At 34.0% G+C, this 72089-nt stretch overlaps 2 protein-coding genes and 1 pseudogene across 3 annotated transcripts; 2 read left to right on the forward strand and 1 right to left on the reverse strand.

Moving 5' to 3' along the window:
* Positions 1-5532: 5532 nt before the first annotated feature.
* Positions 5533-12375, reverse strand: LOC126725194 (putative disease resistance protein At3g14460). 2 transcript variants are annotated; one of them, XM_050429762.1, is made up of 5 exons: positions 8725-12375; positions 7726-7903; positions 7255-7609; positions 6739-7094; positions 5533-5992 (listed from the first exon to the last, which is right to left on the reverse strand). In XM_050429762.1, exons 1-2 carry the CDS (start codon positions 12268-12270, stop codon positions 7883-7885), a joined length of 3567 nt encoding a protein of 1188 aa, XP_050285719.1. In that variant the 5' UTR covers positions 12271-12375; the 3' UTR covers positions 5533-5992; positions 6739-7094; positions 7255-7609; positions 7726-7882. The 2 variants fall into 2 exon arrangements, with proteins under 2 accessions (XP_050285719.1, XP_050285718.1); XM_050429761.1 differs by having other exon boundaries at positions 5533-6007.
* Positions 12376-39965: 27590 nt separating this feature from the next.
* LOC126727823 (anoctamin-like protein At1g73020) lies at positions 39966-45830 on the forward strand (annotated as a pseudogene).
* A 16006-nt stretch (positions 45831-61836) lies between these two features.
* LOC126727824 (uncharacterized) lies at positions 61837-63774 on the forward strand. The gene is made up of 3 exons (XM_050433733.1): positions 61837-62582; positions 63353-63528; positions 63644-63774. The coding sequence occupies exons 1-3, from the start codon at positions 61837-61839 to the stop codon at positions 63772-63774; spliced, it is 1053 nt and encodes a 350-aa protein (XP_050289690.1).
* The last annotated feature ends 8315 nt before the right edge of the window (positions 63775-72089 follow it).

Genomic DNA, 72089 nt, shown 5'->3' on the forward strand with positions numbered 1-72089 from the left:
TTATGCAAGCATTGCCACATGAATGCCTTAATTCGGGGTAGAGAATCCACCTTCCAAACCCAATAACCCATAAAACCCTCTTCCTCCTTGCTGCACCTTGTGGCTATTGTATAGGCTGAATTAAGCTCAAAATCTCCTCAATTATCTCCATTCCAAATCAGCCTATCTTCCTCAAGTGATGATCTCGTAGAATAAGGCATGTCATTAACTTCCATGAGTATATTATTAGGAAGTTGGAAAGAGATTTTTGACCAATCCCATCCATGCGATCCAAACACATCTTTGACTTTTAGCCTCTCTTCTTCTTCAACAAGGGGACCTTGGATTAAAGCCCTTAAAGGGTCCTTTGTAGCCCAATTGTCATACCAAAGGCTTAGATTGCTATTTCGCCCCGGAATCCAACTTATGCCTTTGTTGAAAACCTTACTGCCCTTTTGTATAGCTTGCCAAACTTTAGAACAAGGGAGCTTGTCCTTGTCCCTAGCATTTAACCTCCGGCTAGTGCAATATTTGCTTCTAAGCACCTTTCCCCACAAGGCATCCTTTTCCATTTGAAATCTCCAATTAAGCTTTGCAAGAAGAGCTTGATTCCTTCCCCTTGCAGATTGAATTCCAAGGCCCCCTTTCTCTTTAGATTTTGTCACTTTGTGCCAACCCACCCAATGAGTTCTTCTTGAAGATTCTGAAGATCTCCAAAGGAAGTTGCGATTAACTCTATCAATATCATCCAGCAACTTCTTAGGCAAGGCCGTGCATTGCATGACATAGGCAGGAATGGCAGATGTAGAGGCTTAAATGAGTACTGTTCTGCCTGCAAGGGATAAAAGGTTGGCTTTCCACCCCGCCAACTTCTACTTGACACTTTCCAAAATGAAGTTTAGGTCCTGATTGTTGCCTCCATGATGCTTAATAGGAAAACCAAGGTACTTTCCAAGATTTGGAGTTGACTGGAACCCCAAAATATCGCACAAAGATTCTCTTGTGTTCACATCTATATTTGGGGAGAAATACACTCTAGACTTGCTCTCACTAATGGATTGTCCCGACTGAGCACAAAAGCTATCAAGCACATCTCTTATTGGGGAACAATTCACATGGTCTGCCTTCGCAAAAAGGACCAAATCATCCGCAAAAAACAAATGAGAGAAAGCCACCCCACTTTGAGAGCTTTTGACAGGAACCCAGCTCTTTTCACTGCAATTTTCTTCAATGAGATGCCCAAGGACTTCCATACAAAGTATAAAGAGATAGGGTGATAGTGGGTCACCTTACCTGATTCCTCATGAAGGAAAAATGGGCTCAACACTTCCACCAATAAAGAGAATAGATGTGGATACTGAAGACACACAACTCATAATAAGGTTCACCATATTGTGGGGTAGATTGACGTTAATCAGAACTTCTCTAATGAAAATCCACTCAATTTTATCATATGCCTTTTCTAAGTCCACTCTAATGGCCATGTAACCTCCCCGTCCCTTTTTATTACTAATAGTGTGAATCAACTCTTGGACCACAATAGCATTGTCAACACTTCTCCTTCCCGGGACAAAAGCAGATTGGAGGGGGCAAACCCGATGGACTCTCTTCCAAAGGTTCTTATCTACTGTAACTCTCTCTGCCCTTTGCTTCCTAATGGCCTCTCTTCCTCACCGCTATCTCTCTTCGTCCCCGCCAACAGTCCACTACAAATCATTCACTTCTTCATCATCAGGTCTCACTTCTTCAACCAGATTTGTTGTTGCCATCTTATCTGCCAACGGCCCACAACAATTCTGTTGTTGTAATTTGGATGAGTTCAAACTACAAACTGTGTTCTAGTGCAAATTCATCCATTTATGGTTCAATCTTATCCTATTGGCTGTATCTTTTATACATCACACAATTATAGGGAGAGAGAGCCAACATATATATAGAATTAGTCCCATACAAGTGAGACATATTTTTATAAATCTACCCAAAGAAAGAAAAGAGACATATTGATGAAGAGAAGTAATGAGGCAGATTCCAAATTCCTGTGAGTCATTGAGAGAGAGCGCTTTGAATTTTATTGATGAAGATGAGTTCAAGAAGTAAAAGATAGTTGTTCTATGAGAGATGGAAATCTGGAGATTTCCAACCCGTGAAGAAGAGAGAGAGAAAAACAATTGTGAATTTTGTCAAATCAACCAACCATGTGCGTCCCACAATTTTCACAATATTCCATTTGTGTCGCTCAAAACTATTACTTAAATTCTAAATACACCTCTCTAGTGGTTCTCTAAATATATGTTTTAAGCAGCACTAAGAGCATTCGCATTCGGTTTTGATAATGTCTTAAAATGTATAGTTGTTATATATTTATGTAGGCGTTATCTCCTTATTACTATGCTTAATTTGTATAATTAAGTCATGATTTGCATTAGTCCCTATTATTTATCTTTACATAATTTCTTGAATAAGATGTCATTCATTGTGTGTAATTTTCTACTTTCAGGAAATTATGTGAGAAAGATGAGTTTAAAGGAATTTGTGAGAGAATGGAGGCCAAACTAGAATTGAAGTGGAGCTAAAGGACCATGCTTAAATGTCTAAGGAGATGTAGCTGGAGCACTTAGATTGTCTACCATGATTGGAAGCTTCAAATAAGGAAAGAAATCAAAGAAGCAAAATCTGAAAATGAAAAATCTGATTTGAGCACTGATCAGTATTTTGGGCGTATCTCTCTCCTCAAAAATCCAATTGATACAAGGCTAGATGGGTTGGAACTGTGACTTAAATATCTACAAGTTTACAGTTTTGAGTTTTTCGAAATTCTCAATTTTTGAAGGCCAAAATTAACTCACAATTTACTGCTGTAAACCTGGATGGAAATTAAAATAGTAAAAGTTTTATTTTCTTTGGACACTTTTTAGGGTTTTGAAGGGAGGCTGTGTAGAACGAATTTTGGAAGAGAAAACCTTGTATTTTTTTTTTCTCTAATGGCAGCCTAAACTCTTTGCTAGGGCTAGAGGTTATGTTTCTCCTATACGGTATGAATATTCAATGTGATTCTTTCTAAGATTTTATCAACAACATATTTGATTGTTCAATTAGATTTCTTTTGATGTATTAGTTCTTCCATACTTTCAATAAGTTCAATCATATTTTTCTTATTATTTAGATACATTTCTAATAGTTTCAAATAGAAATCAAGTTTTAAAGTGAATGAGTTTTTTTGAAAACTTTTCTAACCACATTATTAATTTAGGTTATCATACGTTCTTGAATTGTCTCAGTTTAACCGAATCATAAGTATTTAATTGTATAAGAACAATCAATTATGAAATATATATTTTCTTAGATCACAAAGAATTTCATATCGATATAGGGAAACACCCCGATGCCCTAGTATTTATATTATTGATTTAAATCAGTTTTTATTATTTTTGTTAACAATCACCAAGCAAAATTATTTTTCTTCTTTACCCAAATTTTTGTTTAATTATATTGTCTTTGAATCTATCTTGCTCCTTGTGGTTTGACCTCGGTACTCCGAGAATTATATTGCTACGATCTCCTGCACTTGGGAGTAAGCAAGCAGGTTTCTACAAAAAAAATTATTTTATCATATCAAAAGTTATTTTATCATTTATACCATATCATTTTACAACACACCCAACATTTCAACTTTTATTTTCCTATACAATACATTAAAATAATATATCTATCCAATAAAATATATAACCTAGAAGTGATTGAAAGAGAGAGAGAAAAGTGATTCAGGGAAAGAGAGAGAGAGAGAGGAGAAATTAATAAAATATAGAGTTTAAGTTTTACAAGTTGCTACAGTATTGTCTTATATGTCTTATATGTTAGACGTACTGTAGCACTATTGCAATTTTTTTTTTTTTTTTTTTTTTTTACAATTAGCAATGCGGATAAAGCATATTTTTCATGCTTTGATGGTAAAATATCTCAACATATGCAATATACAAGTGCGAGTGTAAATGCTCTTCTATTGAGTACTGTTATCTAAATACAATACCCTTACCAAACAACTTTCTCCAGAGTGGGCCCCACGGTTTTGAGCATTAAATCATAGAAAACACTCTTCAAATGCCCTTGCCAAACGGAACTCCCCATGTGTTGGCTAGGTGATCTTTGAAGAATAGGTTTTTTTTTTTTTTTTTCCTTGATTTAAGTTCAGGCCCCAAGCTTTTGTTAACGTTTTCTTACAGGAGGTTTGTCTTGGTTCTAACATGGGCTCCTCCTAAGTTCTTTGGTTGGTTCATTAAAAGTTCTACATATATTTTTTTTTTTTTAAAGTACAGTAGTTTTTCTTTTTGGATATTTTTTGAACGCAGATGCGTTTGATTATCGAGAAAATGCAAGAAAAATTAAAAGAAAGTATAAAGAATATGAAAATTTTGGGTTATTTGGATTTTTTTTTTCCATTTAAATACTAATGTGACATATTTAAATATTAAATAAATTTTTAATTATCAATTTATTTTAAATGTGAGGTTAGTCACAATTTTTTTATATAAAAGTTATGCTGATATGATAGCATAGCAGTTGATATGATATGAAAAATAAATTTTTATTGTTATGTTTGACACATCAACTTTTTCCATCCAAAAAATAATGACGGGACTAAATTGACATGATATTAAAAAAGTTAAGAACTAAATTGACACAATTAAAATGTTAAAAACTAAATTGAAATATGTTCCAAAAGATAGAAACTAACTTTGTAATTTACCCATAATCTAATGTAAGTGTTTTTAAAAAATTGTCTTATAAAATAGAAAATGTATATTTTTATATTAAAATAAATATGAATATTTTTACAAACTGATGTATTGCTCTAACTAGTATGGTTAATTTGGCCCCACATTTGCACACATATCCATGTATGCTCCAAATAAAATAGAGTTACAGCGTGATATAATAGCATCATCTTAGCTATAAAAAAAAATAAATAAAATAAACATGATCTAACATTTAAGACCACAAATTATTTCATAATTTTTTTATCACAACATTGACATGACACACTTTAAATAGTTAACTATCACTTATACATGGATCTTTTTTTTTTTTTTTTTTTTTTTTTTTTTTTAAGCCTAGTTATTGACTTTCAGAGGCAAAATTCACTGTTTATAAACAGTGCATGCACTGTTCACACACTGTGCATGCATTGTTCACACATTTAAAAATATTAAAAATGGATCCCATGACACTATTCATACATTTAAAAATTATTTTGCTACAATGTTTTCAGTTTTCAGTTTCAACAACAATAAGTTCAACCCAAACATACCCTATTACATCACAATTGTGGCAAAAACTTTTGTAGTACTATACTTTTTTCACAAAGTGTCTTCCTTCGCAGCATGATCCAACATTAAATAGCCTGCCATACTTTACCCAAGTCCAATTCCGCACACGCATCTTGCACAAACAAACCCTTAGAAAAATCTGTTAGTCAACAAATACATTGGTCAGCAAAGGACTCTTTTGAATGGAGATTTTTTAGAATAATCTGTTAATCAACAAATACATTGAGCATTGACAACGAAATGGAGATCTTTTTTATAGAAGCACATATTTAGAAGAACAAGCCTGAGGAATTGCAGACCACCCCTCTGTGTACGGGAAGAAGCAAGCAGGAAAACATTCTGATTCATTAAAAGTAACATCAATTAAATTTAAGTATCCAATAAAAGAGAGAACAAATCAATTTGACAACTAGCTGGTTTCTTAAGAACATGTGATGAAGAAAACAGCGGATGAGAACTTGGTCTATACTTTTGGCTCATATGATCACTTCATCATTGATATGGAGTAATGAGCAGTCTTGTTCCATTCTTTCCCTTCTTCATATGGTAGTATGGTACCTTTCCTTCAAAAAAAGACAATACCCAACTATGCTTAGTAAAGAAAAGGAGGTAGGCAGCCCATCTTCTGGCTGGCACGTACTTGAGCTCAAGGCAGAAACTGATTATGGCACTGATCTTCAGCCAATCCTCTTTCGAGTATTAACCTGTGTCAGATCAGATGGGAACAGAGATGGAATTTGATAAAAGACTTCCTTTGGGTGGACGAAAAACCACAGTACAATAGCAAATTCATCACGGCCTAATGCCATCAACGTTTATTTAGAGAGTAACAATCTCCTAGATAAGATAACTAGATAACTATTCAAACATTCAAATAGAGATAAGATAACTAGATAACTAGACTACTCAAATAAAGATAAGATAATTGGTAGTAAAGATAAGAAGAAACAATAAGGACTATTAAAGGTTAGGCATAGTTTATATTTAGCAGGACTCTCATGAGACATTTACGTGTGTCACCATCGTCAATCATATTTATTCAAAAATAAACCTTACAATAAATATAAATAAAATCAAACATGAAGTAGTTGAGTTCAACAAAGGACTTGACCCTAAAACAGGGGCTTTCCACATTGGAATTTTAGCTTGTATATTGAGCTTATTGTCCATATGTAGGCAGGGGATGTGAGCCCTCTTGCACCACTTTTTTCCCCTTCTTTCTTAGGTATTGTTTCATAAATGGACATACAAGTTCAAAGAAAATAAATTAATTCAATAAATATATAATTGGTCTTGAAACACACATACACGCGCACAAAGTAAAAAATTACTGGAAATAAATCAAATAAGAAGAAAGCTCAATAGCATCAGAAAAGTACCCAAAAAACAAAGTATGAATTTAGGAATACTTCAGAAGTCAATTGAACAAACTCACATGGCAATTGATAAGATCTAGAGGCCATGATCATTATTAACATCCTATAAATTGCCAAAGGGAGCCTCCTGTCAAATCTAGGAGCTAAAATTGGAGCTATAAGGCACAATTCTCTCCATTGCTCTTATTCTCTGACCCTCTCTACTAGTCCACCCAATACATCAATGTACATATGGCAGTCCAAACTTGGAAGTAAACAGAACATGCTGGCAGGACAGACATCATTGCATTGCATTGGATGTAAATTTAGCTCTCCAGAAGTTTTGATTGCAAGAGGTTCATTTTGTTGGTAGCAACCACCTCAAATCTTACACCAGCTTTGGCCTCAACATTTTTCTCATTTTGTGTCTTAAAACCTGAATAAGAGCTGATAAAGATTTAGAAATCATTTATGATTACAGGACCAAAAATCAATTGAACAAACCTAACCACCACTTAGCATCTCTCGTTTTTAAAGTGTATTTGTAATTGCTGGTAATGACATGAGAGTGCCTTGATCTGTCATGGAACAAGTACCTGAGCAATCTTGGGCCAATTCACCCCCTTCCTCCCTGCTGCCTTTGGCACCATCGTCTCAACATAGGACAATTTAAAATTTATAGTTCTTGGTAGTAGTGGCAGCCCCAACTGGTTAAGGTCAGCAAGAGCAGTCATGTACTAAAGCTTTTGAGTTCTCTCTAGTTGGAAAGAGAAGAAAAACCCAAATACAGCAACCTGTCCTCTGGAGAGGACTTCCAATTCCCATCCACCACCAATTTCAAAATCTCAAAGAGAAATAGTCTTAGCAAGTCCTCTCCACACACAAGCAGTGTTTCAGCTACTATTAGAAGGTAAATAAGTAGCACTAGCTTTCAACTGCACCAGTGCCTACCTGAGATTAAATAGCATGCCATTGCCCATGTCAAATTGCAATATACTTAAAATACTCTTTAACTAAAATACAAATGTCTTAATCATCAAATACATATGCTGGAAAATTTGCATTACCTTAGCTTAATCCATTGCTGCAAAAATCCTTTTTTTTTTTTTCCTACTTCACAAGTCCATAGTAGAAATGTAGTGAATGTATAATAGGCAATAGAAGCTCCAGCAAGAATGGGAGGACGAGCTTTTACAGTGACTTGAAAACATATCAGACAGGAGTTCATAAACAATCCAGAAGGCCCTGCAGCAGTGGCATGAAATTGACAGTGAGTGTGTGAGGCACTTGTTATTCACAAGTAAAAGTAACATTGCAAGAGAAAAGGCAATGAAATGAGAATCTATCGTCATGTTGAAAACATTTGACAGCATCTCTGACACAGGTGTGCCAAAAAAAATTTACTATCAGAATAAAACTTTGGTTAAATAATTTGAAGAAACAAGTTTCTTCTCTTTTTTTTTATCAACTCATTAAACATATTGATTGGTCGTTTGCAATGGTAGGTAGGGTGGAGGAGACAAGAATTGAACTCAGGACCCCATGCTTTAATACCATGTTAAATTAACAATTCTCTCAAGAACTTAAAACTATTAGGAAATAATATATTTAATCATTTAATCACATGTTCTAACAGTAGGCTCATCTGTTTTTTTTTTTTTTTTTTTTTTAAGAACATGTTCTTTATGGGAAAATGGATTTTTCCTTTATGCAGTGCAGACATTTTTTTTTTTTATTGATTGTATAATCATACTTTCAAGCTTTTAATGTGATATTTACCTGTATAAAAAAAATAAATATCATACTCTAAAGCTTCTCATAAAAAAATTTATATTAAATAGAATTTTTTTAGGTAAAAAAATTTAAAAGATTGATGAAGTTATTTTTATAGGAGTTATCATGCTTGATGAATTTCAAATGCCCACTAAAGAAAAAAAAAACTCTTCTTTGAAAAGAAATTTTTGGTAATCATAGAAAAACTAAAAACTTTGTCTGTAACTTGATGGCAATTAACAAAATTGAGCAAATAAGCAGAAGAAAAGTTAATATTAGAGTAGAATAAGTACCTGGGCAGAAGTGTTCAATGACTCATAGCTCATTACTATGTTGGGGATGTGAGCAATCTTGAGCCAGTCTTCCCCTTTCTCTTTTTCACAGCGTTGTTTCAACAAAGGACAACCCAAGATATGTAATTGAGAAAGAGAGGTGGGCAAGCCTTCTTCTGGTAAGCACTCAAGCTTATGGCAGCGCTCAATGCTCAAGGTTTTAAGAGAGGCGAGGTGTTGAAACCCCTTACCGTTGAGTGATTTCATATTTGAAAAATCTAAGATAGAGAAATAGGTAAGAGAGGGAGGCAGCAACACCTCCTCTGGAAAGGAATCCACTTCTTCATATTTATGGGCAATGGAGAATTCTTTGAGAGAGTGGAGACTTTGCAATCCCCACTCCATGCGACAGGAAATGAGTTTGTTGCAACTGGAGATGTCAAGTTTTACCAAATTGGAGGGCAAACCACCTTCAGGAAATGATTCCAATTCTGGACAGTCTAACAGTTCCAAAGTTATAAGAGATGGGAGGAGGGTGTGCATCCCTTCAGGTAGTGATTGTAACTTATTGCAACTTTCAACCTTCATCTTTGTTAATTTTGGGGCACGGAGTCCTCCACTAGGAAAGGATATGAAATTAGGGCAATTCTTGATTTCTAAACTAGTGAGATATTCGAAATTTTCACAATCATATATTATGATATATTTGAGCTTAGGGAAAAACTCTAGTGACATTGAATCACAAACACCCCTTACGGTCATACATTCAAGTGATGGATAGTAATGACCACTTGCAAACTGTATTTTCCAATTCCAGAGCAATTCAATTTCATGGAGGACAGGAGCCCTAGGAAGTGAAACAAGCTGCTCACAACGTCTAATTTCAAGCTTGGTCAAAGAGGGAAGGCAATTGGGTAGAACGCTTAGCTTGGGAGAACCACTTATGTGAAGCTCTTGAAGACGAGAGAAAACTTCATCTTCGAATGTAACCCATTCTTTCCATTCTAGCATGTAGGCAAAGCTTAAATACTCAAGGGATCTGAACGGCTTAATCGTAGAATAACCATTCCCGTAGAACTCACGACCCACAGCTACAACTCGTACCAAACCATAAATTTCGAGTTTCTTCAATGTAGGTAGCTGTCCAAGTGGAGGCAATGCGAAGCAATACATACAACTGTCAAGCTTTAAGGATACCATATTCAGGAATGAAGAATCTCCTAACCAATTTGGAAAGCTTGTACCCCCATAATATTTGATGGTGAGAGAATTCAAGTTTGTATGAGGACACAACTGCTCAAGTAAACTTTTTTCCTTTATTGAATCTTCAATGTAGCGAAGAAAATCCCATTCCAACACCAACTCAGTTAGATCTTGCTTATCCTTTAGCATAACCTTTGGAATCTCTGGATCATCTATAGTGCAATGAACGTTTTCCAAGTTCAATATAGACAATTTTCCAGAAAGATGATGAAGCTCCCCTAACTCTCTAATGCTAGATCCACCATGTTCGCCCACAACAAAAACAGGCAACTTTCTGAGTTTTTTTAATTTACCCATTTGTGGTGGCATCTCTTTCATATGACTTCGAGAATTATCCAGGTGGCGCAAGTTGATTAGTTTACCCATGTTGATCGGCAAATTGGTGATTCGTGACGACAATATCAAGGTTTGCAAATTATACAATCTACATAATGAATCAGGCAAGTGTGTGATATCAGTGCCATAAATATTCAAATAACGTAGATGTTGCAAATTACCAATAGAAACAGGCAACTCCCTTATCTCCCTTATGTGCACACGTTCAGACCATGATAACACCCGCAAACACTTAAATGTACCCAACAAGTCATCCATCATCTTTTCTGTTTTGTAATATCCATTAAACCAAGCGCTTGAACATGCTTTTACCAAGAAGGTTCGCAGACCCTTAGCTTCATAACAAATCTCAAATTTCTTATAGTCATTATAGTAAGCTCCAGAATATAAAAAATAACGTATCTTTTTCGTTATTACATTGGACTCATCATCTAGTGAACTAAAACAAACTTTCCCAGATATGGATTTTGCCAAGTCATTGATAAGATCATGCATTAAGAAACATGATTCAGACTTATTTGATTGTTGGAAAAATGACCTTGATACTAGATCATTAAAGTATTCTTCACCTATTTCTTCAAATTCCATAGAATCCATATGCATATCTTCTTTGGGTTGCTCCAATAAACCTTCTGCCATCCATAACAAAATCAACTCCTCCTTATTAAATTCATAATCTTTTGGGAAAATTGAGCAATAAGCAAAGCATCGCTTTAAATGTGATGGGAGGTAGTGATAGCTCAATCTTAAAGCTGGAAGGATATCAGTTTTGGCTTCTGGTAAATCCCATATATGATTCTTCAAAATCTTTTTCCAATGAGTTGGGTTTTTATTTGAACGTAATGAACCTCCAACTGTTTTTATAGCTAAAGGTAGGCCTCCACACTTTTTGACAATTTGTTTACCAATCACCTCAAAGTCTGCATAGGACTTTCCATTTCCAAATGCATGTTTTACAAATAAATCCCAACACATGTCATCTGACAATTCCTTTACACAATGATGAGTTGGAATAGTCTGTACAATTGATGCAGCTCTTTCACTCCGTGTGGTAACAATGATCTTAACCTCTTGTGCCTCACATTTAAAAACTTGAAGAAGGTCATCCCACTTATTATAATTCTCATTCCACACATCATCTAAAACGAGAAAAAATTTCTTCCCCTTCAAAGCCTTTCTAATTTCTGTTTGCAACGTAGTCAAATTTTTGAATTTACAAGGAGACAAAGTGACCTCCTCATAAATAGTTTTGAATATCTCAAAACTATTAAAATTTACTGAAACGCAAACCCATGCTTTGAGGTCAAAACTCTGATCTACTCTACTGTCGTTGTATACAAACTGAGCGAGTGTTGTTTTACCTATCCCGCCCATACCCACTATGGGCACAACACATATCTCATCGCTACTTGCCTCATTTGATTGCAACAACCTAAATATCGCTTCTTTATCCATTTCTCTACCAAAAACACCACTTTTTTCTTGGCAAGAAGTTGATATTCGTGGTGATGGTACTGGTACTCCACCAGAAACCTCTTTCAGACCAAGGACACCCATTTGTTCTATTATAAATTCTAAATTTTCCAGTATCTTTTCAAATTCAGATGAACTAACAGAAGAAGGGATAGGGTTCTGTACCAGACTAGTGCCGGTTTGTGATTGTGAGTCAGCTTCTATCTTGCATCGCAAGCCTTCATAGGCAATCTCATCGAGGAGTTCATCTGCATCATAGACAGCATCTTGAAGCTCGTCCAGCCACTCTTTCACAGCTGGGTCTGTAATCTGCTTCTCCTCCGCGTCATTAAGAACCACGTTAGCAGATAGCAGCTTTATCTTCAACTTTCGCAGCAATCCACAAATGTCTTTTCTTCCCTTGAGAAAGTCTAGGACCTCGCGAGAAGCCACTCTATCAAACGCCACCTGGAGGAACGCAGATAGAAATGCCCCACCGACCAAAGCTCCGGCCATGATTTCTTCTTAATTTGCAAAAGACTTGAGTAGTCAAAGCGTATACAAGAGAACTCTGGAAGCTCTTGTGAATCAAATGTGAACCATTGAATCGATTCAACGGGTGATTTTACAGTATTTTTCGTACTGAATAAGAAATCTATACCAAAATCAAAGAATAATTACGCGTGGTGGATCCCACATGCGGAAAATGTTAGGGTTTTTATTATTATTTATTTTTAAATATTATTGAAAAGGTTAGGTTCATAGGATTAGAAACTAGTGCAATATCACCTTATCATCTCTCACAAAAAATAAATAAATAAAAACATTTTACTTTTTTTCACTTTTACTTTTACTTTTTTTTTTTCACTTTTTTTCTTAACTTTCTCAATCAATAGTTAAGACCATTTTTCAAAAAATTTTGTTAGTTAACACAGTTTCGAAATTATTAGGAAATTAACATCTCGAGTTTGTTAGACTTGATTTTCTTATATAACTCAAGTACTAAAGACTCAAGTTCTTTGATCTAGCCACATTGAAATCGAGCTCAGAAGACTCGAGTTTCACAAAGAATTCCTTTCATTGCCTTCAACCAAATCTAGCAAATTCTTCCTCTTCATAGGTCTGATCCGATCCAATCAACTCTAGCAAAACCTTCCTCACAGTTTTGATTTGATCCGAGCAAAACCCAAGTACGATCCGTTCCAATCAAAACCTTCCTCACAAACCTAAACCCAACACCTCATACCAATCAAAGCCAATCGAAACCCTGCAAACTCAAACCCAAACCCAACAAACACGTCACAACTCATCTCGATCAGAACCTACAAACCACAACCCAACAAACGCTATTCATACCCTCGGACTAGAAGAGGAGACCTATACCCACCTGTTCTCATCTTAATGGCGAATCAGCGATGGCTTTCCCAATTGGGAAGGTGGTTGTTCTTCTTGGTGTAGGCCTGTCTTTGCTTTCTCTCTTTTTCTCCAGTTCTCCATTTTTTTTTTTAATTCTAAGAGCCGCTCTGATATCAATGTTAAGATTGTGATTTTTGAGTTTGAGAAGAAGAAGGAAGAAGGAAGTAGAGAGTGGGGCCTTTGGTTTTTCAGACTAGGAACTCGAGATTTACAAACTCGATTTCCCCCCAAGAAATAGAGTTTTTAAGACACAATTTGCTAGCAAAATCAAGTCTAACAAACTTGAGATGTTAGTTTCCTAAATAGTTTGAAAACTGTGTTAACTAACAAAATTGTTTGAAAATTTGTGCTATTTTGAAAAAAAAAAAAAAAAAAAAAAAAAAAAAAAAAAAAAAGCCCAACTAAAGCTCAAATTCAAAAGCTGACTCTCGTTAACTCAAATGTTAGACCACTTTTCCTTATCTTTTTTTTTTTTATTAAAAAAATAAATAATTATTCTCTCCATCATCACCTAAACGCTCTCTCTCTCTCTCCCCAAATTCCTTCTCCATCTCTCTCCTTTGTTCCAGACCCTTTCTCTCTTTCTTCAATCGTTTTTAGCCCCAACCAATTCTCCCAATTTGTCTCTTGTCTCTCATGGTCCCACCCATCCACCACTTTCCACCGTTCCACACATCGAATCCCTTCCCTCTCTATTGGTGCTACACCCTTCAAACCTCTCTCATTCCACCACTCCCATCCCCCACCCACACTATAGTTGCCGAGAACCACCCCTCCAAACCCTTCATTTTGTGGCAATCCCTGTGTGATGAAGATGATTATTTTCACAATTATATCTGTGATGAAGACAAAGACGATTCTTTTTGCAATTATCTCTATGACAAAGGCAGATGATTTTGTTCATGGTAATCTCTACAACGAGGACAAAGACAACTGCTAAACCTTTTTTGAGGTTTGTTTTCCATTAACAAATTTGAGATTATGTGTGGTTTTGTTAGTTCTATTGTTGTTCATTGTTTGTGATTGATTTTCGAAGTTTGAATATTGGAGCTTGCCTGATGTTAGTTGAGTTTTGTAGCCTCAAGTACTGGTGGAATTGTGTCTAAAACTAATGTTGTACTGTCTATTTAATTTTCCTATTAGTTTTTGTTAGTAGTGATTACCAGTGATAGTTGGGTTTGTTGTAACTAAACTTTGATCATGGTGCAAGCTCTTTTTAAATTTTAGATCAATAGAGAGTTGAGGAGGGACACTAGAAGTTGTGAAGGAGGGTGGCAGGATTCTTAGAGGAGGCTTTGATAGTGGAGTTTGGGCCAACCGTTGTATAGGGGAGTTCCTTGCTTGTTGGGTGGGGTTTTGGGAAGGATTACAAAGAACATAATGAGAATGAAAATAAAAAATTGACAGGAAAATGAAAAAGCCATTACAGACTTGTGTTAAAGCAGAAACGATACACCAATACCCCTAGTTACTACATAATTTAGAGCAGACTTAGGGGAATGGTTTCAAAGTTCAAATTCATGCTTGAGTAGAATGTGGATTTTCATAGTTTGTGGGTAGGCATTAAAATTGTGATGTGTTAATTAGTAGTTTGATAAAAAAAAAAAAAAAAAAAAAAAATTGTTGTACGTATTATATGTAATTGCATTATGCGCTTTCTATGCAATTATTGAATGGGAAACCAAAATTCAATAGGCTGTTATGGTTGGATGGCTTAGTTGAAATCCGTAGTCCTTTATTCGACAATTTGTGAAGCCTTGTACTTTGTATTATGAAATGCGAAGTCACTACACTTGTTCTTAATAGTAGCTCTTAGTTGAGTTTTGTGAAATTTTGCACTAAACTTTGTAATGTTACAACTTTGAGTGTTGCTGGTTCATTTATATATAATCCCCATTATTTAAAAAAAAAAAAAAAAAAACCTTGGGCTATTTGACATGTACATGTGATTTGAGTATTGTATTTTTGTAGAAAGGGAATAGCTAATACAAGCAAAAATACTATGGTATAGAAGCTCTCATATTGCTTTCATCCCTCGATAAATTATCTTTGAAAACTGTATTTACCATTGGCCTTATTATATTTATTCTTTTTAGCATATATGTCATATCATTTGTTTGCATTTATAAGATGCTTATTTATTTTTTATTTTTTATTTTTTTATCATGATTATTTCAACATATAGGGAATGGGAGGGATGGATGTAAGCATGGGTAAGCAAAAAAAACAAAAAGAGAGCCAAGAATTGAAAATGAAGGAGAAAACAAAAGTTATTTCCATTGGACTTTGTATAGGAACGTGTGTTAGCTGATATTCTTAGAGACGAGCACAACTTAAGCCATAATGTAGATATCATTGTTGAAAAAAAGTGGGAGATATTTACCTCAATTATGCACCTCTGCCTACAGTGAATTATGCTAAAAGTGAGAGATATTGCCTCAAGTTTGCACTAAAGATTGGCTGAAATGTTGTTGAATAGCCTTTTTGTTTCCTTTTAGTAATTTGTTTTGGAAACTGTCTTGGCTTGTTGGCCTATAATTGCTTGTATTCTTGTTTAACCTTGGTTTGCTTGATTTGGTAATTGTACTTGGCTTTGGATAGCCTATAAGTACTTTGTCTCTATCTATTTTTGCTTAGTTCAATAAAATATTCACTTGTTTTGAAGAAGTTGCAAACATGACTTGCATTCTGAAAAGTCATAAAGCTTCTGTAATATACCACTTTGTTCTAGTTTATAAATTTTGCAACATGAAACAAAGCCATCATGAAACATAAAAACCAAAATTGAACACCACCTAGCAATGAAACAAAAAAGGCATATAGAAAACTTTTTCATTACATAATATGTAGTTATACACATATGGATCTTAACATATAAAAATGTACATTTCCAATGCATTCAAAAATATTTGTCATTTACATATATCATTAGTGCCTAACTAGAAGCTACTCAAGCATGCAAATATAGAACCTAACATGTTTGAGTAGCTTCATTAGTTACAAAAATTGTTAGATATTTTTCGAACAAATTATCCAATATGTTGTTGTTCACTAGATGTCATTTGTATGTGCAATATATTGTCCAATAGCTATGCAAAAAATTGTCCAAAAATATTGACTAGCTTGCCAAGTAAGACATGCTCTCCAAAAATATAATTCAAAAAGTCTCCAATATGGTGCTCTTCAAGGATTATCACTTATCATCAAGAGCTATTGAAACCAGCAAATATGCCACCAAATATAAATATATGTATAAAAAAAATAAAAAATAAAAACTTAGGAATATGCATACCCAATTTGTCTCAACAAATTGTCCAACATCATGGTCTTATCCAACCAAATGACTACAAAAGATAAATTCCTACATTTGACATTTTAACAAATTTCAATGACATATGTTTATCTTATTATTTCAAGTAAGGAGGTGTTCATTCAATATATATATTTTTTATTATTTCAAAAACCACAATCTGTTGAAAAGTACTTGAAAACTCAAACCCGAGAAATTTTAATGTTGCCTACACGGTTGAATATATTTAACAAACCAAAGATCACTTCTAAAGACTACCTAATTAGGATATAGACACATGCAAGAAAACTATTTAAATAAAATTATAATCAATTACAAACCGGTATTGCAGTCAATGTTTTGCATTACAACCATTTTTATACATTGATCATGCATTTTATTCTACAGTATCAAATGCTGATATGCCACTTAATAAATTACTCATTTAGAATAAAAAAAAATTAACTGAGAATTAAAAGAGAAAACAAACTTGATGATGCTAGATATAGAAAGAATGTATTAATTTTAGTATGGATAGCAGTAATTGGTTAGTAGGAAATTAGACGTAATAGATAATTACTAGCATCATACTTGTGTGAAATTATCCACCAACTGTGAAACTTGTTCAACATTACCATGTTCTTCAAGAGAATTAATGTTAACTGAGAAATTGGCCTATAACATGTTGCAAAGAATAATTGTCACATAAACTTAAAATAAATTTATGGACCTATTGATTCATATATTATAGTGCAATGTAGCATATCTTACTTTATTTAGGCATCCAAGTGATTGAACTTGTCTTGACTGACATGCCTTTTTTCTTTGAGATTTAGGATTTCTTGGTCATTTTAACACACCTTTCAACCTAGATTTAAATATCTAATAATAGGTTTTGTTTTAATCCCACGTATGTCTTGAAAATTTATGTCCTCATGGGATTAACATCCACTATCACCTTGTAAAACATCCCCAAAAACAACTCCATCATAGACCTCTATTTGATTCTTCATGCTAAGAGGATAACAATTTTTCCTCATTTCTTGCAAATCCTTCAATAATGTGTTAGAACATCTTTGGCATGATCATACATTATCTTAGACTCTGTTGCAAGTATGGGAATTTCACAAAATTCGTGACATAAATGAGAGTGACCCTTTCCCAATGACTCTTGAGCATTATCTTTAATATCAACACCATGTTAGTTCATGATAGAACTAACATTTGCATCTTGTGTCCATCTTTTTAATATATAATGAGTTAGAAGTATCTTAATTTTTTTTTTTTTTTTTGGTCAAGAACCTTCAAAGCATGGACACAAAAAATTCTTACAAAGCTAAACTTCATGCAACTGCATTGAATATTAGTTGTTGAGGCTTCATATTTAACTAGGTTCTCTTGAGTTTTTTTTTTTTTTTTTTTGCCTATATTTAAATTTGTATTTAGTGATAGTATCAGATTTACTAACCTTGAAAATTTTACAATCCCCCATCTTTATATATTCATCTTTAAACATTTTGAACATTTTTGGGGTGTACAACTTTATAGCATGTCTCAACATCTTTACATCAATTTGTAAAATTGGTGTTGTTTGCCTCATTTTAAACTTAACTTATAGTTCTTGACATTAACTATTAAACAAGACTCGAGACTAATATCCCCAAAAAAGGCAAAAGATTATATTTTGATTTCAAGTATTTCTTCAACACATTGTTCGTTGACTCACTACGTTGGACGCTTTTCATATCAACAATAAACATATGTCGATCATATACCAAGGTATTTAATTTCATACCGTATTGGCCGATACAGCCGAAATTTTCCGTTTCGGTGGCTAAACCGGTACCGAAACATAGTAATTTCGTGCTAGTTTAAATACTGGCTATACCGGCATTGTTTTGGCCTTACCGCGATACATACTGGATTTTGGCCAGATAATGATTACTGGGCCGAAATTGAAATTACACCGAACGACCCAAAAATGCCATCGCAATAACTATCTCTCTCCTCCTCGCATCGAATATGGCCTTCCTTGTCTATTTTTCCTCCTTAAGCCATCATTTTATGAGCTTCACGTTGGCAAAGATGATGCTTAATGGGGTTGCCAAGCAGAGAGAGAGAGAGAGAGAGAGCTAAAAACAAGTGAAATGAAGATAAATAATGTTGATTGATGAAGTAAGATTTGATAAGTCAGTTAATACCGTATATGTAGCAGAAAAATTTGTTGGAACTTGTGAACATTTGAAAAAAGAAAACGTTGGAACTTGTAAAAATTGAAAAAAGCAATCAATCTTTGGTTTTACCAACAACTTTCCCCTACCCCACTTCACTTTTTCTTTTTCTTTTTAAAACTTTTAACATTTTTTTTATGGTCGTAATTGAGCTGAGACTCTAAGTTTTTGAATAAAAAATGGGGTTTGGCATATTGAAATAGGTATGAAATTTGCATTTGTAAGAATTTGTATGGGTTTTTATCAAATAATTAAATTTACAAACATGTAATTAATATATACTATTAATATACAAATATATTTTTTTAAGTAGTGGTAATCCCGAAATTCACATTTATTGTTATATATATATATATATATATATATATATATATATATATATATTAAATATATAAAATAGCAGTAAACCCAAAACAGTACACCAATATTGACCGGTACCTAAAATATATCGTACCGGTGGCCAAACCGATACAGCCTCCGGTACGGTATTGACTTCCTTGTCATATACCATGGCCCATTTTTCTTTTAAATCAAATATCCCACACAACCATTTATTATTAGTAAGATTATCTTTCTTAAGCATATTATTCCATACAACTGGGCATTCATCTTCATCTTCATAATCATCCATACAATTACTCAAATCATTTACAAAGTGCTTTGATGAATGAAATACATGACTTAGTTTCTTAATAGCATTTTGATAAATATGCCATACACATAAACGATTATTCGATTCAACAAATACTTTTGCTATTGCTTCATCTTCATCTTCATAATCATCCATACAATTACTCAAATCATTTAGAAAGTGCTTTGATGAATGAAATACATTACTTAGTTTCTTAATAGCATTTGGATCAATATGCCATACACATAAACGATGATTCAATTCAACAAATACTTCTGCTATTGCTTTAGCCATTACAGTAGACTAATCTGTAAGTATTGTTTTTGGCTGCTTCCCTGACATTGCACTCAAAAAAGCTTTACACAACCACTTAAATGACTCTATGGTTTCATCGTAAAGTAAAGCTGCACCAAAGATGATTGTTTGTTTGTGATGACCCCAATGAATGGAGCAAAAGGTCGATTATATTGATTTGTCCTATAAGTTGCATCAAAACACATAATATCTCCAAAGTGGCCATAATCAACTATTGATCTAGCATAAGCCCAAAATATGTTCAATATTAGACCATCATCATCAACTTGTACTGAATAAAAGTAAGATGGATCTTCTAATTGCATATTATGAAAGTATTCCATCACAACACGATCATCTCCTTTCTTCAAAGCTTTTCTTGTCTCACAATGTACATGATTTTTATAGTCATAATCCAAAAAACCAAGATTTTCATGACCACCAACTTGCATGCTCAATAAATCTATAGTTTGTTTTATTGATATTCCAAACTTCTCTACATCATTTGCAATAGCTTTTTGAGTAGGTGCAATTTTTCTTTTTGATCTTAATATATGTTTCATTAGTGAAGGAGCAAACCCATGATTATATTGTTAATGAAAAGAAATAACTTCTAACATACCATCTTTTTGAAGTTGACATGTCATTTATGCTAAACAATCTACTTGTGAGATTAGGCAATGAACCCTGGCGTTTGTCAACACTCGTTCACCCTTTTTTGGGAAACAAAAAATTCTTCTTATGACTTGTCTTATATTTCCTCTCTTTATAAATTATTTCCATACACTGAAGCCGATTTGGTGAACATAATCTTTGTAAAATTCATATGCACTATCATCATAATCAAATTTCATGCCAATTTTTGGAGTGTCTATTGCAATGTTTGATTTTTTTGGGCTTCTATGAGTAGGTTCTACTTGAGCCTTCTTTTGAATCCCAAAAAAAAAGTAAGCATTTTAGGAAAATTAATTTGCATATAACCAAAAAAAAAAAAAAAAAAGACACATGTAAACCAACTTAGAAAAAAGCCAACAAGCTACCTAACATACCCATTTAGCCAATACAAACCAATTAAGCAGAGGAAAAGGCTATAGATACACAGTAAAGCCTAAAGAGGCACACCCAGTTGTAGACACCACATTTTGTACCCCTTACAACTCGAACCCCAATTCCTCAATGATGTTGAAACTCTAAAGCCCAAGGCTAGTTTAAGGTCTAATCAAATTGAAATTAACTTAAGGAAAATGTTTTAGGAAAAATATAACTCTTTTTAGGAATAAAATAAGCTATTTTTGGAAAATAAAAACTAAGGAAAACCTAGGGCATGCGTACACATACACACGTATGTGCACGCATGCTCAACCTCTACATACACATGCTTCACGCGTACGCATACATAGAAAATTAATTTTGGAACAAATCTCACATCGTCTGGGAGCTGTTCCAAACCTCTATTTTCTCACTATATAAAGCCATGCATGGTAGCTTTAAAAAACACACAGAAAATCCTAAAGGAAAACACAAGATTCACTAGAAATAATGAATCAAAGAGGAAGTTTTTCACAAACATTCTCAAGTCAATATTTTTCTGATTAAGGCCTTTTCTATCCTTAGTCTTCAAATTTCAAGCTTACTAATCACTTTTGCATTTGATTGTGAATAGATTGACTAAGAATAATGATCAAAATCAAGCTAAGAAGTTGTGTTTTAAGGTATATGTTCTAAGTCCTTTTCTTTTTCTTTTCTTTCTTTAATCTTTCTATTTTCCTTGTTTTCTTGTTTATTTGTGTTTAACATGCTTGTTTAGTTTAGGATTTCCTTGCTTTATCATTTTATGTATGATAGGTTGTTAGTTTAAGCATTCTATTATATTTTGTGTTCTTGTGCTTTTGGGGTTAGGGTTAGAGTGTGTATGTGTACACATGCTTTTTGCATGCGCATGCATTCCCGAAGTACGTGTACACATACAACTGGGCTGCGTACGTAAGCCCTATGTATGTGCACACAAACTCGTGCCCAAAAACCCTAATTTGAACCCTTATGCTTGTGTCTATTTATCTTATTTGTTTAAATATGCCCCTATTCTAGTTTGTTCTCACATGTATATGTCTTTGTTTCTTTGTTTACTTGTTGTTTGTTCTTCATATGTTAGATTAGGGTTTCTTTTCAATTCTTTCTTTGTTTTCCCATGAACATGCTTATGAATAATCATGCATTGATGCATAGGATGGATACGATGTATATTAGATTTGCAATCTAGATTAGCTATGAATATTTGAACATGTTGTTTTGATCTTACCATGCCTATGTTTCTGCCTTGATTTGATATATACATGTTTCTGCCTTGGGTGTAATCTAATGCTATGTGTGATAGATGTATATTAGGATATTGTATGAGATGAAAGATAGATGTATGCTAGGCTTGAGATGTGATATGTAATGCAATGCCATGATAGATGTATGTTAATATTTGGGATGAAATGCCATGTTTGTTTGCTAGATGCATGTTAGTGTGTGCGTGAGTCTAGAATGATGAATGTTGAACATGCCTTTAATGAAATTAAGATGTAAGACACAATGAGTGAAAGTTGACTCATGGGTCGGGCGGTCTTGGTTGTTTAACACCTTCCTAAGCCGTACCTAAACTCCGAACCCATACTCTAGTAGTAAGATCAATTCTTCCACGTAAAGGCGCTATACATATGGTTGCTAAACCTAATTTAGGTGGCAAGTCCATTTCTTTTCTCCATCCCGGTCCATTCGGCCAAGGCATATTCCCCTCCCATTACACCCATACTAGTAGATGACAGGAAAAGAAAAGGTATCAAATCATAACCAATTTAATAGCATAGGCTACCCAACTAAACCAAGAAACTAAAAGGGAAATCAAAACAAAGCTACAACTTCCATTTCCTCCACATCTAATTGCTTTACAACTTCAGTTTCCTCGGAAATGGCTTTCTTTACATTTATCCATTTTGCATGAATTAAAGGGTTATCAAGAGTGTTTAGGAGTCTGAAATCACAACAGAAGTTCAAAAGCTTTACTAACATGATTAAAATTGCAAAATAATGTGACTGATAAATATCAAAGTTCATTTGTTGATATGGTTTTCTTTTCTATCAACCCCACATAAATTTTACTCAAAATTTGACAATGATGGTTGGGAAGAAATTATCATGTCCCATCTAAAAAATTTTAATTACCTAGCACATTAAGTAAAGGAAACAAATACTTCAACAAAGATGCAAAACTAACATTTTCATATTGTTAACATAACTCCAAATATTAAAGAAAGCCCCAAATCTAAGTTGAAATCAGTACCTGTTTTAGTAAGTAAATACTTTTGTTTTCTAAATACCCAATTACAAAAAAGAACAAAATGTAGGTACACTTGGTTCAATGTTGTACCTTATAATGTTCTTCAATTAAATTTAACTATGTACTTGCCCCCAAATAGTTGAATTTAATTAGTGAACCTAAGTAAAACTACAACTAAGTTTTTTCAACCAAAAGAAAAAGCCTCAATTTTTCCTTCTACTGTTACAAATATTTCCAATCCAAACAAATAAAACCTTTTTTTTTTTTTTTTAAATCCACAAGAATCAAGAAAAAAACCCAAGAGCGAATGCAAACTAGCTTAATTTGATCTAGTTGATTTATTTGTCAAGTCAAAATCAGTTCACAAAAAATGTTTGTAAATTAAGGAATATATAAATGATCTTTTCTCTTGTACTCATCTAATTAAATATTGACCACCAATAAAATCATTTAAACTTCTTAGGTTACATTTTCAGTTACAATTTACTCAAAAATAGTTTTCACCATGATCAAAGTTTCAATAAAATAACCCAAATACTACCAGTAATCACTAACAACAAAAACTAATGGAAAATTAAATAGAGATAGTACAACATATAATTTTTAGACACAATTCCACCAGAACTTGAAGCTACAAAACTCAACTAAGATCGAGCAAGCTCCAATATTCAAACTTTGAAAATCAATCACAAACAATGAACAACAATAGAAATAACAAACCAATGCATAAAAATCTCAAATATGCTAATGGAAAAAAAACCTTGAAAAAGGTTGAGCAGTCATCTATGTTTTCGTCATAGAGATTACTACAAAAGGAATTAGCTTTGTCTTCATCACAGAGATAACCACCATAAGAATCATCTTTGTCTTCATCATAGAGATAACCATGAAAATAATCATCTTCATCACTGAGATTGCCACAAAAAGAAAAGTTTGGAGGGGTGGTTCTCGGTGGCAACAAGTTGGGTGGGGGATGGGAATGGCAGAGAGAGAAAAAAAGGAAGGGAGTGGGAATGGCAGAATGAGAAAGGTTTGGAGGGAGTGGCACCAAGTGAGAGGGAAGGGATTGGATGTGTGGAATGGTGAAGAGTGATGGACGGGAGGGACTATCAAAAACAATGGACAAATCGGGGGGGACAGATGGAGGGAGCATTGGTTGAGGGCGGCTAAGATCAACTAAAGAGAGAAAGGGAAAAGAACAAAAGAGAGAAATAGAGAAGGGATTTGAGCTGTATAAGGCTGAAGGAAGGAGACAAACTGTGAGAGAAGGAAAGAAGGGAAAGTGGAATGACCTTATGAGGTACTGTACCAACCAAATCTAAATGGGCTTATAAGACCCATGAAACTAAAGGGCCCATTTCTTCAAATGGGTCCATAAAACTAAGTTGGACTTTTGTTCTGCAATAAACACAACTAAATGACCCCTAAATTTTTAATTTTAATTTTTTTATACAAGATAGAATTTCTACTTTAGTTTAATTTGAGTGTATATGTGTGTGAATCTCCCTCTTGGAAACTTGAACCCTGGCCCTTGTCCCCCACACCTTACAAGCACTTATACTTGTGGAGTGACCACAGCACCAAGGGTGCACGGTGGTGACCTCCAAATCTAAATGGGCTATGAAACCCACAAACATGTAGGATTTTTCGTTCCACCAATTTTTTTTTTTTAATGTAGGATTTTTTGTAAGCTACAGCTTGGTTTTTTTTTTTTGGGGGGGGGGGGGGGGGGGGGAATAGAAATTGGTGAAGATGGAAAAGTGGGAGATAAAAATATATATATTTAAGTTTTCCCTCATACGTCTTTGGTTGGGGTGGAAAAGTGGGGGAGTGAAAAATTCTTTTGTTTGGTTGAAAATAAAAATATGAGAGAGAGAGAGAAATAGTGTTTGTATAAATTAACTTTCATGTCCCTATTACAAAAAGAGAATTAAAAGTCTAATACCACAAAAACAGAAACTTGATTTGCAAAATTCAACATCCAACCTCAAAAACAAAAACAAGAATAACACATTGATTATAAGAATTAACTTCTTTAATTCAAAAATATGATTACATCACTAATAAACCTCTGAAAATTAAACCAAATTTTTGTAGAGAAAATGTGAGAGAGAGAGAGCAATCAAATGAAAAAGAAATCAAAGAGAATAAGAGAGGAAGAGCCTAAATACTCTAAAATCTTAGAAGTTTGAATGAAATAGAGAGGGTTTTTGTTTTCCAGTCTTGTTTCAAAGGATGTATTTGCAAAATCAAAATTTTAGAGCAAAACCGTGTGGCCTTGAGCCCACCCTATTTTCCAGCACTTATTTCAATGGTGAGAAACTTATTTCAAGAATTGTGTTAACTAATTTCAAAGGTCTTTAATAAGTCTAGTAATAATCACCCAAGCGTGCCACATTAGTGTTTGTTTGGACAAACTTTAGTGAACCCTTGAAAAAAGGGTCGAAACAAGTTAAGTTTATTGTAGTGCCACTAAGCAAATCCTTATTGAAGTACATAGCTAACAGACTAATTAACTAACCATTCCTATCGAAGTAAAATATATAACTGGATAGCATGACAAGAATTATCTTCCTTCAATTAACGGTATCCTTACATATTATAGAATCTGTTAGGGTCATATTTTATATGCAATTTGCTAATCCTTTGCCAAAACGCACTTTATTTGTAATTTGGGTAGATCTAAGCTGAGTTTGATACACAACAAATGGTTGTATTAAAGACATGAAGATTGATCCAAGAAACAAATGAAGAAAAGCTATTTTACTGAGGCTTGACAGATGGCACCTATCGAGATTTACTGGGCAAGCTCGACACCAGCTCTATCTATCAAGCTTTACGAATTTAGAATTTTCAGATCTGAATTTTGGCTCATGTTGATGTATTTGTTTAGGGTTTCTTTTCTCATAACCCTAGACATATATAAGGCTTATTTTAAAAGCTGTCACACATAAAAAATAAAGACCAAGAGCTTTATTTTCTCTGTGAGAAGACACTGCGTTTATATGCCATAGGGTTTTGTAATTAAGTGCTTCCTAATCTTCATTGTTGATGAAGTGAAGAATTTTGCAGCCAACAACATCCATTCAAGTTGCTGGAGTTAGTCACATACTGGGATCCATGCGAAGAGTTAGTCACAAATTGGAGATTTATACATTAAGGGAAAGAAGATTACTATAAGATCAAGTCCAATTGAGTATTGGAGTAAGGATTTAACTGTAGGTTGGTATTTTAGGATAGGCAAGGGTAGTAATAAGATTTCTTATACTTGTAATAGCTTGATTATTTATTAGTGAATTCCTAGGAGTGGTGATCTTAAAATCTCTTGGTGGAGTTTTTGTCTTGCGAGAGGTTTTCCCCATTTGTCAACAAATCATTGTGTCAATTTAATTTCCGCTACATTTTGTTTAATTGGTGATTTGTTGGTGCCTCCACGATTTCTATGCAATTTAACTTAATTAATCAATTTGGATAATTAAATTAATTAACTGGGGTCAAGCTATTTTAACCCAACAAGTGCTATCAGAGCGGGCACACTCTGATTAGGTTTTAATCTTTGTTTTGTGATCCATTGACCCATGTTGTCATGGATTCAAATTGCATGAATAGGTCTTTATCTTCAAATATTTCATGTGATTCTAACATCTACATGCTTAAGATTCTCAGGACCTTAAGATTAATCTTGATGTTTGTCAAAAACGGTTTGTCTGTGGGCAAACTAATGAAATTAGTTCATAAGAAGGAACAATGGTTTTCTGAAAAGTGCAAAAGAAGACTAGATTGTCTCAAACTATGTACACACAAAGGTGTAGAAATTAGAAAGATCAAGGCAAGGATAAAGATGCTTGGTAAACAAATCAAAGAGAAGACCATGCCTTATGATTTGACAAATAAGCATGACATATGTTTTATGATGCACTCTGGCCTAAAAGTGGACACATGTTTGTGGTACCTTGACAATGGCTACTCAATACACATGATCGGAGACCGCACCCTCTTCAAAACGTTTGAGCCCAAGAAAGGTGGTAGTGTCAGTTTTAAAAAGGAAAGAACTTTAGATTGATTGTTATAAAGTTTACAATAAAAGTCTTGCTCTCTCTCTCTCTCTCTACATATATATATATATATATATATATATATTCTCTTTTTATAGCTAATTAAGAATCTTGTAACTATGTTATGATATTTTTAATAAAAACATCTAGGATTCAAATTCTCATTTCCTTAATGCAACTACCAAATTATCAAAAAATGAATTCCTTTTATGGATAATTATTGAGTTCAAGAAAGAACTTTGGATGGCCTTCTTAGTGTGTATAGAAGAACTTATTTTTACGGGTGTATTTAATTAAAATTTTTAAGCCTAATAACATTTTTAAAAGATAATATATTAAAAATGTACATCTGTTAAAAATAAAAATAAAAATAAATACATCCAAAAGAAACCTTAACCCTGGTTGGACAAAGTAGGATCCTGTGAAAGGAATGGAGATGAGGTTGAATTTACTTGCATAGTAAGGAGCTGGGGCCCGATATTAATTTGGAGTATATTGACAATGATGTTTTCCAATTCTAAAACTAGTTTATTTTATTATTATTTAAATGTACTGCCTTTCTACCAAATAGACCAGATTATTTGGAGTCTGTCTTCACCTCTTGAACATTTGGAATTTAAATTAAAATGTTACCTAAAAGGAATGGTACGGCAGCAGCTAATTAGACGGTGAAAAGGTTTCTGGCCAATATCATAGGAAACATATCCCAAAAGGTATTAATCGTCAAGCTAATTATTATTTTAAGGCTTTTGTTAATAGTGCATCAGAATATTTTAATGGGTCTCACTGCATTATAAAATTACAAAAACAAATAAATAAATATTTTTTTAATGGACAAAACTTAGGTGCAGTACTTATGTATTGATTCTTAAGTTTTCTTCTTAAGATTAGTCATGTGGCTATATTTAGCTAAAAATACACTTTCATCTCATAAAAGAAAAACAACTTTAATTAGCAGACTCTTAAGATAAAAATCTAAGGAACTTCACCTAAGTACTGTACCTAAATTTTTTCTTTCTTTAATAGACTTTTGCATGTGCTTATTTTCCAAGTTAAAAAATTATACCCTAAATTTTAGAGTTTAAAGGATACTTCCAATCTAGAAGAAGTTGAGATATATGTAATGAATCATATTATTGTTGATTGTTGAGGATCCGGATCCAACCCCAAACAAAAATCCTTCCCCAACTACTATTATTTTCCTCAAAAAAAAAAATAATAATAAAAAACTTACTACTACTTATATAAAAAATATGTATAATGTTGATTGTTATCTCCCATATCATTGCTTTAAGCCTACGTCAGAGAAGTCTTGCCCTATATTATTAAAAAGGCGAAAATGCACTTTTGGTCCCTACATTTTGGGCTGATTCTCGATTTGGTTCCTAAATTGATTTCACTCCTAGGTCAGTTCTTGATTTTAGAAAATCGTTTTTATTTTGGCCCCTACTGTCAACCCAATTACAGAAAATGCATACATGGCAAACGGAATACACTGTTTGCTGAGGTAACTAATAAAATAATAATAATAAATTATATTTAGCATTTTTTAAATGCCATATCAGTATTTAAATTAATAAAAAAAGCCAACTCATAAAATTTTAAAAAAAGTAAATTAAATTAAAAAAAAAACCTTAAATCAAATTTAAACTAAAATCATTCCTTAAAAAATCAAAAATCATTATCTTTTTAATTCTTTTTAATTTTTCTTTTAACCTCATTAGCTTAAAAAAAAATCCCACACTGAATGACTAATCTCAAATTCTCTCTCTCTTCACGCTCAATGGATAGAATCTCTCACTCTCCATTGTCCATGGCCGGAGCTCACTCACCACGCGTCGGAGCTCACAAGTAGACCAATGGCGAGCAGATAGCTTCTTCTCTTTCTCTCTTTCTACAAAAATCTGGTCTGAAGCTCTCTCTCTCTTCAGCTTTTCCTCAGATCAAGATCTCTCTCTTTCGGCTTTCTCTTTGGGATTAGGGTCTGATTTGGGTTTAGAAAGAGATGGGCCGAGATCAGTGGTAGTTGATGTTGATACAAAGGAACCCCCACAAGAGGAGACTGAGACAACGACGGAGGATGTTGAATCTGAATCGGAATCGGAGTCGAAGTCGGCTTCTTAACCGTCACATTAGATCCGATCAAAAAGTCAAGATGATCGAAGAAAATCCATGACGAAGTCAAGGTTCCATTAGAGGAACGGAGATTCCCGCGGTCAAGCTCCATGTAACGGCGGCCCTAGGCATCGATGAGAGTCGACGTGGCGTCCTTGCTCCAACAATCTTCGCGGACAGGTATCAGATGCGAGGATTGCAGAGTAGCAGCAATAGGCGCAGTTAAAGCTAGGGTTGGAAGCGGAGGAGTCGTTGATGGCATCAAAGTGTCTGTTAAGTCACCCATGGTGGAGTTGGCGGCGAGATATGGATGAATCTATGTTGGTGGTGGTGGTGGTGGTGTGTATGGGGTTTTTGTGGTATTAAGGAGAAAAAGGAGAAAAGAGAAGAAGGAGAGATAAGTGTTGATGCAGTGATGAGGTGCGATTAGTGTTTGGTTTGAAAGAAAATCTTGATTTTCTGGGGAAAATGTTGATAATTTTCTGGGTTTGTGTGTGTTTGTTTCATAAGAAAATTTCTGGTTTTGGGTGGAAAGAAAATGTTATGATGAAAATCTAAGGCATCGGCTTTTTAGATGTGAATTTTTTCAATGTTTGGTGAAATTTTCTAGGAAAGATGTTGAATGCCTAGGAATTTTGTGTTCTTGAGTTCTTGTGATCTGGGATCATGTTCTTGAGTTCTTGTGTATTCACGTTCAAATCTGAAACTATTTATTTTTATATTTTTAATTTTGTTTTTATGTTTTTATAATTTTTTTTCAAATTGATATATTAATTTTTTAAAATTAGACGATGACATGGCATGCTGATGTGGCTTTTTAATTTTATTTTATTAGCCACGTCGACATCTAATATGCCAACATTACATTTCGTTTGCCACGTATGCATTTTCTGTTATTGGGTTGACGGCAAGGACCAAAATAAAAATGATTTTCTGAAAGTAGGGATTGACCTAGGAGTGAAATCAATTTAGGGACCAAATCAAGAATCAGCCCAAAATGTAGGGACCAAATCAAGAATCAGCCCAAAATGTAGGGACCAAAAGTGCATTTTCACCTATTAAAAACCCTAAAACTAATATAACCTTGCCCTATATTATAAAAAGCCCTAAAACTAAAATAACCTTTAATTTGTGTGCATGCCTTGCATGTATAATTAGTATTACAACTTTGCAGCGACATCACTGAAGTCTTTGCCCCCACAGTTTAAAAATAAAAATAAAAATAAAACCCCCCAAAAAATTAATATAACCTAGTCTTCTTTGTAGCGTCACTCATGACTCATATATATGTCTTTGCACCCTATCAAAGAAAGCCCTAATATTATAACCCAGTCTTTCACCTTTCTATTCTATCATCGATTCATTAATGTATGTTTGTTTTATGCCAATTTTGTAGCGCCAGCTTAAGGCCACGTCACTTGTAAGGTTGAATTTAATCAACCATCTTGTTGGCTTTATTCTGTGCCAAATTTGCTTGTATTTCGGCAATTAGTAACCCTGTATTTAGGTGGGTTTGTTGTAAGGGTAGAGAGTGAGATAGAGTGTTGAATGCTCAAGAGTGTGCAAGAAAACAGAGTCTCGCGGTTGGGTCTCGCAGGTGACTCGCGGCTGCAAGCCGCCAAAAGCAACACACGTGCCAAGCATGCCAGAAGTTGAAGCGTCATGCTAGCTAGAGCACTACAGGACAAAATAGGACAACTGGCCGTTCTGTTGTCTCGCGGTTGGATCTCGCGACTCAGTCAAGTCACGAGACCAAGCTGCGAGCCAGCCTTGTTTTGGAAAACCTGACGTTTCACATTCCATTCTCACCCTAGTATAAATACCCCTTATACCCACGAAAGAATGAGAGCATCTAAAGAGAATTTTGAGAGAGAAACCCTAGAGTAAAACAAGATTGATTCATCCATAATCTTTACATAAGAGACTCTTCAAATTCCTCAACTCTCTTCCTCTCCATTGTTAAATCCTTGAGAGGCATTTTACCAAAACCTTTTCTCACCATATCCATTACTATGAGATAGCTGTTTGGTGTTCTGGGAAGCAGTTAGGAATGAACCAATTTACATTAGTTGATACTATGATCAAGTAGCAGAATCCAGGAAGTTAGAAAAGAAATAAGTTCGACGCAACCTCGTTGGAGCAAGAAGCTTGGAGGGCTTAGGTACACTGGGTAGATTAGGCTTGGAGGGTCTATTGCTATTCATGTATCCCAACTACATTTTCTAGTGGATTGTTTACCGCTTGGAAGACGGCGAAGAGGTTTTACGTTGAGGGCTTCGGTTTCCTTTTCGATAACACATCGTGTGTTGTCCTTGTGTTTGCATTTCTCTTCCCTTTATCTTTGCCTTTTATTTTTTGCTGTGGATGTGATTTTAATTGGCTTAGATTGTTTACTAATTCTGTATTAAGCTTTTGTTCATGTTCCGCACATTAATTGTTTGATATAAAGCTTGAATTGGTAATTTGTAAATTGGGGGTCTAAACGTTCAAGGGTGTTTTTACACTATTTGAACTTTCATCACTTAAGCCTTTGTCTACTATTAAAAAAATCCTTAAGCTCTTACAAGGAAAGTAACAAAATAATATATATGCTTGTGTGTTTGTTTCGGCAATTTCTCCTCCACCCCAAAATGTCACCTAATCAAAACTAGATATCAATAGAGGTATTTCCAAGATATCAAGAGGCTTGTAAGTTGTAACTCAAACTTTTTAGTATTTTCAAGAGATCTAGAGTTTAAATCCCCGTATCTTATTGTAACTATTGAATTACTAAAAAGAAAAAAGAAAAATTATTGATGTAAGGACTCATAATAACTAGGCACAAGCCCACCAAAGTCAATGGTGCTTTGTCATGAAAAGTAATTACAAAACAATAAAATTTGTAGAGAAAGCGAGAATCAAGCCCAAGTACAATTCTAGATTAGTCCAGGACTAAAGTCGAGGAGCCTAATGTAGCAGATTAACAAGATTAAACAAGAATAGGGAAGAACCTCAGGTACATCCGAGGATTAATTTTCTTAAACATAAGTATGGTTTAAGTGTTACACTAGACTACTCAATGCTTTCTTTCCTATTTTGTTTGCAACCCAAAATGTTCAACCCCCTTTTTTAGATGGACTCCTTTCCTTTTATAGTCTTTTTCCTTTCATCTTAGCCCTCCATTTAGGGATGGAGCCATGCTTTGGCTTGGGGGGCAACGCCACCCCCCCCCCCCCCCATAATTTGGGAAAAAATAGTATATATATAGGTACTAATTTAGCATTTTTTTCAACAAAATTACACTTAGGCTCCCTTAAAAATAGCAAGCTCCAAAAAAAATAAGCCCAATAATAAAATCACCAATAGCAAAGTTACAAAAATAATTAAGCCCAATCTACCAATTTTACCAAAATAAAAAAAGCCCAACCCTTTAAAATTTTCGAAACGAAACTAATCTACAAATTTAAAGTTTCGATCTTTCCATCAAATTCCCAAAGGAAAAAATAAAATAAAAATCCCTTACTCAAAGAGAGTGAGAGACATTGAATTGAAAAGAAAGGCAAAGAGGTAGAGTCATTACAACACAACACAATAGCAGATTGAGCACACATATACGTGCATAATTGATGTTTTGAAGGACACTTGAGAGAGAGAGAGAGAGAGAGAGAGAGAAGTTGAAGAAGGAGAAGGGAGAAATAAAAATGATTAATTGTGTGGATATGGAAAAGGTAGAGAAAAAAGAAAAGAAAAGAAAAAGAAATGTCTAGAAGATAAGGAATGGGTGGAGCAAAATAAATCAGATGAAAACAAAAACAAAAAGCCTGGCTTGTGGTGGGTCAGTGGGTGGGAAACTTTAAACTAAAGTAGAGATAATATAATTCTAGTTCAAATATAATATATTTTTATATTACTATATATTAGGTTAATATGTTGATATTATACAATGTGCAATAAATATATATATTAAAGTAATGGTAATTCCAAAATGGCATACGGGTATTAACTAGTACAGAAATATTTTGTTTCTTTAGTTAAATTGACTGCTTTGATTTATTAATACTAATTGGAGTTTCATAATATTCAATCAAAAAAATTTTTTTTTGAAGTTTCATAATAATTTTTTTTTTATACTTCAGCCCCCCTTAACTCAGAATCCTGGCTCCGTCCCTACCTCCATTTGGACGTCTCATAGCATTTTTTAGGATACTTGTACCATCATTGTTTTGGTGAAGATGGTAAAAGGAAGTGCTAGCTATGAAGTTACTGTTCAAAGATCATTTCACATTAATGCAGTTGATAAGGTTGGTGGAGAACATTAAATGTGGAGGTGGGAAGTACATCCTTTAGGAAGCTTCCTCCCACCATCTTGGTTCTCGTTATCAAACCTTCTTTCCCTCTTGGGATTTCAAGGGATATCAGTTATTTTGATCTCCTTACTCTCCTCAGGTAGGTGAAGTTCTTAGGATGCGCTCACCCCCCCCCCCCCCCCCGAACCTGAATTGTGAAAATTGTTTCTTTAGTCAGAACTTCTCAGTCCTCAGACTCCACACAATTGAATATCAAAAAAGAAAAAGAAATAGAGTTGAATTGAATATTTTAATATTTTAATATTTCTTTCACATTGCTTTACTTAAACTAAAGTGAACTTTTTCCTTTTATAAATATATATATATATATATATATATATATATGTGTGTGTGTGTGTGTGTGTGTGTTTTAATATATTTTTTTAATAATTTATACTTAAATCATAATAATATTCTTGATACAAAATTATCTTGATTTCTTTAGTATTAGTTCATCAAGTTATGTGTTTAATCACTTAGACTAAGATTAATTATTAGGTAATTCTATTGTTAAGTGATGTTATAAAGTTGCCTTAATTTGATAAATTTGGTTATATTGTTTTACTCTTCAACATTTATTTTATTCTTGTTATATTATTATACTATTTTAGAAGGAGCTTTCCTTAAAATATTGCTTGGACTATAGATTATAATATTGGATACATGAATATCTCTTCCTTAATTTCGTAAACTATATTTTTGGTTCACTCTAGGATAGCGTTTTGTTTTTTAGGCAGGAGAAAGACAATATTAGACCTTTTTTCAATTGCAATATTTGCAAATTACCATTGTGCACCTTTGACGGGTAGTTACTTTATAAGTATAAGTACTTGTGGAGTGTAGGGGCAAAGGGTCGGGATTCAAATCTCTAAGAGAAAACTTCACACCTATATATACACTTAGATTAGACAAATAGACAACTAGTGTTGGCTCAATTGTTAGGAAAATAGATAACCATCTAAGGCCCCCAATGAAAAAAAGACATTAAATTTTTACCAATAGAGATATTTCTGTACCAATGGAAGTACTAATTAAGCCCCAAATATTCACCAATAAATAAAAATAGTTTTTTATCAAATAAAAACAATTAAAGAAAAATATTTTCATTGGATGTGGCTGTTTGTTTTTCTCAATTTATAGTGTAGAACTTAATCATCCACACACAAATGTTGAAAGAATTCATTAATCTCTCACTCTAGGAAATAAATTTATACTCAAATTTTATTTAAAGATATCAAATATATAAATTTTGAAAACTTGGTATCGAATTTCTCCAAAGCTTGGGCCTCTTGAAAACTTGGTGTCGAAAATGAGAGGAGATGTCCTCTATTTATAGTGATTTTAGAGGATAAGTTCCACTTCGAATTGATATACTTGAAAGTATGTAGTAAACTTTTGATTGGTCCAAATTCTTCTTAAAGATAATTATCTCTATTTATCTATTTTGACAAATATCATATTTTGATAAAGATAATAATCAATAAAGATAAATAATTATCTCTATTTAATTTATTTTAATAAAGATAATTATCTAACAATTTTGAATAGAAAATTTATCTTTATTTTATTTATTTATTTATTTTAATAAAGATAATTACTCATAAATTTTGAACATGAAATTTATCTTTATTTTGTGGGCCAAATGACACATGGCAAATTTTAATATGCTAATGTGATGCCAATTTAGATGACACACGTCATTATCTAATTTAATGACATTAATTTCGAATTTGCCACTAAACTTTGATGTGGTATTTTGTAATTGGCCTGACAAATTTTTGCCTCCTACAATTATAATTATCAAATTATTAAAAAAGTTATTATTAATATCTGTTGCGTAAATTTAAATTTTACATTATGGTACTAATTTTTGTCACTTTCCTTTTAACTGTAAAACTTATACTGATTTTAGTATTTTCCTTAAAGAAACAGGTAAGAAGATTGAATTAAAACCAATCTCAACTTGCAAGTTTTAAATTGGATAGGCTCCAAAATAAAGAATTATACTAGTACAACATAATTGGGATACAATTTTGTACCACAACTCTCTATATAGTGAGTTGTGATGGGCAAAGTACAACTCGTCACATGACGAGTTGTGCGCAAAATTGTGCCTACTCATGTGTTACTTGGCATAATTCCCAAAATAAGTAAAAGTAAACTGTGATGCGGGGCCACGGATCATCAGTGTAGCTCCATTTCAACGCCAGCATCGTGCAAAACAATTCTCTATCTCTCTCTCACCTCACCAGTTCTCGAACACATGGACCTGATACTTGGTATAATCTATATATATATATAAAACCGAAGCCTTTGCTGGCACCACAATTTTCCACATCAGCACAATATTTAAAAATAAATAAAAATTATAACTCCTCAAAACCCTAGTAACCTTACCCCTTTTTCAAGTTAAGAAATATAAAGTCACGAGAAGGTGCATAAATATTTAGTCCTTACGTTTAGGTTTAGGTTTAGGTTTTAAGAGATTTATATATTACTACTATGTGGCTGAATTTCCCGTGACATCAGTTTTATGTTTTTTTTTTTTTTAATTTGTTTTATGTAAGGTTAGTTTGTTTACATTAGTTCTTTATCTCAAAGATAAGGCTTTTATTTCTACCGCAAGAACTATTTAGGTATGTATCCCTTGTAAGCACACATGAACTTAAATTGTCTTTTAATATATGCATGCTTTATTATTTTTTAATAGTTTTCCCGTGCATCGCACGGGTTAGCGACTAGTAGTATCAAACCCAATGATTTTGGACGGTGTTAGTGTGCCGCATTATTCCCTCCTCTTTTTAATTTTTTTGACTTTTAAAAAAAAAAAATTTGGGGAAAAAGTATTGGTTGGAGTCTTTGATTCCTAAAACATTCCTCCAAAACTGCAAATTGCTTAAAAGAGGAATAAACGTGAGTTAGAATAAAAACATACTTATATATTAAAATTTCAGTTTGAATTATTTTACTTATTTTAACTTTTTATCTTATTTATTTTGGCACCTTTTTCATTAAAAAAAAAAAATCTAATTTTATAGGAATAATTAGTTTTTGTTGATTTTCAGCCAACAAATTACTCCAATGCTTCTTAAAGTGAAAGTGTTAGCTTTAAATTAATTTATAATAATAAAGAAAACGGATTTGTAGTTAGTTGAAAATTGTTTGAACCTCAACTTTTTAAAGATATAATTGAATTTTTTCCAAATTATTTACATACAATATAAACCAAAAAAATTAAATTAAATTAACCCCTAACACATAAAATTTGTCAAAATGTCAAATGAATTTGTACAAACAATGAGATTATATATGGACAAGACTCTGATTTTGTGGCTCAACATGGTATAAACATGTGACAAATTTTATACAAGCATTCTTGTTTCATACTCAAAACACCAATATTTTTGCTTGAAACTCAAGCCATGTCCAATTAATAAAATAATGCATTTTTTATCCAAATTATTTAGGATTTGAAACCCAATTTTCTTAACTGGTCCTCAAAATAAAGACTTACTTAATTGGAGATGAACTAGTTTTTTTTTTATATAATTATTTTATTTGGTGTTATATCAATCTCATTCGGGAAAAATTAAAAGATGGCTAAGAACATTGAATTAAGAAATATTTTTAAAAACTTTTTCTAAAAGAAAAAATAATTAATTTTTTTTAATGATTTTTTATATTTTTCACTTATCAAAACTTTTTAAAAATAATTTATTAAAGATTGCTTTAAAAATGGTAAAACACCCATTAAAACGAACCTCTTACTATTTATGCTAAAGGAAGAGAGAGGATTGGATCCAGTGTCTAATAGTACTAATTCGATAAGATTTTGACACGTATCTGTAAGAGCACGACTTTTACGGTCCAAATCCTGCTGATCAGGCCTTGGCCCAAGGTGCCACACACAATAAATTTTCGTAGAAGATGGGTTAAAGAACTTAGTCTCAGTGAACTTAGATGGTTTGGTGCATGGACAATCTTCTTACAGAAGTAAGAACACAGAAATGGATATCAAGAGAGATTTTATTTCATGGGTGTAGATACGTACAGCCAGTCCCCTTTTTTGAGGGACTCCTCTACATTATATAGGTCCCTTCCTATTATCTGAACCTTACACTTGTTGATCATCTAAGCCCCCACTTGAGCACCTGTCCCATCAGACACCCTTATCACTTCTTTGTGAGTTGCAATGGCCAATGTAGCACTGTTCAGGGGTCTTTTCCCCATTAGTGCGGCCAAGAGAGTGGTTGTGGTACATTTAATGTGGTGGTGGTAGCTTTTCATGAGATATTTCGGGTTCACTTCTTTTTTATATGCTTGGAAGACGAACTGCAATGGTTGGGGCGAGCTTTTGATCCAGACTTCGTAATGTCCGAGGAGGAATTACTCCTCGGACATGTTTCCTCTACCGCAATTGGGCCTAAATACTGTTTGGGCCATGACTTCTTCTCGGACAGGATCCTCCTCGGACGGGCCCGTAGTTCAACTAGCCTATTATTCTGGGCTGGGCCCCACAGTATCATTTTTGAATATCAATGCATTGCAGGTTGTAAAGTTGTAATTTACAACTATATGTTTTGTTGGCTTTAATTTTGTGTCAAATTTGATTGTAATTATATTCAATCTTTTGTACCCTATATTTATTATGAGATTTAATTGTAAGGGTTGTGTGAGAGAGAGAGAATGTGAAGACTTAAGCAAATTGAAGACTGAAGAGTTTTTGTGGGTAGCTTGTGACTAGGCATCCCACGAAATGATGCGTGTGTCTTGCACATGACTGGAATGTGAAGAGTTAGGATAGATGAAGACAGTTGTGTTTCACTAGTAGCTCGCGGGTAAAGCCTTCCCGCGAAACATTCTATTTTGTCAAACTGTGCTATCTAATACACACTTTCTGTACCTACACTATATTTATTATGGGATTTAATTGTAAGGGTTGTGTGAGAGAGAGAGAATGTGAAAACTCAGGCAAATTGAAGACTAAAGAGTTTTCGTGGGTAGCTCGTGACTAAGCATCCCACGAAATGATGCATGTTTTCTGCACAAGACTGGAATGCGAAAAGTTAGGATAGATGGAGACATCTATGTTTCGCTAGTAGCTCACGGGTAAAGCCTTCCCGCGAAACACTCGTGAAACATTATGTTTTGTCAGACTGTGCTATCTGATAAACACTTTCTGTACCCACACTATATATACTCACATTACCCACAGATGTTGAGGATTGCTTCAGAGAGAAAACCCTAACCACAAACCTTGAGAGTTAGAGATTATTATACCCACATTTCTCTACACAATTGCTTGTGGATTTTCCTCAACTCCTAACTTTCCATTTTCATACCATTGAGAGGTTGGTAGCCCAAACACTTACCACATCCTTTCAAAGTGTTCAGTAATGTTTTGGTGCTGCTGGGAAGCATTGGAAGAAGTCAAGGATGGTAGATGCAACATGGAGCTTGTTGCAGGATCCGGAGAGCTAGACAAGACACAATTCCGAGAAGCCTTGTTGGAGTAGAAGCTTGGAGGACTTAGGTACATCGGGTAGATTAGGCTTGGAGGGTCTCTTGCTAACCCATATATTCCAACTGATTATCTAGTGGATTGATTACCGCTTGGAGGGTGGCAGAGAGGTTTTTTGCCAAATTCTTCGATTTCCTCTTTGATAACACATTGGAGTGTTATCTTATATTTGCATTCTTCTTCCCTACTTTTTTACCTTTCATTTTACTACTGTGTTATAATGATTATGGGTTAGAGTAGCTTGTTTGTTTATCCGCTCGCATTTACTCTATTCCGCACTTAGTATTAAGTTAGAGTAAAATCAATCGAGCCATAACTTTTATTTGGGGGTCTAAATAGCTCTTGTATTTTCACACATTTTCGAGCATTCATAGGTGATTTGCTCCAATAATTAGCTAGAAACAAAACCCAAACCCAAACCCATGTGTCAGCTCCCTTTTATTGTTTTCCTATGTCTCACTCCCGAATTCTTGATTCCTCAGACACCTATGTTAACAATGTACTTCTCAGTTCTCTCTCTTTGTCTGTCTGTTTTTGTAATGGTGTTGCTGGTTTTATCAAGAACCCAACTTGCTGTTTTGAAAAAAACTTCTCTGTTAGTTAAGGTTGCTACTTGGTACCAGCCTTATTGATCCCAAATAGAGAGAGCTATTTGCCTTTTTTTCCTTTCTCTTTTTCCTCTTTTTTTTTTTTTTTTTTTTTTTTTTGAATTGGATTTCTAGATCCATTTCGGTTTTTGAGTCATTTTAGTAGAATAGCCATGCCTTTGGTTGGTAAAGTATCCCTTTGATCCAAAAGAAGTAGGCCCATTTGGCTATTTCAGCCATTCCAACAAGAAAAATCAAATCTTTGGTTGATTTAAGAGCCATTTGTTACTAATTTTGGAGACCCTTTTGCCTGTTTGAGTTGTTGAAGAAGATTTGGTGTTTTGTTTTACATTTTTTTTTTTTTTTTGGTTGCTTTTGGGGGTGGGTGGGTGGGTGGGTGGATAGGTGGGTGGGAGGGACTGGAAATGAATAAAATCAAGGAGGAGCAAACTGCTTTTGAAATAGGGGTGGTGGTTCTAAAGAGGAATGTGGAGGAAGAAAATGAGGATTGTAACTGTGTGGAGGTTCTTGTTGATGAGTTCACGAAGGTTGGTTTGATTGTTGAGAGAGTCCAAGGTGTTGCTGATGAGTTCATCAAGGTTTTATCTTCTACTTTGTCACCTTAGCTCTCCTACAATCTTTGTTAATTAGTGATTTTTTTTTTATGCCTTGTGCTGGTACATACCATTTACATTGTGTAATATTGTTGAATCTTATGGTATAGCTCAAGAATCTTCTTTCCTTTGTGGTTCATGGATGTGGCTTACTAGGAAGCTTGAGCCCTCCAAACTCCTGCTACCAACGGACTTCTCAGAGTCTTGTCTCCACTAGCTTTCTAGGTCTCGCAATACCGCTCGATTGCATCCGCCAAGCCTCACCAGCTTCTTTTGGCAAATCCCCAAAGCTTCCCAAGCTCCAAAACACCCTCTACACTCTGAATAAGTGTAGATTGTGTTTAGGTATAAATCTTCTCTCAAGGTATGATAATGGAAGAGGGAAGGAGAAGAGACTACAATGATTTCTCACTAAGGATGAGTAGTTCTCTCTCTAAAATGTGGGTGTGTTGTGTTGTGGAAACCTATTAAGGGTGTGTTGTGTTGTGGAAACCTATCACTAAGCAATATCACCCTCCGGCTGCCTTGATCAGAGAGTTCTACTCGAACCTCTCTGTCCACTCCTATGATTCCAACACTCTGGTGAGAAGTTGGATATGGGATGAAGAGTACACCATTACTCCTTCGGTAGTGGCTGATGTTCTTAGGGTGCCACTGGTCCAGCATCCTATTTATCCTTACGATGAGTCTCCACCCCTTGATGACATTATGTCATATCTTAATGGGACTTCTATCCATTGGGGTTCTAATCCTCGGATCACTTCTCACGAGTTGACCGAGATTCATTATCTTTTCTTCCAGATTTCTTGCCATTCCATCTGGCCTATCTCTCACCTGCACACTATTCCTTTGGAGAGATGTGCATTTTTGTATGCGCTTATCACAGACGCTTTTATGAGTTTTCCTCATCTTTTCATACGTTCTTTGATTAAGGTTCATAGGAGTAGTTCTACCGCTCATGGTCTGATTTTCTTTGTTTTTATTCATAGGATTTTATTACATCTAGGATTATATGAGTTTCAAGCGTCTGAGCCCATTCATATCATTGCTATTATAGGTGCCACCTTTCTTAGGCAGAGGGCTACTCAGATGCGAGCTAGCTCTAAACGCCTTAGAGTAGATTCTTCCTCTTCTGGTACACCTCCTCCTTCTACTTCAGGTGATCCGATTGCAGATGCTTATGTTGATCCGACTGCTGCTGCTGCTCCTCCATCTTCTACTTCGGATGTTTCTAGTCATGATTTGGATACTATCATGATCGTTCAGGCGGCTCATGGTCAGCTATTGGTGGACATGCTTACTGAGCTTCAGGCTTTGAGAGTAGATTTGGCAAGTTTTAGACAGTCACCTCTGCCACCTCCTTTTGATGATGAGTGATTGCCTTTTGGCAATTCGTCACAAAAAGGGAGAGTACATATGGATAAGAGATTTTGTTGATAGGGGGAGATTTATTTTTTTGTTGTTTTGGAGCTGTGGAGTTTTAGATTGTATCTAGGTGCTTTATCATGTATTTATATTTTTTTTGGCTCATGATGTATTTCGTTTTATTTGAGTTGTCTATGATAGGGGGAGATACTGTGATGTGTTTATTTCTGTTTCTTGTTTCACATTGTGCTATATTGATTATTGATTTATATTTATGAGATTAATCATGATATATGTCTTGTAGTTTATGCTTATGAGAAATCAAGAATTTATTTTGTTTTACTTGTATTTTCCACACATGCGTTTATGTATTTGTTAAGTATTACAGGAATATACAAGTTGATTCAATCGTGTTGCTGTCAACAATTGCAACTGACAAATAGTAGTTAGGTTGGATTTGTTTGATGGGCAATGTTATTGTAATGGGCTGTTTCTGTAAACTTTAAGCATTTTGCTTAGTTTGTGTTTTGTCACGGATTGCCAGAGGGGAAGTTTGTTGGGTTCTAAGACTTTAGGTTTAAATGTATTAGATTTTCATTTTGTAATGTTGGCAAATCATGATCAAAATGTTTAGTCTTGTTTTAGACTTGCTCAAAGTATGCTTAAGTGTAAAGTTGGAATCGAGTGTACTGCAGGATTTGCTGTGTAAATCTGCTTGGCTCGATCGATCGAGAATTAGACTCGATCAATCAAAGCTCATGCAGATTTTTTTTCTGTAGAATTTCCAATTCAGCCCAAGCCCGTTTGACGTGTAGGGTTTTATGTTTTGCCTTAAGTATAAAAGGAAAAGCCCTAGCCACATTTTGAGGTTACTCTTTATGCTGTGTGTGTGAATCTCTTGTGAGATCTATATGTGTTTGCCTTCATAAACACTTAGGGTTTCCAATCTCAAGATTGATGTCGAGAGCTTGGTAATCAATTCAGTTGCTGTTTCAAGAGCTTAAAGATACACAAGCGGGAGTGCTTGTACTTGCTGTGAATCCAAGAAAGTAGTCCGTGGACTTGGAGCTGTCATGTCGTCATGGTAGTAAGTTTCCTACTCAAGGCAGAAATAGATTATTTTAATTTCCGTATGAATCCTCATGTTTGTGTATGTATGTATGTACATGCCAGAATTTGAGGTGTTATTTGCATATAATCTTATGTGTATGCACTTTCTATATGCATTTTAGGTGTTTCTTCACTGTGATGTATTAGTTAATAGGGTAGGTAATTGCTGTGGAATCAATTTCGTGGTATTAATTTGTTCTACTGATTATTCTGATGAGGATTTACTAGCACGCTCTTTAAACCCTCGGGAGCAGATTAATTTCTAATTTAGGACCTTCATGTCCCTCTAAGGGAGAGAGAAGGGTGAGAAAATGTTGTTTCTGATGTTTTAGTTTTTGTTGACATAGAGAAAATTTATGCAATTTGGCAATATTTCATTCTACATTTTTGCACCATACATCCCTTGTGGCTGACCTGAACCTTAAGTAATTTAAGTTTAACTCTTTGCTAAGTTGAGCTGCTGATTTTATCAATCTTTATTATTTCAGCTGGCTGCACCTTTGGAGAGTCTGGGGAGGGCTGCTGCTGAGTTAAAATTAAATAAAAGGACCCATATTGGTAATGATAATGCAGTTTCTAGATGGCATTTTTTCCCTGTCTAATTTGACATGTTTCATTTGTCCTCTCTTATGAGTACTAGAGCTCTTTGATTTTCATTAAAAAAAAAAAAAAGTATGCATTTTCTCTTACTAGAAAATATAATATGCTCTACTCTATCTCAGGTATGGATCTACAATTTGAATGGGAAGAGGTTGATGCTTTTGTGAAACAGCTTGATGGTTCATTGTTCAGTTGGTTTGAGCGTTTTCATTGCTACAATCACTTAATATATGGGATTGTGAGTCAACTTTTCCACACTCATACCATTCTTTATCATGATATCCTCCCCCTACCATTTTTCCTACATTTTTTGCTTCTATTATTAAGCAAATACAGTATACTACATGAAGGCAGTCAATATTGCAATGATTTTTTTTAAATAAATATTAATTCACTAAATATAAATTTACCTTACATCCACTGAATAGAAGTATTACCTACGCCACAATCAACCAGAATACATGCCTTTATACTTCTCCTTAGAATTTGTCATAAATTGGTTTCATATTGCCCCAGTACACTGATGGCTCAAACATTTGATATTATGACCTTATATATGATATATAAAAGTTATTTTCCCAACATGTAGTTTGAACATGATTTATTAGTTAAGCTGATATACAGACTGAAATTTAAAGGTGAACAAGAGCAAGTCAGCTGTAACTTTAAAGTATGATGGAAAAGAGTTCTGTTGGGAAGTTGATGAAAATTTAGTTCAAAATTGGAATCAGTGCATTTCATAAAACAAGTCTTTCCTTTGCATGGTATGATTAACTTATCACAAAAATATTGTGGTTCTTGTACCATCTGAATTTTAAAGTAAGATGACTTTTGGTTGATAGATGAAATGAAGAGGAAGAAACTCCTTAAGAATTGGGCACTGAACTGGTGGGACATTACAGACCAACCAATCGATGAGATTTATTCATATTTTGGGGCAAAGGTAACTATAGCTTTATTTATAGTTCTTTTGTCAGTTTTCTAATAATGTCTTTGCCAACTTATAACAAGGAATTAATACTTTGCAGATTGCAATCTATTTTGCTTTCCTTGGAATGTATACACGATGGATGTTCTTCCCGGCTGCATTTGCTATCACTGTGCAGTTGATTGATTTTGGGTTGCCTACACTACCTCTTAATGTGCCTGCAGGCTGTTAATGATTTTTTTGTATATTTGAGAATCTGGTACAATATTCCTTATAAATAAATAAGTTGCTTCCTTAAATGCCTTTTCCAGGTCATTGCAGTTATTGGTGCTCCCTATTTTCTTCATAGGCATAATTTTATGGGCTGTAATGTTTTCCCAGTTCTGGAAACGTAAAAACTCCGCCCTTTTGGCCAGGTTAGTCAATTATGTACTGAATATTAGATTCTTCTTCCTATTTTCCTCCTGTGTTTTGTCAATTATATGTTGGTATCCTTCATGTCATTCTGTCTTGGTTTTGCTTTTATAGATGGCAAATCAGTTATTCAGTTGGAGTGGAGCCCGGATATAAACTTCTGGGCATGGAGTGGGGTTCCTTACAGTCACCTGTAAAAGCATTAAGAAAATGGGGGACTGATAAAACAAACGAGAAAGAAGTGTACCAAAGAAGTGAGTGGTTCGGACATATCCTGAGATTCAGAAATAATGCTAGTTATCATGAGTATTATATTCCTTCAGCTGCCATTTGAGTTGGCATATGCTCATCTTTACGAGGTTATTGTCTCTGACGTTATGAAGTAAGAGTCTCAGTTATTTTCATTTAGGTTTTTTTCCCCCTTAATATAATGTTTCTTAATGAACGAAATTATGTTGATAATTTATTGGCAACAACAAGAATGTGTGTTCTCGAGTTCTCTTCTACTCAACCCTCCAAATGTCTAAGGCTCTCTTATACCTTCATTATGTGTTCCCTTAAGTCAATTTAATATATGTTATAGCCATCTTCTACTTCTGTTGTCCGAGTAAGATGATGATGCTACCACAAACCACCTCCATGAACCTTCGTTTTGAGTATTATCAGATTCTATCCATAATATTCCTTTCTTTAAATCCAGTCTTTCTCCATTGATTTTATTTAAACCTCCAGGATTCTTTTGGCATAAGAAAGATGAAGGTTTAGAAGGTTTATCAAGGTGAGGTCCACAACCCTAGCCACCAGCCAATTCCTTGTCATACAGACTCAGATGCTAGCTTATCTGTTGCTATCATGTCAAAATCTATTTCCGTTGTCCAGGTTTAGGCTTTCTACATGAAGGGATGGACATTTAAAAAAAATTCTATTAAGTGATCTTCCCCAAATTGTCATACTAAAACCCCCCTTTTTCCAATTTCTTTTAATATTGTATAAATTTCTTCTTGGATTTGTTAATGAAGATGACACTTTTTTTATTTTTCTTTTCAGGTTTGGGCCGACAGCTGTTTATCTGTTTGCTATTCAGGATTTTACACGGATTGGAGGTAAGATATCGGTTAGGCTCATTAAGTATGAAAACAATGAAACTGCCGAAAAATGGGCTGACAGCTTGTTCTACAAGGCAAAACGAACACCAAAGCAATATAAGTGAAATAAATATTTGCATAATAGCGGCCAAAGCAGCAGCTATTTTTAATTGATAATATTTATATTATATTAATGAAGTGAAACTAATCACATTTTTTATTTTTATTTTTTAAATTGAAATAGAAAACTGCTCATACTACATCTTATCCTAAATTCATGACTACTTTATATTGAGTTGAACAAATGGTCTCCATTGCTTTCGTTTTTGGCGAAAAGTACCCCTAAATTTTAGGTTACACTATTGATTTTTCCTTTGTTTATTTATTCTATCAATAAACCATTATCATGAGAGTTCGGCCAGCTAAATTAAAAATAGGAATTTGAAACTTTGATTCACGTTAACTTTATTGTGGAATTTTGAAGCTTGGTCCACATGTATCAAATCATACCTTAAATTCTAGGTTCAAACTTCAAACATTATTGGTTTTTTCCTTTTTTCTCCCACTAATAAATCATGATTTGATTTAATGGTCAAGATTCTAGCATGTCAGCATTTCACTAACAATAATTGTAATTATTTTGTTTGCAGCATTATTTTATTATTTTAAGAATATTGTTAGTGGAATGCTGACATGACAAACTCTAAACCATTAAAGCATTAAAGAGTGGTTAGGATTTAAAGAAATCTATAGGTAGAGTACCTTAGGAAATCTAGAGAATCTGAATCCCACTTTGATTCACACTAACTTTATTGTGAAATTTCAGAGCTAGGCCCACATCTATCAAATCACACTTTAAATGTAATGATCAAAGAAGAAGAAGCAGTGCTTTGGTCTGATTTCTTAGGATTTATTTTAACAAAAATAAAAAAGAAAGGTATGAAGAGAGAGAAAACAAATTGGTTAGGTATTGTCAAATCTATGGATCCCACACTTTTTAAAATATTTATAAAAGTGCTATTAAATAATGTTATTTGAAATTGAAAATTGGTAAGAGGAGTTTTTTAAATTTAGTAGTTAAACACCCTAAAATAAGAAACGTGACTCAAACACTCTTAAATAAAATTATATACATTATTAAAAACCCTAAAACTAATATAACCTTGCCTTTTCACATTTGTGTGCATACGCTGCATATATATATATATATATATATATATATATATATATCCACTCCTTGCAGCGCTGGCTTTATATAGGACTACGTCACTGAAGTATTGCCCTACATTATAAAAAACCCTAAAAGGCTAAAACTAATGTAACTTTTGTGTGCATGCCTCGCATGTACAATTAGTATTACATCTTTGTAGCGACGTCACTGAAGTCTTTGCCCCCGCAATTTAAAAATAAAAATAAAAATAAAACCCCCCAAAAATTAATATAACCTAGTCTTCTCTGTAGCGTCACTCATGACTCAAATATGTCTTTGCTCCCTGATAAGAAAGCCCTAATATTATAACCCAGTCTTTCACCTTTCCAGGGCCGGCTCAACAATTTTGGGGGCCATAAGTGAAAATTTTAAGTGGATTTTTTTTAAAACTCTAAAGTCTAAACCTACACATATAAAAATTAATTTATTACATGGTTCAATAAATTAGTATCATTATAATACAAATGAGTTGATATACATCAAATGATTAATTGATGTGATAATTTATAATAATTGATAAAGTAAAAGTTTGTATTAAAGAAAAAAAAAAAACAGATATGATAACTTATTCATTGTGGGCCGGTGGGGGCCAATTTAGCTTAGGCCAATAGCCCTTGTGATGTGTTGGGCCTTGTGGACAAGATTGCACAATGTACATAATATTGTGCAGTCTTGTCCTATCAAGTTCTATGCAGTATTCTGTATTGTGCACGGTTATTGTGCAAAATTCGGTCTTTTATGATACAATGTGATCTTTTTAATGCATTTTATTTATCAATAAAAGTACTTAAAATTTTTTTTAATTAAAATATATAGATAAATATTTTATATATATATATATATATATATTTTTTTTTTTTACAAATGGAGACCTTTTTTTTATTTGGGGGCCTTAAGCGATTGCATCAATTACATCTATAATTCAGCCGGCCCTACACCTTTCTATTCTATCATTGATTCATTAATGTATGTTTTAGGCCAATTTTGTAGCACCAGCATAAGGTCACGTCACTTAAGCCTTTGTCTCCTTAAAAAAAAAAAAAAAAATAAAAATAAAAAATAAAATAAAAAAAAAAAAAAAATAAATAAAAAATAAAAAATAAAAAATCTTAAGCTTTAAGAGCATCCACAGCAGTGGAGCTAAATTTTTAGCTTTTTAGCTACACAAAAAATCACTTTATCTATTTTACCTTTTCACATCCTACAGCAATGGAGTTATTTTAACTTTTAACACAATAAAATAATATAAACACTACAATAAAATAATATTTCATTCATCCACCAACACACAACCACAACCACCATCAAACTCATAAAAATCACTGCACAACCACAACCCCGCCATGCCCATCAAAGCCAGTGAAGAAGAACAAAAAAAGAAAGCAGATAAATCAATACAGCCAAACCGAAACACAAGCACAGCCCGATCCCAGCTGTCCGATCTAGACTCTGATCGGAGTTCTTTTTATATGTCCGAAGGTGATGATCAAATGGCCGCGGCCCAGCCTAGCCCAGACTCGTACCAGTACGCCAAGTTTAGTCCGTCAATGGCGATAATCGTGGTGGTGCTGATCGCCGCTCTTTTCTTCATGAGCTTTTTCTCGATCTATATCCACAACTACTCTTAGGGCCCGGCCAATTCGAACAGCGTCCGAATGAGAGGTCTCTCCCGACACGCGACCGCGGCTAGGCTCGTGCAGATCGGTGATGGATTTATGGAGGAAGAAAGAAGGGTCTAGTGGAAGAAAGAAGAGATGGAGAGACAGTGAGGAGAGAGACACGGAGAAAGGAGAAGAAAGAAAGAATAAAAAATAAAAAAAGTAGTGTAAACATAGAATAAAAAATTATTTTTCTTTTTAGCTTTCAACTACAGTGCACATCTATAGATAGATGTGCATTGTAGCAAGAAGGTAAAAAATTTTAAGTATAGCTCCACTACTGTAGCCTTCTTTTTTGTGTTTTGGTGTAGCTAAAATAGCTATATAGCTATTTAGCTACGCTACTGCAAATGCTCTTACAAGGAAAGTAACAAAATTATATTTATATATATATATATATATATATAAATGCGTGTGTGTTTTGGCAATTTCTCCTCCACCCCAAAATCTCCTCTCATCAAAACTAGATATCAATAGAAATTGAGCTTGCCAAGAGCCTTGTAAGTTGTTACTCAAAAGAAGATACTTAATGGGATTATCCCATTAAGTTGCTTGGTGAACGTGACTAAGAACCCACTTACTGTAGTTATGAGCTAGCATGGTTTTGTAACGTTGCACAACTCTTGCTCTACTTTTGATTTTTTTTCCTGCCACTTGCTTTACTTTTTTTTTTTTTGGATGAATTGACACTTGCTTTACTTGCCTACGATTAAGCCATGCACTTTGATCCGCCATCCGAACATGATTAAAGGAGCAATATTCAAGCTTGCAAAAATTGACATCTGCCGACATGAATCAGTAGTTATTAATCATTAATTAATTTAGATTCGTTAGATGAAACCTCGCGGTCTTATTAATTTTTTTTTTTTTTTTTTGAGAAATAGTCTTATTAATTACTTTAAATATATATGGCTCATTATGCTCATGTGAAACTAAGTCCATAAAAGGATATAATTCTCTATTTTTGGAAAGTTAGAAATTCATTCAATAATTTATAGGTTAAGTACATAATGACAATATTTGCATAATAGATGGCCAAAGCAGCAGCTATTTTTATTCCTTACCTTGTCAACATATAAAGCACCAAACCTACTAATATTGTTTAAATTCGGCTTGATTCACTAGTTAAGCTGAACTTGAGCTCAATATTAAACTCTTGAATTTGAGATCCAGCATCGATATATTATCAAGCTCACATCAAGCTTGTTATCAATCTCATTTGGTTTGGGTGAGTGGTCCCAACCATAGTTAGTAAAATATGGTATGCATATATTACATTAAACATACAGACAAGTACAATTATGTATCTTTCAATAAAAATACATTTCAAAAATTAGGCAAAAAAATATGTAAATAGGCAAATAACGGTATGTGTGTAGTACAGGTACTAAACATTTATTATTTTTAAAGTTCGTGTAAAAAATACGGAAACATATAGCATATAAATATAGTATATATATACTCACTTAGAGCATTCTTATCAACTTGTGCAAAATATTCTATATATTTTAATATAAGAACCTACTTTTTTCTATTTTATATACTTATTTTTCAAAATACCCATCATCAAATTATCAATTTTACACTACATTTTATTAAAATATCAAAAAATTTTGATTTTTTTTTAATTATTTCTCTTTCTTCACACACAACAATAACAATTTATTATGTTCCTTCATCATCGGAATATATAAAGAAATATTAAAAAACTAAATGCAAAATAAGAGCATTCACAGTAATAGAGCCAAATTTTTAACTTTTTAGCACAACAAAAAGTCACTTTATCTATTTTACTTTCTCACATCCAATAGCAATAGTTTTTAACACAATAAAATTATATAAACACTACAATAAAATAATATTACATTCAATTACCAAAACACAACCACAACGACCATCAAAGCCATTGAAGTCACTGCATAAAGACATGGAGAGAGGAAAAGTAGTGTGAACGCAAAACAAATTTTTATTTTTTTTTTAACCTTTCAGGTACAGTATATAGCCAAAAATAGCTGTGCACTGTAGCTGTGGAGCCAAAAAATATTGCTTTGACTCCACTATTGCAGGACATATTTTGAGTTTTAGTGTTGCTAAAAATAGTTATATAGCTATTTAGCACCACTATTGCTAGTGCTCTAAATAGTATCAATGTAAATTTACATGATTACTATAGCAATCATGTATTTTTCACAACTTTACATTGTTTGATATGGGTGAATTTTAAACTTGATTGGCTATGACACAATTCTTTTTTAAACTTCATGAATCAATAGCACTTAGTTTAAACTTTAAGAATCAAAAGTGCTCACTAGATAAATTTTAGAGATCAATAGCGTATTTCAATCTCATTTGTTTTACATTTATAGATATAATACAAAATCTTAGCAGACCCACACATCATAATCTTTTATTGAAAGCTGGTTCTACCATCCATTTTTTTCTTTCATTTATATTTTTAGTTCATGAACAAAAAATGAGTAGATTTTCCTAAAAGAGAAGCAGAAATTAATAAGGATTTTGATGTGTAAAATCCAAGCCGTCACTATTCACTAGTACTTGTTTAATATATATTTATGTTAGTGAGCATTTTTAGTTAATTATTGCATAAAATTTAGTAATTTTTTTAAAAAAATTAGTGAAACAAATTATAGAGACTTGGATTGTCACCGTAGAATTTAAATAAACTTGTGATCAAAATGATATAAAACTTGTCAAATTAATCAATTAAGTAGTATTGGGGTCAAAATAGAGAGTTTAATTTCATTAACCAACGTACCAACAAACAAAGCAGCCAGCAATAGCTGCACAAGGTTCGCAGGACCAAACAGAAACAACACTGCCCAAAAGAGTTTATAAAACAAGCTCAAAAAAGAAGCTATATAAATTGAAAATAACCAAGGGTGTCCTCAACAAGCTGCAAAGGACTATATTTAAAATAGAGTTCGTGTTCTTCACTTTCTTGCCGCAAGCTACTCGCCCTAGCCTCTCACGTCATTCTGTCACCATGAATTCTGGCACGTACTTCCATCCATGCATCCAAGAAGATTTGATATACAGCTTCTTGCCAAGCAATTCTGCAGGTAACAAATACGACAAGTTTTAAACAAAGCTTGGCATTGTACAACTGAAGAAACAAAGAAAAGGGAAACTTTTGACTATATTTACTAGGGAAAGGAGTGTATTACAAACCCAGCTGTTGAGAATCTAATGTGATCAAAATCCCATAAGCTAAATTCTAATAAAGAAGACAATCTCGTATCTTAATTAATTAAGCTTGATACGTTTTGAATATAATAATAAAAATAAATTCTCCAGAAATTGTACGAAAAAAAAAGAAAAAAAAAAAAAAAGAGATTTTAGTGTGCGTTTAGCAAATTCACACCTCATAATCTTTCATTAACGGCTGGTTCTGACACTCAAATTTAACTTCTTCTTTCCCATTTGTAATTCCATTTTTTTTTTTTATACAAGATAGAATTTCTATTCTAGCATAATTTAAGTGTATATGTGTGTGAAACTCCCTCCTAGAGACTTGAATCTCAGCCCTTACCCTCCACACCCCACAAGCAATTATACTTATAAAGACGAAAAATACATATGTTTTCAAAAAATGGAAATTTATAAGGATTTTTACCCGTAGAATCCAAGCCATCACTAGTTTAGTAAATTATTGCATAAATTTAGTACTTTTAAATAACATTTGGCATCCTCTCAACCAAAAAAAAAAAAAAAAAAAGAACATTTAGTGAAACATATTATATATAGAGACTTGGATAAAACCCCATGTCACCATAGAATTTGGAATAAACTTATGTAGGATAATATATTAACATGCAGGGCTTCAAAACAAACAAGGGTTGTTAGTATTGTCTAAATATTCAATTTTTTTTACAAAAAAAAAGGTAACTAATTAATTAAAAATAGCAACTAATTGGATAAAACCCCATTCATGTTACCATAGAATTTCCATAAACAGATATGTGAAATAGTTTTTCCCGTTCAGAAACCAAACCAAAGATGACTATATATGATAAAAGATCTTTTACCTGAAAAACACATATACATACCTTCATATACAAGCAGATTAGACAGGCAACGAGGTTCGATCCTGGAGTTGTAGTCCACGATAACGCGCAGATAAACGTGTCATGGATATATATAACAATATGAGTGCAAATTGCACTGCTTTCTTCGTTTTTTCAGAAATCCATCGTTTCAAGCAACAAAGTAAGTTGAAAAACGTACGCACCAATAAGAACATGTAAGCAATATAAGTGAACCATCTAAGTGGAACTGGAAAAATTACAGATGATAGCAACGTCACTACAAGAGCTGCTGAGAGGTCACTGATGTGCCTGAAAACAAGCACATAAACGCTATCAATGGCATGATTGACGAGCACGGATTCAGCTATTGATGAGATGCAGTAAATGAGAAAGTTCAAAATGGAAGCGTTTATGGCTATTGGATGAGTATCGAAAGGAGTATGATCCTTGTTTTCGAACTTAATTTGTACAAAGGCGAGAAATGCAGGGGTCATAAATGCAAAGATTGTATGTCGTGTGATAGCGGGGAGTGGTTTAGACAGTGAGCTTGAGCTTCATTGGTGGAGGTTTAATGGCAGAAGTGATGTACCACCATTGGTTGTTGGGTACAAAGGAGGTCTTTGATTAGAAAATGAATACATTTTGCTTTAGGAATTAGAATGGTGAGAATAAATAAATAACAGAGAAACTAAAGCTAATAATAGGTCAAAATTGGGAATTAATCCTGTTTGCCAAACAATATAATTTGTAGGTACTGTTTCGAAACTATATTTTTTACTAATATTTTGAGTTTCTAAAACTCGATTTAGGAGTTATAAATCAAGTCTCAAAGACTCGATTTCAATGTTCTGATCACATCTGATTTGGCGTATTTTTCACATGGCATCTACTTAGAAATCGAGTCTCTAAGACTTGATTTATAAGCCAAAAAAATTGTCTATACACGTCATTCCTAGAAATACCCAAAAAAAATTTTAAGAAATCACCAACCATTCCTTCTCTCACCCACCATTCCATCTCTCCCAAAACCCACCGGCGCCACCCACAGACCGACACCACCCACCAATGATGCCACCCACAGACTCCACGTACACCTCCTCCTTCCTCTCATCTCTCTTAAAAAATCCATCGGGATCTAGATGCTAAGTGGCGGCTTGGGTTTTTGGTGGCTGCTCTGATCTTACTGGTAACTGTTCTAATTTTGCCACCGCTAGATTTGCTGGGTTGTTGGATTTTTAGATTAGATTCTTTGTTCATGGGTTTTCTTTTCAGGTTTTTGATCTGGTTTTGTGGGTATTTTTGCCTTTCTAATATGGATTTTTGGGTTGTTCATGGTTGTTTTTTGGGTGGTTGGTGATTTTTTTGGGTAGTTGGTGGTGATTTTTTGAATCTATGGTGGTGGCTGCTGGTGGTTTTAATGGCTATCTTTTGAATGGTTGGTGGTGATTTCTTAAATTTTTTTTTGGGTATTTCTGGGAATGACGTGTACAGACTTAGATTAAATTTTTTTTTTTTATTTTTTAACTTATAAATCAAGTCTTAGAGACTCGATTTCCAAGTGGATGCCATGTGGAAAATATGCCAAATCAGATGTGATCAGAACACTGAAATCGAGTCTTTGAGACTTGATTTATAACCCCTAAATCGAGTTTTAGAAACTCAAGATATTAGTAAAAAATATAATTTTGAAACAGTGCCTACTAACTATATAGTTAGAAAATTGGGGTTAATGGCCAATTTTGGCCCTTATAATAAGATAGGTACAAGATTGCCCATTAAAATTGTGACACATATCACTTTTGAATATCAATGAATTCCAGGTGATTTGCTCCGATAATTAGGCAAAAACAAACCCCAAACCCAAACCCACGTGTCAGCTCCCTTTTATTGTTTTCCTATGTCTCACTGCCAAATTCTCGATTCCCCAGACACTTGTGTTAACTATGTACTTCTTAGTTCTCTCTCTTTGTCTGTCCATTTTTGTAATGGTGTTGCTGGTTTTATCAAGAACCCAACTTCTTGTTTTGGAAAATACTTCTCTGTTAGGTAAGGTTGCTACTTGGTACCAGCCTTTTTGATCCCAAATAGAGAGACCCATTTGCCTTTTTTTTCTTTTTCTTTTTCCTCTTTTTTTTTTTTTGAATTGTATTCCTAGACCCATTTCGGTTTTTGAGTCATTTTAGTAGAAGAGCCATGCCTTTGGTTGGTAATGTTGCACTGCTCTTGCTCTACTTTGGATTTTCAGTTTTTAACTGAGATACTCTTGGTCCCACACCCCACCCAGGGTTGATAGGTACGTGATTTTCAGTTTTGATAGGTACGTGATTAAAGGAGCAAGCATCAAGCTCGTAACAAGGACATCTGCCGACATGAATCAATACTTATTAATCATTAATTAATTTAGATTTGTTAGATGAAACTTCGTGGTCTTATTAATTACTTTATATATATATATATATATATATATATATATATATATTTATATAGCTCATTATGCTCATGTGCAACTATAAATCCATAAAAGGATATAATTCTTTATTTTTAAAAAGTTAGAAACTCATACAATAATTTATGAGTTAAGTACATAATGACAATATTAGTATAATAGATGGCCAAAGCAGCAGCTACTTTTATTCCTTACCTTGGGACAAAATGGCCTTACATTCTTTTCACCCAAATTATATAGCCTTATATCCCCCTTTTCAAACTAATTATGGAAATACCTCTCTTTTGTAACTCGAATTTCTCAAAATCGAGTTAAAAAAAAATCTGAAGGCCTATAGTGACATTTTTAAGGACCTATAATGACATTTTGTAACTCAATTTCATGGAGCTCGAGTTACAAAATGTCACTATAGGTCTTTAAAAACATTACTATAAGCTTAACTCAATTTTGAGAAAGTCGAGTTTCAAAAGAGAGGTATTTCCCTAATTAGTTTGGAAATGGAGCATAAGGTTATATAATTTGGGTGAAAAGGGCATAAGACAATTTTGTCCCCTTACCTTGTCAACATATAAAGTAGAAGATTGATAAAGAACAACTTCATATCGTAATATAATGCCTTATAACGTGCACTTAATAGTTGATACACTCTTTATATCCAAGCCACACAGGGACGGAACTAGGATTTGTACCTGGGGAGCCAAAGCTTAAAACCAAAAAAAAAAATTATGAAAATAAAAACTAACATTTATTTCATATTCAACAAAATATTACATACAAAATAAATATTTCTTAAACATTTCATATTATAAAACACATCAACAAAGTAAAACATACAAAATAAGTGTTTCTTATTTTGTGCACAATTTTTGTTTAGTCCATATTTTATTTTATTTTATTTTTTTGTAGTTAAAGAGGCATGAATTTTATTTATCTATTTCTTTTCTTGTAGGTCAATATCTAAATATTTTAGAGGAGGAGAGACAAATATATATATTTAAGGACAAATCTTAATTTTTTTGTATACCATTTTTTTTATTTTGGGGGGGGGGGGGGGGGGGAGGGGCCATGGCCCCCCTCTGCCCTAGTGTAGGTCCGTCCCTGAAGCCATGTAACACAAATGAAAAGGGATGATCAATCATTGATGAATAAATAGCTAGATTTCTTTGACCTCTAAAGGAGTCGAGTTTTCTTGGTTAATTAATGAATGTTTAAGTTTGGTTCTATAACAAAAGTAAAATGTTCAAGGTCGACTTGAACTCAGACCAAACCTACTAATATTGTTTAAATTCAACTTGATTCACTAGTTAAGCTAAACTTGAGCTTAATATTAAACTCTTGAACTTGAGATCCAGGATCGATATATTATCCCCCAATTATAGTTAGTAAAATATGGTACGCATATATTATAGTTAGGGACGGACCCAGGTGAAGGGCAAAGGGGGCCTGGGCCCCCCATTGGGCCCAAAAAAACAATTTTTTAGTATGTAAAATTTTCAAAAAAAAGCTTGGGCCCCCCTCATCTCAACCATCACTATACCAACCGGCTAGCCCAGGAGTTTTCAAGAGCCCATGAAAACCTTAATATATATATATATATATATATATATATGTATGTATGTATGTAAAAAAGAAAAAAAGAAAAAGAAAACCCAGCAATCAGTAAGACCCCAAAACCAAACAGAAAAGCCAGAAATGAAGGAAAAAAAGAAAAAAAGAAAAGAAAAGAAAGGAAGAGGTGAGAGCGAGACAGAGAAAGTGAGAGACCCATCATGCTGTGACGCCGTCGCCCACACCATGACGCCGCTGCCCACGCCCACGCAAGGGAACCCCATCTTGCTACCCAGTACCCACACCGCCATCAACTATCACATACCCAAACCGAAGACCCATGTTGCCGCCGCCGGCGGTTGCTCGATCTGCACTGCCCAGCCCAGCTTCATTGCTCCACTGCTCCAGCTTTCACAATTCACATGTATTTAATCTATCCTTTCCTTCAAAACCTAATATAAGGTTTGTGAATCCCAAAATCTAAAAATCTATGCTTGTGGACTTGTGGTGTTTGTGTTTTTACTGATGAGTGATGAACTGATGTTGGTGATTCTGTGATTGTGAATCTAAAAATTTATTTTGCCTGTGGTGTTTTTTTTTTTTTTTTTGGCCTTTTTGGCTTTATGACTCTGTGTTTGTGACTCTCTCTCTTGTAGTATATAGAAAAGAGAGATAGAAAGAGATAGTAGAGTTTGTAAAGATTAGAGAATATATTAGTGTAGTGTTTGTCTATTTGTTCTTTGTTGACTGGTAGTTGGGCAACCATAAAGACAAGTGACAGGAAAGAAAAAAAAAATGTAAAGTTAAGAAAAGTTTTTTTTAGTAGTGCAGAATAAATTTATAGCGTCTCTAGTGGGATTGGGTCAGTTTCTGAAATATGGAGAGTACAAGACAAAGACAAATTCAAAGAGAAGACAAAGACAAAGATAAATAAAGACAAAGACCAAAGACAAAAGAAAAAAAAAATCATATAATATAGAAAATTGTCACACATCACAAATTTAAGAAAATAACAGTGATTCACTTACGCCTATTGTTAACTCATAATGTTAAATTAAATAAATTTATAAATTGAAAAGAAGTGAGAAATACTGAATTTATAATTAAATGCATCATGCATATTACCTAGATTATAGTATTTGTCTTTAGTTAGTAACAACAACCGTTTGTGAGATAATATATATGATTTTTATTTTATTTGTAGATCATGAAAAAATCAACTACAATGTTTGATTTTTTCAAAAGAAAATATTCAAATTCTTCTGAAGTCAACGTGGGATTGCTAACAACTAATGTTGCTATTCCAATTCCAAAAAATGTGGATGTTCCAATTCTAGAAAATATTTATTCCCCAATTCCGGAAAATGTCGATGTTCCAATCCCAAGAAATATTCATTCCCTAATTCCAGAAAATGCTGATATCTCAATTCCAAAAAATAACCATATCTCTCAAACACAATTTCAAAAAGTTGATCTTTATATATTAAGAAACAATGATTTTTGGGTATTTGTCTTGGTTGATAGTTTATTAATACCATATGGATGCGTATTTTTTTTTTTTTTCGCTTATCTCCGGACCCCCCCCCCCCACCTCCCAGCTTGAAATCTTGGTTTCGTCCTTGATTACGGTAAACATACAATAAGAAATAATTGGATCTCAATGTACATAGGTGCTCTCTATTTATACAAAGCTAAGGAAGGGCAAGAGATTAAGCCTAATCTAAGTTAGTTAGTGCAACAAAATATGAAACAAATTACAGGTAAGCACCTTTAACACGTGTGAGAATTAATTGTCTCACATGGTGCATAACTAATTTTTTTAAGCTAATTTGAATCTAAGTTTGTGATATGCTTACTAAATAGAACTGTTATTCATCTTTAATAGAGTAGTACTATATTCACAACAAAGTCTCACTTGCATAACTTATTTTACCTACTATTTATAAACTTAAAAAACTATATGTATACTAGTCTCATCACATGCACTTTGCGCATGCGATGAGGCTCTTTTTTTTTTTTTTTTTGTATAACTATTGTCATAATTTTCTTTTTTTATTATTTTAATTTTTGGATAATTTTTTTTTTAAAACATGGATTAATAGGAAAGTGTCCTATTTTGTAATCATTTTAAGTGGAGTTGAAAATATATTTTTATTAGGTTGTCCTCAAGTTTTTTCCCTGTTAAACATAAGGTTTAGGGGTATTTCTAAACCACAAAAAGTCCTATTCAAAGAGGAGGATCCTCTTATAGATAGTATAGATAAAATTATAAATGGAGTTTATATTCACTGACTTATTACCAAACAGATAATACATATGATTTCAATTTGTTGCATAATCGGTTCTTAAATTTGAGTTTGAACTTCACTTTTTTTCAAAGTTTTTAAACCTGAACCAGACCATACAGTCCGACTGGGAAACCCTCGAACCATTCACTTCTACGGTCCATTTAAGGTGAAGAACCATTCCATGCGAATAAAGCATGGACCCGTTCGGACCGCGATTTGACCATATGGTTCTGTGAATCGTGACCAGTTCACACAGTTTAAACGGTTGCCTTGTTTCAAGCCTTAAAACGGCATCGTTCCATCTTTTTTTTTCCCCCCTATATGGCGTCGTTTGGAGCTAATATCACCAAACGCATTGAACAAATTTAACCCTGAAATGAAACCCTCGCCTCACTCTCTAAGCTCTCTGCCTCTCCCTCACTCTCTAAGCTCTCGTCTCTGCTCTCTCCCTCGTCGCCATCACAGCTCAGCCCAAATCACAGCTCACTCACTCACTCTCTGCCTCTCTCCCTCACTCTCAATCACTCTCTGCCTCTCTCTCATTCTCATCTCTACCTTTCTCCCTCATCGCCATCACAGCTCAATCTCTGCCTTGTCACCGTCACAGCTCACTCTCTGCCTCGTCGCCGTCACTCTTACTCCATCGCATCCTTGCCCAGATTGCAAGGTACTTTATCCGTTTTAATTCTTCTTTCTTTATGTCAATTTATATTTTTTTGTCCAATTTTTGAAGGAAATCAAGTTTATTTTTCTATCAAAAACAATAATCAAGAGAGAGAGAGAGAGAAATCCAATCCATGTTTCTTGTGCATTATAGTTTGTTAATAGCTGCAAGGATTTATGCTTCAATGTGTGTTTATATTTTACAATTTTTGTTTGCAAGCACAAATGTGTTTAAATTTGTGCTTCAATCTTTAACTTGTGAAAGTTGTGAATCTTGTGATGGGTTTGTTGTAAAAAATTGGTGAATTTCACTATTTCAAAAATTGTATGAAGTTGTGAATTTGTGTTTCTTTGATTCTATGACTCTGTGTATATTAGTTTATTAATTTGACCCTGTGTATGAAGTTGTGATTCTTTGACTATCTGTATTTCAAAAATTGATGGGTCTATGCGTGTTTGACTAGTTGTTTAGTCTTTTAGATTAAAATCGAAATAGAGACTGGGTCTACTCCATCACATGAAATTGATTCCAATGTAGTCAAGTCTAGCTCAAGAGTAAGGGAAAAGGTTGATCTGGCTTGGGAACATTTTAGCCTTGGGGTGGATGAGAAGAGACAGAATACTTTTATGTGTGTGTATTGTGTTAGGACATATGTGATTCACTTGTTAGGAACATATATCACTATTTTATGTAATTGGCTAATCCTTTGACAAAACGCACTTTACTTGTATTTTGGTAGATTTAGGATGTGTTTAATACTTCAAGAAACCTTATTTCAATTTCAAGTGTTAAATCCATGCAAGTCTGTCCAAGAATTAAGTGAGAAAGTGCTGAATTTTAAAGCTCGATAGCTGCTCGACACCTCTCTACACTTGGCTTATCTGTCGAGCTCTTCAGTTGCTTCTTATCACAATCTCAACACCTCTCAATAGCTAGGTCGATCAATCGAGCAAATTTCTGTCCCTTCAACACTTGCTTGACACCTCCTTGATCGATCGAGAATTAAGAAATTCAAATTTCTAAATCTGATTTTCGTCCCATGCTGACATGTATATGTAAGGTTTCTTTTCTCACAACCCTAGACATATATAAGGCTTATTTTAGAGGCAATCACATAAGAGAATACAAGGAGAACATATGCAAAAGGTGACAGATGCCTTATTCTCTCTGAAAGAAGTTACTACGTCTTTGTGCCTTGGGGTTTTGTAACCAAATGCTTCTTGATCTTCATTTTTGATGAAGTGAAGCACTTTACAGTCAACATCTTCTTCTAGTTGGTGTGTTAGTCACGTACTGGGAGCCGTGCATCATTGATTAGTCACGTACTGGGATCCGTGCATTAAAAAGGATGGCGTTCATATATTAAAGAGTTCAAAGGTTCTGAAGTGGTAGAAGGTTTCTGCTGTGAGTTCATCTACGGGGATTGTAGAGTCTAGAAACAAAGGTTTTGTACTAGATCTAAAACTTCTCTTTACTATAGTGAATTACTTTTCAGGAAGGTTTCCCCCTAGGTTTTTTACTATGAAACTAGTTTGTTTCATTGGTTTTCCTGGATCATCATATCTTGTCTTATTTATTTTTTCCTCTGCATGATTTTGACATGATATTGATGTTTGTTTGTTTTAACAAGTTTTATTTATAATAAATCTAATTAACAACTTGGGTTTAAAACTTGTTAATTCTATCAACCAGGGTTTAAATTTCCCAACATATTGTAGGCAAACATATAAAGATAGGGGGTATTAATAGGATGAAACGACACCTTGTGAGGATAAAAGGTGATATTGGATCGTGTAAAAAGGTTTCTCATGATGTGAGATACCAAATGTTGGAATATTTGAAGGAGTTTGAGTTGAAGAAAAAAGATGAGAAACAACGTCAAGAAGAAATGTTTAGTGCCCCTTCCACAAATAGTGATATGCAAGAAGATGAAGATGTTCAAGAAGTATTTAGTAGTGGGTTGCCTAAAAAACCTGTTTTAGGTAAAAGAAATGGTACAAAGCCAGTGGATAATTACTTTGCTCCAAGAACTACTCCAGGAGCTCAACCTGGTCTTAAAAGTGTATTCCAAAGCAAAGAAAAGGTGAGGCAAGCTGATATGACTATTGCAAGGTGGATGTATGACAATTGCATTCCTTTTAATGTAGTGAATTCAGTGTACTACCAAAGGATGATTGATGTTGTAGCTGCTACTGGTCTTGGTTACAAAGGTCCATCTTATCATGCTGTATGGGTCTCTTTGTTAAGGGATCAAAAGAAAGAGGTTTAGTTGTTGGTTGAGTCATAATGTAGGCATTGGGCAAAAGTTGGATGTACACTTATGGCTGATGGTTGGACAGATACTAGACATAGGTCATTGATTAATTTCCTTGTTTATTGTCCTAGGGGAATGGTATTTGTAAAATCAATTGATGCCTCAGAGATTGTGAAAAGTACCAGAAATTTGTTTAAATTGTTTGATGAAGTAGTTACATGGGTTGGTCCAAAAAACATAGTTCACATGGTTACTGATAATGCTTCCAATTATGTATCTGCTAGTAAATCGTTGTGTGAAAAGTATAAAACTATTAGTTGGTCTCCTTGTGCAGCACATTGCCTAAATCTTGTGTTACAGGATATGAGAGACATGCCTCATGTGGATAGACTAAAAAAACGTGCATCCAAACTTACAGTTTTTATTTATAATCATGTGGCTTTGATTGCTTGGTTGAGGAATAGACCTGGTTGGTCAGATATTGTACGTCTGGGAGCAACAAGATTTGCTACTACTTTCCTTTCATTTGGAAGCATTCATGTGCATAAGCATGACTTGCAAGCCTTAGTGACTAGCAAGTTCTTTGTGGACAATAGATTGGTAAGAGAGTCAAAGGCAAAAGAAGCAGTTTCTATCATTTTGGATAATTCTTTTTGGGATGATATTAATGTTCTTGTCAAGATTTCATCGCCACTCATTCGTTTGTTACAGATTATTGATTCTGATCAAAGGCCTGCAATAGGATATATGTATGAGGGCATGCATAGAGCACGGTTGGGAATCAAGAAGATCTTCCAAATGAAGAAGCACTTGTACAAGCCATACACCTGAATTATAAAAAAAAAAAGTTTGGACAAACATTTGCATAAAGATCTTTATGCTGCTGCATATTGGTTAAATCCCGTTTTTCAATATGATGAGGAGAATTTTTGTCGGAAAGCAGCAGTAAATATAGCTATTTTGGACTACATTGGGAGAAAATATGATGGTAACAAAGAAAAGGTAATTAAGAAAACCCAATATTTTCGAGACCGTATTGAGAGCTTAGATAGAGATCTTGCATTGTCAACAAGCAAGACCACTCATCCAGGTGAGAAGTAATTAGTTTATTTTAATACTATAAACAAATCTTAGTTTTTTTTTTCATGTTGAAAGTTAGTTTTGTCACTATAGTTAGAATAACTGAAGTGATTATTCAATTGAAAGTTTGTTTGTTTATGTTGATTAATATTAGATTACATTGTGTTATGAAAATCAGATGAACGGTGGAAGTTGTGGGGTGCTGATGCTCCAAACTTGCAAAAATTGGCAATTAGAATCCTTTGCCAAACTTCCGCCTCTTCTAGATGTGAGCGTTGTTGGAGTTTATTTGACCAAATACATTCTAAGAGGAGAAATAGATTGGAGCATTAAAGGCTCAATGATCTTGTGTTTGTTCATCATAACTTGCGATTGAGACATAGGTAACTAAATGCTATATCTTGGCATTATATTAATTTTTAAGAAGTCATTTATATAATGTAATTGTTAGTTACTAATTATGTTCAAATTCTAATAATGAGCATGGCATTTTATGATGCAGGCTTTACAACAAAAAGTTTATTTTTGACCCCATTGATTTTGCAAGTATTGACATAACTAATTTTTGGGTATTTGTGGAAGAGGAAGACCCATATCTTAATTATGAAGAGTTGGAGAATGCAATTTATGAAGAGGGTGCATATCCAGCAAGTGCAAAGCCTTCTTCTAATATTGAAGGTTAGTTTATATGAAAACAATTTGATAACCTATAGTGATTTTTCTTTTATTTTTTTCAAACTCTTGTAAACATTATAATGATTTTTCTTTTTATTTTGTTCAAACTTGTGTGTAGAATCTGTAGATGATAGCAGTGAGGTTAAAGGAATTGATTTGGGAACATTTGGACAACCTATTGGCCCTCCTCCTGGATTTCCAGGGAATGATGATAAGCATGATAACTTTCATGACATTGATGATTTATGATCATAATAATTATGTTTGAACTTTGAAGTTCTATTTTGTATTTTAGAGATAATTTCTATGTCTTTTTGTAAGACACAGTGTGTTACATGGAGTTTGTAAGTTTCATGTATTTTTGTAAGAAACAATGTGTAGTTGTGTACTATAACTTGGAGGCTTGTTTATGCATTTTTACTTTGTACTTTTATGGATTGATTGAGTAATTCATATTTATGTTTGCTAAGGATTTGACATTTCTTATTTGTCTTGAAAGTTATGATATAAAAAATATTTGAAAGATAAATCTTTAAATGAATTAGACTATTTTAGTTAATTTTTCTATTTTTTAATTAATTTAATGTTTTTATATATATTTAAAATAATTATTAAATTAATTATGACGTCATCACAGTTCGACCCTAGTTCAACCTCGGTTCAATTTCAAAAACCTTGAACCTCTCTTTTTTACGGTTCAATGAACAGTCTGGATTTGAAAACCTTGCTTTTTTTTTGGGATAAATGAACTTTAGACAATTAAGCTCATTCTATTTTTGGACTTACCTCCAAAATATCATGTAAATTGCTACATAAAGCACAATTTTTAAATATGCTCATTTCTTTTCCAGAGCATTATAAGTTGCACCACAATTTTACCTCATTTTTTTTTTCTTCGTGTGTAAGTGAGTACCTAGCTTGTTGGGAACGGACCAAATAAATAGCATGGAATAAATTTGTAAAGAATATCATATATATTTTATTCGAAGTTTCATTCCCATCCACTCCCGTTATGTTTAAAACCCGTGATTATTAGAGATTGAGAAAAAAAAATTGGGTCACCAAAACAAAGTTTCAATAATACAAAAGATCCTATCTAATAATAATAATAATAATAATCTATATATATATATATATATATATAAAACCGAAGCTTTTGAAGCTCCCACAATTTTCCACATCAGCACAATATTTAAATACAATATTTAAATTAAATTAAATATTTCACCTCATCACTGTTTTCTTTTTCCAATGCAAATTAGACTTCTAGCCAAATAAGGACACTCTCCCACCGCCTCTACTCTCTCCTATTTAATAGTTGCTTGCGTAGAAAACCTAAGCCCCAAAACACAATTTTCTTCTTAAAACTTATTTTTCTTCAAGATTTTTTTTGAGGGCGGCTCATGCTTCACAATTCACATATTCCACTTATGTATTGGACTCCTCTCCTTCTTCGGTCAATGCATCAAGGTTAGGGTTATTTGATTTGTTCAATAAAAATTATAGATTTGTTGTTTTTCCTTATAAGTTTGTCAATTGTTGTTTTGTTTATTTAATTGCTGAGCTTGAATCTTTTAATTAAATATTCAAATTTTTTTAACCTTTTAAAAGTTTTAATATTTTGAATTTTAACATTTAAAAGGTAACTCATATTTCTCTAATATTTCTATGCTGTGTAGACATTTTTTTTTTTTTTTTTTATTATATTTCTCCATTGTGTAGTCACGTAATTTTTGTTTTTTTTTTAATAAATCCTTGGCTCAAAATGTTCTAATTGTTTGGTTTACATATGAATTTTTAAGTTCATTTTTTGCAATACATTTAATTGTCTGGCCAATTTCAATAGTAGAAAAGCTATAATCATGGATTCCCTTCTTTCTATTATATTTCTCTATTGCGTAATTATATATATATATATATATATATATATATATATATATATATATATTGTATTATTTCAATACTTTTAAAACTTTGAATCTTTTGATTTAAAAAAAAAAAAAAAAATTTTGACCTTTTGGAAGTTTTAACATCTTAACTTTTGGGTTTTATTTTTTCTATTATCAGAAATTATCTAGAAGATTTCAATGAATATCCATGGATTATTTTTTCTATTCCTAACCTTTTTTTTCCTATATTTTTTCTTTAATTGTCCGTGTTTACGTCTCTTTTGTTTTTCTTATTTTTACTTTCATAGTGTATGTACATGTTGTGTATGTTCTTTGATTCTTTCTTTAATAATTTTTGTGTGAATATGTGTCATTGTATCTGGGTACTTAGGCAAAATCTATAAAGACTAAAGATACTTTTTTTTTTTTTTTTTTTTGGTAATGAATCTTGTGTTTTTCATGACTTTAGTGAGTTATATTCTTAATGATCGAAATGGTTTTGTTTGAGGTGGATTTTGTTCATATTGGTTTCAAATTTTATTTCTTGGCTTATATTATAGATTGTAATATATTTATTCATCAAACTGTTTAGTTGAGTTTGTTTTCGAAATTGTTTTCAGTGTTATACATTTTCTTGAAGCATGTTGGTATCATATATTAAAATACTGTTAAGTTGATAATAATAATAATAATAATAATATAGTTTAATAAATGTCTGAAACGTATAGCTGTTAACAAATGTTTTAGCTATATGATTTTATTTTACAAATTCAATTTTGTTGTTGTAGTAAAATAAACAAAGATTAAATTATATATTGTACTCAATACATTTCCTGTGCATCGCACGGGTTAGCGACTAGTAATATATATATAACCGAAACCTCTGAAACTCTCACAATTTTCCATGTCAACATAATATTTAAAAAATAAATCATTATCATTTTTTTAAATAAAATTATTTTTGTTTAGTCCAAACTTAACAAGGAGTGAAACTCCATCTCTCTAACAAGTCCAACTTAAACTCAAACTCATCATTATTATATATATATAAATTAGACGGAGAAAACAAACCCTAAGTACCCTTCAACAACCCAACCATATAAACCAGATGGAGAAAACAAACCCTCAGTCCAAACTCCAAATTCTTAACAGTGCCACTACAGCCCCTCAACCTATTGCCAAGCCAAGTCTACCACTGTGGGTATGGTTGTTTGCAATGTGAGATGGATCTCCCTAACCGAACTGGTCTTCTATTTGATTTAAGAACCATGCTGATATATCTGCAATGTGGAGTTGTGAAGGTTAAGGTGCCGTTTGGTCCTGATCAAAAAGCACCGATACATCTGCTACCCAAACTCCAATTGAATTGCAATAGTATGAGCAAGCTAGGATTTTTCCGTCATTAATGCATTGGTCACCAAGTGTTGACCATCCCGTATCAACAGCATCATAACAAATTAATTAACGACTCCCATGAGTATACCTACAATTTCATTAAACTACATGACAGTGACATTCCAAATCTTCAAACTATCTTCCAACCAGAAAATAAGGTCCTTCCATCAAGATGAAAGGTGATTGCTTCTTTAATTAATGAAATTTATGTCAAATTTGTTTATATTGTTATTATTAATGAATTTCAATTCAACATATGTGGATATTTGTTTATATTGTTATTAATAAATTTTATCTTTTATGTCGAATTTTTTATTTGCTTTCGTATGTGCCTGAGTTTTTCTTTCTATCTTATTCTTCTGTTATGTTTAGAATTGATTTTCTTTTGAGTTTTTGGGTTAATCTTCATATTTATATTGACATTGTTTTCATGGGTTTGGTTTTTGGGTTGAAATTTCTACTAATTATTTTATATTGTATATGGCATATGAAGCATCTCTATTTTTTTGAAGAAAAATCAAAGCTACAACCTATGTCTTCCATCCTAGGGATAAATTTTTATTTGATATGTTATATATAAATTTGTTGAATTTGAAGGGTTTTATTTGGTTTTGAAGTAGAATTTGGGGATTCCATAAATTTGGAAGTTTTAAGTCTTGCGATTTTTGTTATTTGCGTCTTAGTAGGTTGATCTTAATTCTTTACCTTAAATGCTTTTTATTTGGGTTCATGTGATTTTTTGTTTTCGTAATTAAAGCTATGATTTTTGGTTGATTGATTATCTGTTTGGATTCAACATAAAAGATAATGGAATTAGGTGTTATAATTTTAATATTGTTTCATATTTGAATTTTCTATATTGTTATTACTACGACTAAATAGGATTGAGAAAAGCATAGAACTAAATATTTCTTCATTTTTTTTTTTTAAAATACTAACTAGCAAAATGTCTATAATATGCATATTATTAACCCAATTTTCTATTTCTAAATTTCTTAGATTTTATTATAAATAATTTTTCGTGCATAAACAACATTCTACCACTACCACGTCAAAGTTGTGGCAAAAAGTTGTAAAATAATATGGTCCTAAAACTATTCTTATGACTATGATGAGATAAATTTAAATTATTTACTCATTGTTGAACTTTTTCTATAGTCAATAGCTTTCCCGTGCATCACATTGGTTAGCGACTAGTAATAATAATAATACAAATAAGGATGGGCACTAAAAAGCTTCCTCTAGCAATCTACAAAATACGATACAAAAGAGCAAAAGAACAATGATCACAAATACAGACGGGCACTAAATAGCTTCCTCTAGCAACCTACAAAATACGCACATCTTCACATAAAGAGCACCTAAAGCTGGACCAGCACACATCATTATGCGCGTAACGCGGTTTACACATTGGAAAGAAAGTCCAAACTTTCGTTATGCGCAGAACGTCTTCACATAGAGAGCACCTAAAGTTTGCCATCACTTTTATTTTGTTTTCTCTCTAGGTTTCGGCGAAACCTAGGAGTGAAACTTCTTTGCCTTTATGCAATCTCTTTCTCCGCTCTGTCTATGGAAATTAGAGACTTAGCACGAATGGACGCAATCACAACCAAGTGCGCGAACCTTGAACTCTTGGAGAGGGAAAGAAGCGAAGTTGATCTAGCCCTTCTAGGGGTAGACCAAGGCTTGGTGCCAGTTGGGAAGTTCTGCACCAAGCGAAGAGTGAACTTAGTAATTATAGGGTAGGCATTACGATTAGTGTGGAGAACTAAGAGAGACTTTGAGGTAAGCGATATAGGAGAGAATAGAGTTTTATTTTTGTTTCAGGCAAAGGAAGATTTGGATAGGGTCCTCTTGTAAGGGTTGTGGTCCTTTGATAAGTACATTCTCTTGTTGCACAAGCTAGAGGTGGGCGAGTCAGTCTCATCTCTAACTTTTCACGAAACTGCCTTTTGGGTTCAAATTCATGGCTTACCAACTCTAAGCCAGACAAGGGAAGCGGGTTTAAGTATTGGAGGAATTTTGGGCAAGGTCGAGAAGGTGGATGTAGGGGATAAAGGGTTGAATCTGGGATGTTATCTGAGGATTAGAGTAACAATGGACATCTCGCAACCGTTAATCCGAGGAAGGTTGGTGCGCATGGGAGGCTCGGACTCATGGTGGGTTGAGTTCAAGTATGAATGCCTACCTGTATTTTGCTACTTGTGTGGCAAACTTGACCATGATGAGAAGGATTGCATAGAATGGATTTGCAAGGTAGATCCGATAAACTCATAGGACAAGCAATATGGTCCTTGGCTGTGAGTGACCCTAAATCGATTACAAAAATCACATATGGTGATAGGGCAGCTAACAGAGGAGAGAGCAAGTCTTGGGTAGATGGGGGTGGAGCTAGCGGAATGCGATAGGCAGCCCGGTAAGCAAATGGAAGCCTCCATTGTGCGTCGACAGCTCCATGGAGTCGTGGAGATTAACAAGGATAGGGCTAACGTGGAAAGCATGATACTGGAAAGCGAGAAAATCAAGGAAAAGTTGGTCGGGGAAAAAGAAAAACCTGATTTCGAGGAGCAGTTGAGAGAGCTTGATGCCAAGATTTTAGGTAAAGCTGACATGGATGTAACATGCAGAAGGTTCCTAAGGCACGGATACTAGAATCGGAGAAGAAGGTGTCAGCGAACCGAAAGGAAAATAGGGTGAGTGACGAGTCAACGCTTGGACTGGATGTTGGGCTACCTTCAAGTGGGCCACAAGTTGTATTGGGCCATATAGAAGCTAATGCTGGGCTTGCTAAAACAAAAGACTCACTCGACCAAGTGCAGGAGGTACAATTATTCCAAGTTGAGCCTAAGATGCCAAGTGCAAATGAAAGAGGATTTATTAAAAAAGCCAAGAGCCCAAACCGAAAAAAGCCTCATGCACATGCATGCAAGCTTAGGAAAGAAAACGTGGGGAGTTGAACGTCCAACTTGCAGAAGGTGAACGCCTTGGAGGAGATAACCCAAATGGAGATGGAGGAGGTAGAGGTGGGTCTAAAACGTAAGACACGTGCTCCCCTTGAAGAAGTTTTGGAGAATGCTGAGGCTAGGAAGAGACCCAAGTTAGAAGAGGAAGTTGTTGCTTTTGGCAAATTGTTGGCAACACAAATGGGATCGGCGGCGGCTACAATGCAGCCTCGCCAAGAACAATAAGTGTTATATGTTGGAACTATAGAGGGCTTGGAAACCCTCAGATAGTTGGCACTCTCAAAAATCAGTTTTGGAGGAAGATCCCACCTTGGTGTTCCTTATGAAAGCCAAGTTTAATGTGGAGGAAATGGCTGAGATCAAGCATAAGTTGGAAAAAAGCCAAGGCATGATAATTCCTAGTGTTCGTCGGAGTGGGGGTTTGGCCTTGTTATGGAAGGATTCACTATTAGTGGAGGTGCAAACATTCTTTCCTAGACACATAGATGTGATTATTGCGGAGGATGAACTGGAAAGGAAATGGCGTTTTGCCAGATTTTATGGCCACCCTGAAACCAGCAAACGAGTGGAGTCTTGGTCGCTGTTAGTGAACTTGAGCACTAGGAGTGAGCTTCCTTAGGTTTGCATGGGAGATTTCAATGAGATAAGTCATAGGGGAGAAAAGGTAGGAGGGGGTAAGAGACCTGAATGGCAAATAAGGGCATTCTCTTCAACTATCAACAAAAGCAAACTTAGAGACATAAGCTTCGTAGACCCAAAATTCACTTGGAGTAGGCAGTTAGGGGCACGTGGGTGGGTCCGGGAGAGAATAGACCGGGCTTTGGTCTCCACAAACTGGGCTTCTTTGTTTCCTGGGGTAAGACTATACAATGTGGCCACTTGCCCTTCAGACCACAACATGCTGATTCTTAAAGCTTTCCCACCTAAAAGTAGGAATAAAAAAAGGCAGCGGTTGTTTAGGTTTGAGGCTATGTGGATTAAGGAGGAAGAATGTGATGGAGTACTAAAGGAGGCCTGGGAGAGAGGCCGAATTCTAGAAGGGCAAAATCAATTTGGGCAGTGCATGGATGAGTGTAGTTCCTCTCTACAAAGCTGGAACAGGACAAACTTTGGCCATGCAGGACGAAAAATAGCTTCACTTTCAAAGAAGCTTCAATGGCTGGAGTGCTTACCGAGGGTGAGGCCAACATGGAAGAGATTCATGACACAAAGAGGGAGCTTAACAAGCTGCCTTCGGCAAAGGAAGAGATGTGGAAGCAATGGTTAAGGAATTGCTAGCTTAAGTCAGGGGATAGCAATACCTCTTTCTTCCATGAGAAAGCCTCAAAAAGGCATCAATGGAATACCATTACTCGGCTTTTGGACTATAATGGTAATTGGCAGGATGAGGAAGATATCATGGGTCATATTCTTGTAAAGTATGTCCAAGAGCTTTTTACTACCTCATGCCCAACAGTTAGTGAAGAATTGTTGGATGCTATACACCCTAAAGTTACTAACAGAATGAATGAGGTCTTATTGTAGGATTTTAGGGGTGTCGAGGTTGAGAAAGCCCTTAAGCAGATGCACCCACTAAAGGTGCCAGGTTCTAATGGTATGCCTCCATTGTTTTTTCAACATTATTGGCTTACTGTAAATTCTGTTGTCATACAAACTATAGTAGACTTTCTAAATCATGGTGTTGCTCCCCCTAAGTTTCATGAAGCCCACATTGTGCTCATTCCTAAGATAAAAAACCCCTCTAAAGTCACAAACTATAGGCCTATAAGTTTGTGTAATGTGGCATACAAGCTTGCTTCTAAGGTAGTAGCTAACCGAATGAGGGTTGTGTTGAAGGATATAGTATGTGAAAGGCTCATCACAGATAATGTTCTTGTGGCCCATGAATTAATGAACCATATTCATAGGAAGACAAAAGGCAAGGATGGAGAGATGGCATTGAAGCTAGACATGAGTAAGGCTTATGATCGGGTGGAGTGGGGGTGTTTACAAAAAATAATGGAGAAGTTGGTGTTTCATGAGTGGTGGATTCGTATTGTAATGGCCTGTGTGTCCTCTGTTACATATGCTATTAGACTTAATGGCTAACCTTGCGAATTGATCACTCCAACCTGAGGCTTTCGACAAGGAGATCCACTCTCCCCATATCTCTTCCTACTTTGTGCTGAAGGTTTGTCGGCTTTGTTGCACAAGGCTTCAGTGAGGAAGGAACTGAAAGGAGTGGCTGCCTCAGCTAAGGGGCCAAGAATTTCACACTTTTTCTTTGCAAATGATAGTTTGATATTTTGTAAAGCAACAGAGAAGGAGGGGGCTGAAG

Source organism: Quercus robur, chromosome 5 (genome assembly GCF_932294415.1).
Source record: "Quercus robur chromosome 5, dhQueRobu3.1, whole genome shotgun sequence".
NCBI lineage: Eukaryota > Viridiplantae > Streptophyta > Magnoliopsida > Fagales > Fagaceae > Quercus > Quercus robur.

Excerpts from the sequence above, each read along its gene's own strand:
- LOC126725194 (XM_050429762.1), bottom strand. The coding sequence starts at position 12,270 with ATGGCCGGAGCTTTGGTCGGTGGGGCATTTCTATCTGCGTTCCTCCAG. Across the intron at positions 7,904-8,724 it reads CATTGAACACTTCTGCCCAG|GGCCTTCTGGATTGTTTATG; the intron begins GTACTTATTCTA and ends CCACTGCTGCAG.
- LOC126727824 (XM_050433733.1), top strand. The coding sequence starts at position 61,837 with ATGGCTGATGGTTGGACAGATACTAGACATAGGTCATTGATTAATTTC. Across the intron at positions 62,583-63,352 it reads TTCCAAATGAAGAAGCACTT|GCTTTACAACAAAAAGTTTA; the intron begins GTACAAGCCATA and ends TTTATGATGCAG. Across the intron at positions 63,529-63,643 it reads GCCTTCTTCTAATATTGAAG|AATCTGTAGATGATAGCAGT; the intron begins GTTAGTTTATAT and ends ACTTGTGTGTAG.